Here is a 70,574-nt window from a genome sequence, read left to right as displayed (position 1 = left end):
AGAGGGTCCAGTGAGATGGAGGAACTGAGCGAAATAAACGTTAGTAGGGAAGTGGTGTTAGGTAAATTGAAGGGATTGAAGGCAGATAAATCCCCAGGGCCAGATGGTCTGCATCCCAGGGTGCTTAAGGAAGTAGCCCAAGAAATAGTGGATGCATTAGTGATAATTTTTCAAAACTCGTTAGATTCTGGACTAGTTCCTGAGGATTGGAGGGTGGCTAATGTAACTCCACTTTTTAAGAAAGGAGGGAGAGAGAAACCGGGGAATTATAGCCCGGTTAGCCTGACGTCGGTGGTGGGGAAACTGCTGGAGTCAGTTATCAAGGATGTGATAACAGCACATTTGGAAAGCGGTTAAATGATCGGACAAAGTCAGCATGGATTTGTGAAAGGAAAATCATGTCTGACGAATCTCATAGAATTTTTTGAGGATGTAACTAGTAGAGTGGATAGGGGAGAACAAGTGGATGTGGTATATTTGGATTTTCAGAAGGCTTTTGACAAGGTCGCACACAGGAGATTAGTGTGCAAACTTAAAGCATACGGTATTGGGGGTAAGGTATTGGTGTGGGTGGAGAGTTGGTTAGCAGACAGGAAGCAAAGAGTGGGAATAAACGGGACCTTTTCAGAATGGCAGGCGGTGACTAGTGGGGTACCGCAAGGCTCAGTGCTGGGACCCCAGTTGTTAACAATATATATTAATGACTTGGATGAGGGAATTAAATGCAGCATCTCCAAGTTTGCGGATGACACGAAACTGGGTGGCAGTGTTAGCTGTGAGGAGGATGCTAAGAGGATGCAGGGTGACTTGGATAGGTTGGGTGAGTGGGCAAATTCATGGCAGATGCAATTTAATGTGGATAAATGTGAAGTACTACTGCAGTTGTACAAGGCCTTGGTGAGACGACACCTGGAGTATTGTGTGCAGTTTTGGTCCCCTAATCTGAGGAAAGACATCCTTGCCATAGAGGGAGTACAAAGAAGGTTCACCAGATTGATTCCTGGGATGGCAGGACTTTCATATGAAGAAAGACTGGATGAACTGGGCTTGTACTCGTTGGAATTTAGAAGATTGACGGAGGATCTGATTGAAACGTATAAGATCCTAAAGGGATTGGACAGGCTAGATGCAGGAAGATTGTTCCCGATGTTGGGGAAGTCCAGAACGAGGGGTCACAGTTTGAGGATAGAGGGGAAGCCTTTTAGGACCGAGATTAGGAAAAACTTCTTCACACAGAGAGTGGCGAATCTGTGGAATTCTCTGCCACAGGAAACAGTCGAGGCCAATTCATTGGCTATATTTAAGAGGGAGTTAGATATGGCCCTTGTGGCTACGGGGGTCAGGGGGCATGGAGGGAAGGCTGGGGCGGTGTTCTGAGTTGGATGATCAGCCATGATCATAATAAATGGCGGTGCAGGCTCGAAGGGCCGAATGGCCTACTCCTGCACCTATTTTCTATGTTTCTATGAACCATCTACAACCACCGGTGGGCAAGCCAATTTTGGATCCACAAAGCAAGGTATTCTTTGATCCCGTGCCTCCTTACTTTCTGAATGGGCCTTACATGTGGAACGTTATTAAATGTCTCACTGAAATCCATATACACTACATCCACTGCTCTACCTTCATCAATGTGTTTTGTTACTTTCACAAAGAATTCAATTAGGCTTGTATGGCATGACCTCTCCTTGACAAAGCCATGCTAACTATCCCTCCAAATGCTCTCTCCAAACTATATCTCCAAATGCTTAGAAATCTTGCCCCTCAGGATCTTCTGCAACAATTTGCCCACGACTGAGATAAGACTCATTGGTTTATAATTTCCTGGGCTAAATCTTCTTCCTTTCCTAAACAGGGGAACAACATTTGCAAACCTCCAATCCACTGATACTTCTCCCCTCCTTTTTGATGATGCAAAGATCATGGTCAGAGGCTCAGCAATCTCCTTCTTCACTTCCCACCGTAGACTGGGGTATATCTCATCCGGACCCAGCGAATTATCTAACTTAATGCTTTCCCAAAGCTTCTGTAAATCCTCTTTCTTAATGTCTATATCTTTAAGTGTTTCAGTCCACTGTAAGTCATCCCCACAATTGCCAAGGTCCTTTTCCCTGGTGAATACTGAAGCAATGTGTTCATTAGTACCTCCGCTACCTCCTCCAATTCCATGCGCATGTTTACTAATGTTGCACCTGCTTGGCCCTATTCTCACATGCTTCATCCTCTTTCTCTTCATGTACTTGTAGAATGCCTTGTGGTTTTCCTGAATCCTGCTTGCCAAGCCCTTCTCATGGCCGCTTCTTGCTGTCCGAGTTTCAATAAGCTCCTTCCTAGCAACTGTGTAATTTTCTAAAGCTTTAACAGTACCTAGTTTCTTGAACCTTTCACAAGTTTTTCTCTTCTTCTTAACTAGATTTTCTGCATCCTTTGTACAACATATTTTTTACTCTACCTCAATGGAACATACCTGTGCAGAACGCCTAATATTTGCCACATTTGTGCCATGCATTTCCCTGAGAACATCTGCTCCCAATTTAAGTGTCCAAGGTTTTGCTAATAGCACCATATTTCCCCTACCCTAATGAAATGTTTTCCCAAATAGTATGCTCCTATCCTACTCCATATGGTAAAGGAGATAGAACTGTGATCACTTCTAAAATTCTCTCCCACAGAAAGATCTGACACCTGACCAGGTTCATTTCCCAATACCAGATCAAGTCCAGCCTCTCCTCTAGTTGGCTTATCTACATATTGCGTCAGGAAACCTTCCTGAGCACACCTGACAAACTGCACCACATCTAAACCCCTTGCTCGAAGGAGTTGCCAGTCAATATCAGAAAAGTTAAAATCACCCATCATAACATCCATATTATTATTCCTCCGTTCCATAATTTGCCTCCCTGTCTGCTCCTCGATGTCTCTGTTACAATTGGGTGGTTTATGAAAAACACCCTTTAGAGTTATTGCCCCCTTCTTGGTTTCTGACTTTCATCCACAATGACTCAGTATACAATCCCTCCATGACTTCCTCCTTTTTTGCAGCCGTGATACTATCCTTCATTAGCAATGCCACACTCCCTCCTCTTTTTGCCTCCCTCTCTGTTCTTTTTGAAACATCTAAAGCCTAGCACACTCAGTAGACATTCCTTCCCCTGAGACATCCAAGTCTCTGTAATGACCACAACATCATAGTTCCACATATTGATCCATGCTCTAAGTTCATCTGCCTTGCTTATGATAATCCTTGCATTAAGTTAGACATATCTCAGACTATCTCGCTGAGTACATCGTTGCTCTGTCATCTGTCTGTCCTTCCTCACAAACTCCCTACAGACTGTCTCTACTTGTGTGCCAACCACCCCATCCTCTACCTCTTCACTTCGGTCCCCACACCTCTGCAAATCTAGTTTAAATCCTCAGTAATAGCATTAGCAAACCTGCCTCGCAGGATATTGGTTCCCCTCCAGTTCAGGTGTAACCTGTCCCACTTGTACAGGTCACCCCTTCCCCAAAAATGGTTCCAATGATCCAAGAACTTGAAATTCTGCCCTGCATCATCTCCTCAGCCACTCATTCATCTGCACTATCTTCTTGTTCTAGCTTGTTGCAAAGGAATAATCACCATGGAAGCACTGCTCTTCAGCATCTTCATAACTCCCTAAACTAAATGCACAGAACATCTACCCGTCTCCTGTCTATGTCATTGGTACCTATATGTACTGTGACCTCTGGCTTCTCACCCCGCCCACAATCCCCCCCCCCACAAAGAATATTCTGCAACCGCTCGGAGACATTCTCGACCTTAACACCCAGGGGGCACCACACTATTCTGGTGTCTCTTTTGCTGCTGCAGAATCTCCGGTCTGTCCGCATGACTATTGCTCCGTTCAGCTTCACCCTGCCCTTCCGAATCTCAAAGCTGACCACTGTGCTATTGGTCTGGCTGCTGCTACCTTGCCCAGATAGGTCCTCCCCCTCAGCAGTATCCAAAGGGGTATACCTGTTGCTGAGAGGAATGGCCACAGGGAGACCCTGCACTGACTTCTTTCTCCCTTTACCTCTCTAGGTGTTCACCCATCTACTCCCTGAATTTTGTACTCTGGGTGTAACCACCTGCTTAAATGTCTTATCTATCAATTGCTCTGCCTCCCGGATGTTCCTTAGTTCATCTGACTCCAGCTCCAGCTCCTTAATGTGGTCTTTCAGGAGCTGGAGTTGGCTGCACTTCCTGCAAGTGTAGTCATCAGGGAGAAAATCAGGTGCCATGGATTCGCACATCCCACAGGAGGTACATTCCATTGCCATATCTACCATCCATCCTGCAGTGTACTATGGGCAACCAAGACCAAATCGGCAATAACAAAAGCAAAATCCTACCCTTCTTACCTGTTTCCTTGGCCTAAACCTCTTCTCATCGAAGATACATTCCAAATAAGAAGACATTTTCAAAAGGAAGAAGGATACTACTGTGGCTGACAAGTGAAGTTAGAGCCAAAGTAAAAGCAAAAGAGAGGGCATACAAGGAAGCCAGGGCTAGTGGGAAGATAGAGGATTGGGGAGCTTTTAAAAACTCACAGGAGGAAACTTACAGAAGGTCATTAGGAAGGAAAAGGTGAATTATGAGAGGAAGCTGCCGACTAATATCAAAGAAGATTCTGAAAGCTTTTTATCGTATATAAAGGGTAAAGGAGACTCGAGGGTAGTTATAGAACCATTACAAAATAACGCTGGAGATATTGTAACAAGAGATGCAGAGATGGCAGAGGAACTGAATGTGAAAGAAAAATGTAAAAAAGCTTACCTCTATCTGTCAAGTGTACATGACATCTGGAAACATTCAGTGAAAGTCGGAGGCAGAACGTTCTGTTCTCAGTAAGGGCCTCACGTTTGTCCCCCTTCGCCCACACCTCAGCGAGTTCCGTGTTCGCCATGATGAGGAACTTTCCTTCCGCCGTCTCCGTCTCCGAGCCTACTTCTTCGGCAAGGACTCTTCCACCCCCACCGATGACCCCTTCTCCCGTCTTCAACCCTCCTCTTCTTCATGGACACCCCGCTCTGTTCTTCTGCCTGCTCTGGATCTCTTTATCGCTAATTGCCGACGGGACATCAACCGTCTCGACTTCACCGCACCTTGTCCCCATTCCAACCTCACTCCTTCCGAACGCTCTGCTCTCCACTCCCTCCGCACTAATCTTAACCTTATTATTAAACCCGCCGATAAGGGGGGTGCTGTTGTAGTCTGGCGTACTGACATCTACCTTGCCGAGGCACAGCGACAACTCGCGGATACCTCCTCTTATTTACCCCTCGATCGTGACCCCACTAAGGAGCACCAGGCCATTGTCTCCCACACCATCACCGACTTTATCCGCTCAGGGGATCTCCCATCCACTGCTACCAACCTTATAGTTCCCACACCCCGCACTTTCCGTTTCTACCTCCTACCCAAGATCCACAAACCTGCCTGTCCTGGCCGACCTATTGTCTCAGCTTGCTCCTGCCCCACCGAACTCATTTCTGCATACCTCGACACTGTTTTATCACCCCTTGTTCAATCCCGTCCGACCTATGTTCGTGACACTTCTCACGCTCTTAAACTTTTCGATGATTTTAAGTTCCCTGGTCCCCACCGCTTTATTTTCACCACAGACGTCCAGTCCTTATATACTTCCATCCCCCATCAGGAAGGTCTTATATCTCTACGCTTCTTTTTGGATTCCAGACCTAATCAGTTCCCCTCTACCACCACTCTGCTCCGTCTAGCGGAATTAGTCCTTACACTTAATAATTTCTCCTTTGGCTCCTCCCACTTCCTCCAAACTAAAGGTGCAGCTATGGGCACCCGTATGGGTCCTAGCTATGCCTGCCTTTTTGTTGGGTTTGTGGAACAATCTATGTTCCGTGCCTAGTCTGGTATCTGTCCCCCACTTTTCCTTCGCTACATCGATGACTGCATTGGCGCTGCTTCCTGCACGTATGCAGAACTCGTTGACTTTATTAACTTTGCCTCCAACTTTCACCCTGCCCTCAAGTTTACCTGGTCCATTTCCGACACCTCCCTCCCCTTTCTAGATCTTTCTGTCTCTGTCTCTGGAGACAGCTTATCCACTGATGTCTACTATAAGCCTACTGACTCTCACAGCTATCTGGACTATTCATCTTCTCACCCCGTCTCTTGCAAAAACGCCATTCCCTTCTCGCAATTCCTCCGTCTCCGCCGCATCTGCTCTCAGGATGAGGCTTTTCATTCTAGGACGAGGGAGATGTCTTCCTTTTTTAAAGAAAGGGGGTTCCCTTCCTCCACTATTAACTCTGCTCTTAAACGGATCTCCCCCATTTCACGTACATCTGCTCTCACTCCATCCTCTCGCCACCCCACTAGGAATAGGGTTCCCCTGGTCTTCACCTACCACCCCACTAGCCTCCGGGTCCAACATATTATTCTCCGTAACTTCCGCCACCTCCAACGGGATCCCACCACTAAGCACATCTTTCCCTCCCCCTCTCTCTCTGCATTCCGCAGGGATCGCTCCCTACACAACTCCCTTGTCCATTCGTCCCCCCCCCCCCATCCCTCCCCACTGATCTCCCTCCTGGCACTTATCCGTGTAAGCGGAACAAGTGCTACACATACCCTTACACTTCCTCCCTTACCACCATTCAGGGCCCCAAACAGTCCTTCCAGGTGAGGCAACACTTCATCTGTGAGTCGACTAGGGTGATATACTGCGTCCGGTGCTCCCAATGTGGCCTTTTATATATTGGCGAGACCCGACGCAGACTGGGAGACCGCTTTGCTGAACGCCTACGCTCTGTCCGCCAGAGAAAGCAGGATCTCCCAGTGGCCACACATTTTAATTCCACATCCCATTCCCATTCTGACATGTCCATCCACGGCCTCCTCTACTGTAAAGATGAAGCCACACTCAGGTTGGAGGAACAACATCTTATATTCCGTCTGGTTAGCCTCCAACCTGATGGCATGAACATCGACTTCTCTAACTTCCGCTAAGGCCCCACCTCCCCCTCGTACCCCATCTGTTACTCATTTTTATGCACAGATTCTTTCTCTCACTCTCCTTTTTCTCCCTCTGTCCCTCTGAATATACCTCTTGCCCATCCTCTGGGTCCCCCCCCCCTTGTCTTTCTTCCCGGACCTCCTGTCCCATGATCCTCTCGTATCCCCTTTTGCCTATCACCTGTCCAGCTCTTGACTCTATCCCTCCCCCTCCTGTCTTCTCCTATCATTTTGGATCTCCCCCTCCCCCTCCAACTTTCAAATCCCTTACTCACTCTTCCTTCAGTTAGTCCTGACGAAAGGTCTCGGCCTGAAACGTCGACTGCACCTCTTCCTACAGATGCTGCCTGGCCTGCTGCGTTCACCAGCGACTTTGATGTGTGTTGCTTGAATTTCCAGCATCTGCAGAATTCCTGTTGTTTGCGTTTCAGTGAAAGGTGTTGTTTTGTATCAATGACCTACACAGTCTGTCTGAGGATTGTGCTGGGATCAGCCTGTACGTGTTGCCACACTCTGGCACCAAAATAGCATGTCCAAACCTCAACCGTACATCTCTGGGTAGCCTCCAACCAGAACATCGATTTCTCTAATGGTCCACTCTCCTTTCCCATCAGAATCTTTCTTCTTTATCCCTCGTCAGGAGGAAATTAGACTGCACTCCTATTTCATTTTGAATTTGATGCTGGAAGAACCAAAACAAAACTGAAAATAATTGAAATCTGCAGCAGGACAGGCAAGATTTGAATCAATTCCTGGACTTCAACGTGGAATGCAAACTCTGTTCCTCTCCCCAGAGATCCTGGCTGACCTGTTGTGATTCTCATGCATCTCCTGGGTATAAAATGGGTCTAAGACTGAAGATACAGTTATAGAATAGGCAGTTCAAGCAGAGTACCCCTGTGGCCATTCCCCTCAAAAATAAGAATACCGCTTTGGATACTTTTGGCGGGGAAAGACATCCCTGGTGAATGCCACGTCCACCGGGTTACAGGCACTGAGTATGGTTCCATGGTGCAGAAGAGAATGAGGGAGAAGAAGGGTGTGGTAGCGATAGGGGACTCAATAGTGATGGGAACAGACAGGAGATTCTGTGGACGTGAACGGGACACCCAGATGGTAGGTGCCTCCCAGAAGCCAGGGTCGGGGATGTCACATTTAGTGTCCACAACATTTTGGAGAGGGTGGGGGAACAGCCAGATGTCTTGGTACACATTGTATCAATGACCTAGGAAGGAAAAGCAATGTGGTCCTGAAAAGAGAATTTAGAGACCTAGGTACAAAGCTGAGAAGCAGGACTGCCCCGGTAGTAATTTCCGGACTGCTGCCTGTGCCATGCGCCAGTGAGGGTCGAAACAGGATGATTTGGCAGACAAATGCTTGGCTGAGAAGCTGGTGGAGGGGGCAGGGCTTCAGGTTCTTGGATCATTGGGATCTCATCTGGGGGAGGTATGACCTGTTCAAAAGTGACAGGTTGCACCTGAACCAGAGGGGGGAACCAATATTCTCGTGGGCAGGTTTGTTAGAGCTACTGGGGAGGGTTTAAACTAATTTCGCAGGGGTGGGGGGGGGGTGGAGACCGAAGTGAAGGGACTCAGGAAGGTTAAAAAGAAAAGATAGCGTGCAGTCAGACTGTCAGGAAGGGCAGGGAGGTGATGGGATTTAGTTGCAGCCAACAGGCTGAGTATCAAAACATTAGGGATGCAGAATCAGAAAGGACAGCAAATACGGTACTCAAGGTGTTGTATCTAAATGTGTGTAGTATAAGAAATTAAGTGGGTGATCTTGTTGCAATATTACAGATTGCCAGGTATGATGTTATGGCCATCACTGAATCGTAGCTGAAGGATGGTTGTGGTTGGGAGCTGAATGTCCAAGGTTACATGTTATATCAGAGGTGTAGGAAGGTATGCAGAGGGGATGGTGTGGTTCTACTGGTAACTAATGGCATCAAATCAGTAGAAAGATGTGACATAGGATCAGAAGATGTTGAATCCTTTTGGGTTGAGTTAAGAAACTACAAGGTTAAAAGGACATTAATGGCAGTTATATACAGGCCTCCCAACAGTGGCTGGGAGGTGGAACACAGGTTACAACAGGAAATACAAAAGGCAAGTCAAAAGAACGTGCAGGTTGATCGGGAAAATCAGGTTGGATCTCAAGAGAGTGAGTCGATGAAGGCCTAAGAAAAGGCTTTTTAGAGCAGTTTGTCATAGAGCCTACTAGGGGATCAGCTGTACTGGATTGGGTGTAATGTAATGAACCGGAGGCAATTAGGGACCTTAAGGTAAAAGAAACCTTTGAACCAGTGATCACAATATGATTGAGTTCAACTTGAAATTTGATAGGGAGACAGTAAAGTCTGATGTAGCAGTATCTGAGTGGAGTAAGGGAAATTACAGTAGTAATTGTAATGAAAGACGAGTTGACCAAAGGAAATTGGAAGGAACTGCTGGCAGGGATGTCAGCAGAGCAGCAATGGTGTGCATTTCTGGAAAAAAAATAGGAAGGTGCAGGGCATGTTTCTTCCAAAAATGAAGAAATACTTCAATGGTAATTTAGTACAACCATGGCTGACAAGGGAACTCAAACCTATTGTAAAAGCAAAAGAAAGAACATACAATAAAGCAAAAATTAGTGGGATTGGGAAATTTTTAAAAACCTACAAAGAGCAACTAAAAAAAACGTGGTAAAGGAAAAGATGAAATATGAAAGCAAGCTAGTAAATAATGTCAAAGTAGACAGTAAAAACTTTTTCCAAGTATGTTAAAAATAAAAGAAAAATAAGAGTGGATATAGAACCACTAGAGAGTGAGGCAGGAGGAATAATAATGGGGATCAAGGAGTTGGCTGGTGAACTAAATGAGTATTTTGTGTCAGTCTTCACTGGAAGCAGTTACCATTACAAGAGAGAAGGTGCTAAAAAGCTGAAAGACCTAAAGTTGTATAAATCACCCAGACCAAAGAAACTGCACCCTAGGGTTCTGAAAGAGGTAGGTTAGAAATTGTGGTGGCATTAGAAATGATCTTTCAAAAATCATTGGACTCTGGCATAGTGATAGAGGATGGGAAAATTGCAAATGTCACACCACTCTTGAAGAAAGGAGGAAGACAGCAGAAAGAAAATTGTAGACCAGTTAGTCTGACCTAACTGGTTCAGAAGTTGTTAGTCAATTTTTAAGGACGAGGTGATGGAGTACCTGGGGACATAGGACAAGATAGTACAAAGTCAGCATGGTTTCCTTCGGTGAAAATCCTGCCTGACAGACCTGTTGGAATTAGTCATAGAAAAGTACAGCACAGAAACAGGCCCTTCAGCCCATCATGTCCATGCCAATTCTTTGAGGCGATTACAAGTTGGATAGAGAAAGGGATGCAGTGGATGTTGGACTTTCAGAAGACGTTTGCCAGGGTGCCACAGAAGAGGCTGCTTATTAACTTAGAACCCATGTTATTACAGGAAAGTTACTAACATGGTTAGAGTATTGGCTGATTGGTAGGAGGCAGCAAGTGGGAATAAAAAGATCCTTTTCTGGTTGGCTGTCAGTGACTAGTGGTGCTCCGCAGGGCTCGGTGTTGGGACCACTTCTTTTTATGCTGTATATAAATAATTTGGATGATTAAATAGATGGCTTTGTTGCCCAGTTTGCAGATGCTATGAAGATTGGTGGAGGGGCAGGTAGTGTTGAGGAAACAGGTAAGATGTAGAAGGACTTGAACAGATTAGAAGAAGGGGCAAGAAAGTGGCAAATGAAATACAATGTTGGAAAATGCATGGTCATGCACTTTGGTAGTAGATATGTATGAGCAAACTATGGTGTAAATGGGGGAAAAATTCAAAAATCTAAGATGCAAAGGGAGTTGGGAGTCCTTGTGCAGAACACTCTGAAGGTTAACTTGCAGGTTGAGTTGGTGGTGAGGAAGGTAAATGCCATGTTAGCATTCGTTTCAAGAGGTCTAGAGTACAAGAGCAAGGATGTGATGCTGAGACTTTATAAGACACTAGTGAGGCCTCACCTTGAATACTGTGACCAGTTTTGGGCCCCTCATCTTAGAAAAGATGCGCTGGCATTGGAGGGGTACAGAAGAAGAGAGCAGGTTCACAAGTATGGGGGGGCGGGTTGAACTCATTGAAACATTTCGAATGTTGAAAGACCTAGACAGAGTAGATGTGAAAAGGATATTTCACATGATGGGAGAGTCTAGGACAAGAGGGCACAGCCTCAGGATAGAAGGGCACCCTGTTAAAACAGACATGCCGAGAAATTTCTTTAGCCAGATGGTGGAGAATTTGTGGAACTCGTTGCCACATGCAGCTGTGGAGGCCGGGTCGTTGGATTCATTTAACGCACAGATTGATGGGTTCTTGATTGGGCATGGCATCAAAGGGAGAAGGCTGGGAGAAAGAAAAGGATCAGTCATGATTGACTGGCGGAGCAGACTCGATGGGCCAGATGGCCCAATTCTACTCCTACGTCATGGTCTATCTGATTCAAAGCAGAGATCCTGACTCTATTTGTCTCATAACAGCTCCTCATGTTCTGCCTGGGCAGCCTGCAACATGGCGGCATAAACATTGAATTCTCAAACTTCTGGTGATTGCTCCCTCTCTGTCACTTTCCCTTTTTAATTGTCTCTATCCTCCTGATTCACCAGCCCCATCACCCTATCACTTCCCCCTCCTCCCTCACCCTCTGTCAGCCCATCACCCACAAACTCATCCCCACCTCTCTCCCTTTATTCCGGGCCCCACTTTCCCCTCCTGTCAGATTCCAGAATCTTCAGCCCTTTGTCACTGACACCTCTCAGCTCCCAGTATCTGACATATTTCCACACTCCACCCCTCCCTCATCTACCTGTAACCTCCTCACCTGGATCCACCCATCACCTGCCCATTTGCCTCCATAGATTTTATCTGACAAGCTGGGATAACCAGGCGCTTTGTGTTACCACCACTACATGTCCTGTGTGACCAAGATTCACCCTGACCTCCGTCTCCCAGTGAGCACCACTACCACTTGTCCCAGTTACCCTGTCAGTCCCGGTAGACTTTTGCACCCGGGGGAGCCGGGGAGCTCAGGACCCGCCGCCCGCGGCTGCTGCTGAATCCGCAGTATTTCTGTTCCGTTGACGGATGCGGTGAACGAGTTAAAATTGATAGATCAATATCCTGTTTATCACACACTCTGCACATTTATATTTACACTGACGTACTCCTTTTTCAATTTTTTATTGATTTCTTACAAAAAGAATACAGAGTACAGGAGGATATACATCATATATCAATTGCAATATATTTGAATCACACTTATAATCTCATTACTCCATATTCATGCAAATTAAACTGAATCATAATATTGAAAAGTAGTAATTTTATTATCCAAAAAAAAAACCCACAACTAAGAAAAGCAATCTGGTAAAGAAAGAAAAAAAGAAAAAAAATCCTTATCATATAGTAAAATATATTATTAGCCAACTTCTGCACTTGATAACAAATCAAAGATTTTGAAAACAATTCAAAGAAGGTACACACAACATGAGAAAGCCTTGCCTTGATTCAGAAATTGAACAACGAATCTTCTCTAAATTGAAGCGTGACATAACATCGCTTAGCCATTGGGCATGAGTAGGCGGAGCAACATCCTTCCACCTAAGCAACAATGCTCTCCAAGCTATAAGAGAAATAAAAGCCAAAATGTGCAGATCAGGTGTCTCCAAGGTAATATCTTTTCCTCCAACAATACCGAATATGGCAGTCAAAGGGGTTGGTTTAAAATTTACTTTAAAAAGTACAGAAAAAGTTTGAAATACATCCTTCCAGTATTTTTCAAGACTTGGGCATGTCCAGAACATATGAATTAATGAAGCTTCTCCATTGTTACATTTGTCACAAGAGGGAGATGTATACAAATAAAAACGAGATAGCTTATCCTCAGTTATATGAGCCCTATGGACCACTTTAAATTGTAGGAGGGAGTGACGGGCACACAACGGTGAGGTATTAAGCAATTTAAAAATTTCATTCCACGTTTCCTCAGAAATTGAAATCTGTAAATCCAGGAGGAGAAGATGGCGACACGACACAGCGTGCAGCGGCCACTCCAGTGATGAACATCTGTTATCTGTCAAGTAGGGTGCCGTGCACAATCCTGATTTGATGGAGACAGACGTGACAGCGCGGAAGAACATCTGGTTGAACTTCTGAAATGCCTGTTTCGCTGCCGCTGCTACTATGTGATCCTGAATCTCGGGAGGGGAAGGCCCTGAGATCTCAGATTTGCTTGTTGCTCGGCGGCCAGGGTGGGGTCAAAGCGCTCGGCAGAGATGGTGCTTGGTGCTCGGTGTCGGAGGGCTGGTCGGAGGCTCGACGTTTTCAGACGGACTCTGAGTCAGCTGTGGTCGGGTGCTTCCAGAGTGCTGCATCGGCGAGTTTGCGGCGTGGAGGTTCATGGCAGGGAGAGTTTCTCCCTTCTATCGTCTGCGTGAGATAATGGGCTATCGGGACTTTGAGACTTTTTTTTACCGTGCCCATGGTCTGCTCTTTATCAAATTACAGTATTGCTTTGCACTGTTGTAACACTATGTTATAATTATGTGGTTTTTGTCAGTTTTAGTCTTGGTCTGTCCTGTGTTTCTGTGATACTGGAGAAAGATTGTATCATTTCTTAATGCATGCATTTCTAAATGACAATAAATGAGGACTGAGTGTCCTCATAATGTAAATAAATCTAAATCTAAATAAATCTTGTTCCCAGAGATTTTTAATTTTGTCTAAAGGAACGTTTCTCATTCCCAACAACATACCGTAAATATTAGATATTGATGCATTATGAAAAGGTTTCAAATTAAAAATTACATCTAATAAATTCTTATCAGGACTTTCAGGAAATGTGTGTAATTGAGATCACAGAGTCGCTAATTTGTAAATATCAAAAAAGTGGGTTTTTGGTAAGCTATATTTAGCTGACAGCTGCTCAAACGAAAAGAGACATCCTCCAACAAATACATGCTGGAAGCATTTAATACCCGGTCTATCCCAATCTTTAAAAATTACATCACTCATAGAAGGTTTAAAAAAATAGAAAAATGGGATTTGAAATAGAAAATCTCAATAAACCAAAATATTTTCTAAATTGTACCCAAATCCTCTAAGTATGTTTAACTACAAAACTATCATTTAGTTTACTTAAAGGGGTGGATGTCAGGGAGGAATTGCGAGAGGTGAAGGGCCGGCAAACCCAGCACCTCGCCGCCGAATCCTCCAAGATCATCTTCCAATCAAGGCTCCAAATCGTGGAGCAGGACAAGACGTGTTCACGCTCCTTCTTCTTCCAGAAGGTGCACAGGGGGAGCTTTGTGATCCACAACCTTAAGGAAGAGTACAGCTCAGTCACGTCCTCACAGACAGGCATGTTGAGGACCTGCAGGTTCTTCTATGCTGGTCTGTATGACAAAAAGGCTACAGAATCCACAGCCTCCCGCAACTTCCTCTCGTCTATCACGCAGGTATTAGACGACGGCAGGCGGGAGAGTCTGGATCAGCCACTAACCTTGGACGAGCTGACAGGCTCCACCCGTTCCTTTGAGTCGAGTAAGACTCCCGGAAGTGACAGCTTACCGGCTGAGTTGTACTCGGCTCTGTGGAACTGGATGGGCCCAGACCTGCTGGAAGTGTACAACGCTATGCTTCTGGCCGGCAGAATGTCAGAGTCCATGAGGAAGGGCATCATCACCCTCATCTACAAGCAGAAGGGAGAAAGGGATAACTTTAGGAATTGGAGGCCCATCTCTCTCCTGAATGTGGATTACAAGATCCTGTCCAAGGCTATCACCAACAGGGTCAAGTCTGCTCTGGGACAGGTGATCCACCCGGACCAAACCTGTGCTGTACCGGGCAGGAAGATCTCAGACAGCCTCACGCTGCTGAGGGACACCATCGCCTACGTGCAGGACAGTGGGTTGAACGCCTGCCTGGTCAGCTTGGACCAGGAGAAAGCCTTCGACATGATATTGTACACGTACATGGCGGACGTGCTCTGCAAAATGGGATTTGGGGAGGGAATCCGGAATTGGATCAGACTGCTCTACACAGACATCCGTAGTGCAGTCCAGGTCAAGGGTGGGAAACAGACAGTTTCCCCATCAGGTCTGGAGTCAGGCAGGGCTGTCCCCTCTCCCCTGTCTTGTTTGTGTGCTGCATTGAACCCTTCGCCGAAGCCATCAGGAGGGATGAGGGCATAAGAGGGGTGATGATGCCAGGCAGTGGAGGGACCCAAGTGAAAACCTCTCTGTACATGGACGACGTCACCGTCTTCTGCTCTGATCCGAGGTCAGTTCGCAGGCTGATCAGCATCTGCGAACTGTTTGAGCTAGCGTCGGGGTCCACGGTCAGCCGCACGAAGAGCGAAGCCATACTCTTCGGCAATTGGCCCGACCGATCCAATGTTCCCTTCACCATTAGATCTGATCACGTGAAGGTGTTGGGGATCTGGGTTGGAGGGGCTGAGGCGTGCAACAGGAACTGGCAGGAGCGGACTGCCAAGGTGAAAAAGAAACTGGGTCTGTGGGGAGGGTGCTCCTTATCGATAACGGTCAAGAACCTGGTCATCAGGTGTGAGGTGCTCTCAGGGCTGCTGTACTTGGCGCAGGTCTGGCCCGTCCTCCGCTCCTACAGCTCGGAAATCACCCGGGCTGTCTTCAGATTCGTCTGGAGATGGAGTGGGTCAGACAGACCGTCATGCACAAGTTCCTGGACAATGAGGGCAAGATCGTCCCCAATGTCGCCCTCACCCTGATGGCCAGCTTCGTGTGTGGCTGCATCAGGTTGTGTGTAGAACCCAGGTACGTGGGCACCAAGTACCACGATGTGCCCAGATTCTACCTGTCGCCCTGGCTACGAAGGATGGGTCTGGCCCCACTCCCGCGCAATGCCCCAGTCAGCTGGTCGTTGCCGCCATATCTGCCCTCGTAGGAAAGTTCTTCCAGGAGAACGCCTTTGACCACAGGGCCACCAGGCAGTGGTCGGCACGCAATGTCCTGCGGGCACTGCAAGAGAAGGACGTGATGGACACAGTGGGGTGGTTCCCTGAGCAGACCGTCCAGTTCATCTGGCAATATGCCTCATCGCCAGACCTCACCAACAGGCACCAGGACCTCGCCTGGCTGGCGGTGAGAGGGGCCCTCCCAGTCAGATACCTCCTGTATGCCCGGAACGTCGCCTCCACACGCCGCTGCCCACGGGAGGACTGCAGTGAGGAGGAGTCTGTGACCCACGCCTTTGCACACTGTGAGTTCGCAGAGAGGGTGTGGAGAAGGATGGACCGGCTAGCGTCACGTTTCATCCCCAGCAGCTGCGTAACAGAGGACGCTCTGATCTACGGGCTGTTCCCGGGGGACGCACATGGAGACCAGCATCCGGTCCTGCTGGCAGATCATGAACTCGGTGAAAGACGCTCTTTCGTCGCCCCGGAACTTGATGATCTACCAGCACATGGAGATGTCCGTGGGAGAATGCTTTCGACTGGCACATTCTCGGCTGCAGGAGTACGCGCTGAGGGATGCACTGAAACTCGGTGCAGACACCGCAAGGGCCTGGTGGGGTGAGGACCACGGTTTAAGGTTCTTCTCCGGCGGGAGTGGGAGGGGTCGGGTGGCGGGGAGTATACCCCTCAACAATGGTGTGGGAAGGTGAACCAACGGAGGGCTACGTGGTTGGCCAAAAGTATGGATATGCAGAGACCATAAGGGAAACGTATGTACTGTATAGGTAAAGGATTGGGAGTCATTGAATGGTTTATTGTATATAATTTCATTGTTGAATAAAGTATATTTTGAAATTTAAAAGAAATATTGGAGGTCAAATTATTTCTTATACTGACTTGCTCCTGATGCCGGTCCCGGGACCCGACCCGTTTACAGACCCGGAGCGGAACCGGAGCAGATTCTCAGCCACTGGTTTTGATCCCAAGTCCAGAACAAAGGATAAAGTTTCTCCGTGAATTTACTCCCAGTGAAAGTGTGGAGATGGGACTTGGACTCCGCGTTGTAAAATGAAACTGTCCCGGACTCGTAACTGAGATAAACTCCTACCCTCCCGGGGATGGGATCGGCAGGGAGACGGGACAGAGGGGAGGGGAGAACCAACATCTCGTCGTCAAGCCGCCAGATGGTCCAGAATGCCGTCTCCGGACTCGGTGTGAACAATCCCTTCCTCTTCAAAGAGTCTGCGGCGACCCCTAGACTCCAGCGCCGATTCCCCGTCACCTCCACCTCCCAGTAATGTCTCCCCGATGTGAATCCCTCCGATCCCAGCACACAAGCAAAGAACATGAACCTCTTCCCGGTGTCAGGGAGATCCCTCTAGGTCTTGGTCCGTCTCACACTCTTCCGATCCTCAGACACCTCGAGCTCCGGATGCGCCGTTTCCACATCCAGGGTGACAGAGACTGGGGGGAGAAGCAGAGAATTAGAGAGTCCCCGGGGATCGGGGGTAGACTCGGGCAGCGCGACCACAGGACCGGCGGGAGAGGCCGCTGGGCCTCAGGCACAGTCGGGTGGCCGACCGGACCCTTTCCCGGGATTTTACACAAACACAGCGGATGGAGAACCAGCATCTTCCCGAGATTATTCCTCGACATGGAGATCGGATTTTTCCGGATCAACACACACAAAATTCTGGGCGATCTCAGCGGGTCAAGCAGCATGTGTTAAGGTTTACAGTCAATGTTTCAAGCCGAGACCTTTCCTCAAGATTGGAAAGAAAGACGGGAGATAGCAGTGGAAACGGGTATGAGGAAGGTGGAGAAACACCTGGATCCAGATGAGGATGGGGTGAGTAAACACTGCAGGCATTTAAGAGGAGGTAAGGAAGAATACATCAGTGCTGACTAACTCGCTTTAATGAACTAGTTCAATTTGCCTGTATTTGTCCATTATTCCTTTAATCCTTTCCCACCCACGTACCCATCCAGATGTCTTTTAAATCTCTGTAACTCTATTCACCTCTACGGTTTCCTTTGGCAGCCTCCTGAACTCCAGGAAAACATAGAACATAGAATAGTACAGCACATTACAGGCCCTTCAGCCCACAATGTTGTGCCAACCCTCAAACCCTGCCCCCACCTTAAATTGCTCCATGTCCCTGTCTGGTAGTCTCTTAAACTTCACTAGTGTATCTGCCTCCACCACTGACTCAGGCAGTGCATTCCATGCACCAACAACTCTCTGAGTAAAAAACCTTCCTCTAATATCCCCCTTGAACTTTCCCCCCTTACCTTAAAGCCATGTCCTCTTGTATTGAGCAGTGGTGCCCTGGGGAAGAGGCGCTGGCTATCCACTCTATCTATTCCTCTTATTATCTTGTACACATCTATCATGTCTCCTCTCATCCTCCTTCTCTCCAAAGAGTAAATCCCTAGCTCCCTTAATCGGTGATCATAATGCATACTCTCTTAACCAGGCAGCATCCTGGTAAATCTCCTCTGTACCCTTTCCAATGCTTCCACATCCTTCCTATGGTGAGGCGACCAGAACTGGACACAGTACTCCAAGTGTGGCCTAAGCAGAGTTTTGTAGAGCTGCATCATTAGATCGCGACTCTTAAAATCTGTCCCTCGACTTATGAAAGCTAACACCCCATAAGCTTTTGTAACGTTCCGTTATATTGGCTCGTGAATGTCTAGGGGAAATCCCGCCCAGCACCTGCTTCAACAGTCCCCTCAGGGTCAATCGTCGCCCGAATCAATCACAAACATCAATCATCAGCCAGCACACCCAGTAAATTTTAACACATACACTTTATAGATATTACTAATTCTAGGGTATTAATATACATTTGATACAGAAAGGAAAGTAATGGGGAAAAAAAAAGGCGCCAACACTTATCAAAGTCCAAGTTCTTCGCGCGCTACCGTTGGAGCTCAATTCGACGTCAGACGACCACCCGAATTCCGTCGACTCACGGCTCGGGACTACCCGGAGTGATCGACCGGAGCCTCTCCGCACGTCCGCCGTCCTCCTCGTCTCTCCTCCCGACTCCCCGTCAAAACTCACTCCACAGTCATATCATACAGCATGGCATCCGAAAACAAAACGATACATAACCACCCATTGGCTAATAGAACCTGGTTATCTCATTTAAAGTAAAACAAACTGTTAGCGCAAACTCTCTGCAGCGTTAAAACACAACAAAGCCGCATTCCACAGATTAACATAACAAAATCGCCATTTTAAATGTCACAAAAGAAAGACCCCGTACACTCTCCCCCCACCTCAAAAAGTCATGCCCTCATGACGTTAACAGAATTCACTAGTACTCCTTGTAAAACACAAAACCCAACCCAGGTGCATAACGCAGTGACATAACTTTGCAGGGCAGTAGAGATAACACCCTGCTCTCCCGGCGCTATATAAGTGAGTCTTTCCGGGGGATGCCTACTCCTCTGAGGCCTCTGGACTTCCTCTGCTGTCTCTCCCTGTTCAGACACCCCAGTTGACCCCTCGAGCCTATCTGACGGACCTTCCCCTTCACCGGGATCCCTCTGCCCCGGTGAGCCCTCTGGCTCGGGTTCTGCCTCCACTCTCTCCTCCCCCGATGCCGGCTGTAATACAGGCGGCTCTGCAACACCCTCCCTCGGTTCCCCTGACTCAGTGATGGAAGGGCCAAGAGTCTCTTCTCCTGGCACCGGGGAATCAGCGAACGGAAGCAGATACCACACGTCCGAATCATCATCTTCCGATGACGTATCCCTTCTCGAGATGGGGACCGGCCCCGTTTTCTTCGCAGCGGGCTCTTCCCGCGCCCCGCGCCCTCGCAGAGTCCTCGTACTAGGAGTAAACTCCCATTCGGGCTCTGGGTCCATCTTCACCTCTCGACCCAGAGGCAACAGGTGGTTCCGATGGAGTACCTTGACAGGCCCCTGCCCGCCCTCAGGTCTCACCCGGTAAACCGGGAGATTCGGCATCTGACTCTCCACCACATATGGGGTGGCTGCCCAACGGTCCGCCAACTTGTGCTTATCCTGTAGTCCTAAATTCCGGATAAGGACTCGGTCTCCCGCCAATAGCTGGACGAACTTTACCTTCTGATCATACCTCCTTTTATTCCGCTGGTTCTGCTTGGTGGCTGCCGCCTCAGCCAACTCGTATTCCCTTTTCAACTCTCTCCTCATATCGGACACGTACTTCAGACATGGCTTCGAAGGTATTTCCCCCGCTTCAGTCCCAAAACACAGATCAATGGGCAACCTCGCTTCCCGTCCGAACATCAGATAGTAGGGCGAGTACCCCGTAGCATCATTGCGAGTACAATTGTAACAATGAACCAAATGGGCGATGTGCTGACTCCACTTACTCTTCTGTCCAATCTCCAAGGTGCCGAGCATGTCCAGCAATGTTCGGTTAAACCTCTCGGGTTGAGGATCACCCTGCGGGTGATAGGGGGTGGTTCTGGACTTTTCAACCCCAAGCATATCCAGCAATTCATGGATAAGCCTGCTCTCGAAGTCCCGTCCCTGATCACTGTGGATCCGCCGGGGAAGGCCATAATGAACAAAGTACTTCTCCCATAACACCTTCGCCACTGTAGTCGCTTTCTGATCCTTAGTAGGAAAAGCCTGCGCATATCTAGTGTAGTGATCCGTGAGGACCAAAACATTCGCGGTATTGCTGGTGTCTGGCTCAATAGACAGGAAATCCATACACACCAGGTCCATGGGTCCTGCACTCTGCAAGTGGGATAACGGAGCCGCCTGCGCAGGCAAGGTCTTCCTCCTGACGCAACGGCTACAGGTCTTACAGTATTCTTCCACCTCCCCCCTCATCCGGGGCCAGTAAAACCGGTCCTTGACTAATCCATAGGTCTTCTCTACCCCTAAGTGCCCGGAATCATCATGTAGAGCCTGAAGCACAGCCTTTCGATACTTCTCAGGCATGACCAGCTGCCAGCGCCGGGGGTGGTCCGGAGGCGACGTGACTCGGTACAGGACGTGGTTCTTCAGCTTCAACCGGGGCCACTCCTTCAGTAGCAGAAGAACGGAGGCATGTTTCGCCTTCTCCCCCTGCCCCATATCACCCTGGCTAACCGCGTACCAGATAGTGCCAAGGCTTGGGTCATCACGCTGAGACGCCTTTACTTCCTGGGGACTCAACTCCGGCAGCTGCCTGTTCCTCAGAGCAGTCACATTACAGTAAACAGTGGGCAGCGCGTCACCGTCAGCCCCCAGTTGATCTACTGCCCGATCCGTTCGCATCTGTGCTCCTACTTCCCCGTCGCTCCCAACTTGACACATGGCCTTTACTCCCTGGGCAGGGACACTCTTCCACTCCTCGGCCGTGCCCGACGAGACAGGGCATCTGCATCGATGTTCCGACTCCCCGGGCGGTACTTCAGGCTGAACTCATAGGCAGACAGGGCTGCTAACCACCGGTGCCCAGTAGCGTCCAGCTTCGCCGAGGTCAGGATATAAGTGAGGGGGTTGTTATCAGTTCTCACCTCAAACTGGGCCCCGTAAAGGTAGTCAGTCAACTTGTCCACCACCGCCCATTTCAACGCCAAGAACTCCAGCTTGTGAGTGGGATAGTTTCTCTCAGATGGCGACAAGCTCCGACTGACAAACGCCGCTGGCCTCAATCCGTTTCCCTGTTCCTGGTACAGAACAGCCCCCAGACCGTCGTGACTGACATCAGTGTGTAGAACATACGGCTTCCGGGGATCAGCAAAAGCCAACACTGGGCCTGTGTCAGCACCCTTTTTAGAGATTGGAACGCCTCCTCACATTGAGCATCCCACCTCAATCCAAAAGGCTCCCCCGGGTTCAAGTATCCTCCTATCTCCGACCCTCGGTCTCCCTTCCTCCTCCTCCCCACAGGTGGATAGCCACACAGCAGCCGGTTCAATGGATGACTCATTTTCGCACATCCTTTCACGAATCGCCGGTAATATCCGCAAAACCCCAAAAACGAGCGTAAATCGTTCACCTTCTGAGGTCTCGGCCAGGTGGTGACTGCGGCTATCTTACCCGGATCGATGGCCACTCCATTTCGCGAGATTATGTGCCCGACATAGCTGACCGACGTCTTACAGAACTGGGAAAGTTTTAACCCTTCCTCTTTCAGCCGACTCAGCACCTTCAGCAGCCGCTCCTCATGTTCCTCCAACGTAGATCCAAACACTATCAGGTCGTCCAGGTACACCCATACCTCCAACAGGTTCATGTCCCCCACTGTCCGCTCCATGAGCCGCTGAAAGGTGGCTGGGGCCCCCGAGATACCTTGTGGCATTCGTTCGAACTGGAAAAACCCCAGGGGACAGATAAAAGCTGTCTTCTCCTTATCAGTCTCGCTCATCGGAATCTGGTAATACCCACTCCGCAAATCCAATACACTGAACCACTGTGCACCACTCAGACAGGCCAATGCATCTTCCACCCTCGGGACCGTATATTGGTCGGGAACAGTGCGGCGGTTCAGGGTCCTATAGTCCACGTACATGCGTACCTTCCCATTTTTCTTCCTTGCCACCACTATGGGGGACGCATATGGGCTTCGGGACTCCGCAATAATCCCTGCATCTTTCAACTGCCGCAAGTGCTGCCGCACATCCTCCACATCTGCTGGGGCCAACCGCCGCGACCTCTCCCTAAACGGGATGTCATTTGTTACCCGAATGTTGTGCCGAGTGCTCTTATCAAACATCAAACTCGCCCTGAGAAAAGACATCCCCTAACTTCAGCATCTTCTCCACCAGCCTGCTCTTATACGCCAGCGGTACAGGGGCGTTTTCAAAATTAAAGGCCTCCTCGGTCAGCCGCCCCCCCGTTTCCCAATAGTTCTCTTCCAGTGGGCTTCACGGGGGCGCTGGACATCACCGTCACCGGGAACAAGTGCGCGAGGGGCATCCCGCGCTTAAAGGTGATCTCCCTCTCCGTTATGTTCCGTATCATCACCCCCATCCGCCGTGCCTGTACAGCTGAGGGCCACTGCAATTCAGGTCTCACCAGCGCCCTAGCCGGGAACCAGGACTCCCTTTCCAGGTCGTCGGGGGCGTCTACTAGCAGGGCCTCTCCCGGCGGCAATCCGGGGAATCTGGGGGTTCCCATCACTAATGCCGCCTCCCCTGGCTGTATTAGGCCTCGCCTGAGTGCACCACACCGTCCCTCGTTTGCACTCCGGGTCCAGCCCCTGGGGGTCACTCACTCCTTCGTACACTGCTCGGAACACGGGGTGTACCGAGAGAGTCTCCAAAAAGTTCTCTCCCCCCCCCTTCTTCTTACAGGCTCCCAAGAGCCGTCGCACCAGAGGGGAGTTAGTCCCCACCAACAGGGCAGCACCACCGGTCTCCACCGGGTCCGGACAAACCAACACCAGCGTCTCAAAGGCTTCCGATACTCCCACATCTCCCTCTGAAAATTCCAATCTCACTGACAAGTATCCATCGTACGGGTAATCACCATCACTTATGCCCCAAATCTCCAATGCGTTAAACGGAGTTACTGCCAAATACTTCAGATATTTGTTGTAGAACGACCGGTACAGTAAGGTAACCTGCGACCCGGTGTCAAGGATGGCTTTCGCAAAGATTCCCTCTATCGGTAGGGACACGCTGGAACGGGGTCCCACCAGTCCATCAGGAATTTGGGCTTGTTCGTTCCGGAGTTCCATAGAGGTTTTCTGGGAACGTGTTCCTCCCGAGACTCCAGTCCGTTCCCTCACTGAGCCTCTCTTAAGTTTCCCGACACCTCTCCCTTCTTGGTGGCCTGGGGGCCCTCCCCCTTCGGCGCATCTCGTCTCTCACAATCCTTCCGCAAGTGGCCAGCTTCCCCACAGTGGTAGAACGCCCCCGACCACTCACATTCCCGGCGGAAATGCCCCTCTCTCCCACAGTTATAGCACCCACTACTCGCCGCCTCTCTCCTCCCGATACGGGCCCCCCAGGACCCCTTGGATTTATCTGGTCTCGCCCCGGCTACTACCTCCTGAACCGCTGAAGACCGTCCCTGAGGGTCCGAGTCCCCTGGTCGGCCCAAAGCACAATCCTCGGCCCGTACCTCTCAGATCAGCCGTCCGAATGATGGAGGGGAGCTCTGCTTAAATGACTGCCGTACACTCCAAGCCACCCTGTCATCCTCCCGGGAACCGCTACATATCTGGCTCATCCTTAACTCCGCCACATCGTCCTCCCTCACTATACCTCGTCGCAGCAACCCCGTAAGCTTTCCTTCCAGCCTGAAAGCATAGTCGGAGAGCTTTTCCCCTCTTCTCTGCCCCATCCGTTGAAACTCTGCTAAATGCCGCCAGGGAGCCCCTGACAGTCCAAACACCTCCTCCAAAGCGTCTAAACACTCCGATAGGGAAGCCAAGGGGCGTGCCGCTCTCAGATCGCGGACCACCCGGGCCGCCCCGCCCCTTAAGCTTTCCACCAATCGCTGTCTCTTTTCCTCATCCGAAACTGGCCACACCTCTAACAATTGGGATGTATCTTCAACCCAGGTATCATAGTCATCCTCCCCTTCCGGGGTGGGCTTGACTTCCGAGAAAATTCTCAGCTTCGGGCGGTGCACCTCAACCCTTCTTGCCAGGGAGGTAATGGCAGCCGTTAACTCGTCAGTTTCCTCAAGCCCATGGGGGCGAGGCCTGGCCAAACTTTCCCACTCCACACCTCTACCTCTTGCTACGGGCACCCGGCCGGGGGCCTCATCTAGCTCCTCCTCCTCCGGCACCTCCTCACTTGCGTCCCGGGGAGAGTGTGGAGACCCCACGGCCCCGCCTCCCCCGGGGCATGGACTGTCGCTTGTAATTCTAAAGTCATGACGTCGGCACTCGCCCGCACCAACATCCAGCTAGCCTCCAGTTCTTTCCCACCCCTTCTAGCTACAAGTTCTACCAGCCCGATACCTTTAATCAAACTCAACCCTCGCACCAGTACCTCTGCCGGAATGCGATAATCGACCCCGCTTACCACACACGCATGATTCACCGGTACCTCCTCCAATTCACACCAATTTACAATCTTATCTCGCTCCATCTTCACACCACTTACCGCAACAACAAGCACAACTTTCCCGAAAAAAAAAATCCAAATCCCGGACGAGCCCCCACTTGTAACATTCCGTTATATTGGCTCGTGTATGTCTAGGGGAAATCCCGCCCAGCACCTGCTTCAACAGTCCCCTCAGGGTCAATCGTTGCCCGAATCAATCACAAACATCAATCATCAGCCAGCACACCCAGTAAATTTTAACACATACACTTTATAGATATTACTATTTCTAGGGCATTAATATACATTTGATACAGAGAGGAAAATAATGGGGGAAAAAAAAGGCGCCAACACTTATCAAAGTCCAAGTTCTTCGCGCGCTACCGTTGGAGCTCAAATTCGACGTCAGACGACCACCCGAATTCCGTCGACCCATGGCTCGGGACCACCCGAAGTGATCGACCGGAGCCTCTCCGCACGTCCGCTGTCCTCCTCGTCTCTCCTCCCGACTCCCCGCCAAACCTCAGTCCACAGTCATATAATACAGCATGGCATCCGAAAACAAAACGATACATAACCACCCATTGGTTAATAGAACCTGGTTATCTCATTTAAAGTAAAGCAAACTGTTAGCGCAAACTCTCTGCAGCGTTAAAACACAACAAAGCCGCATTCCACAGATTAACATAACAAAATCGCCATTTTAAATGTAACAAAAGAAAGACCCCGTACACTTTCTTAACTACCCTAGCTACCTGTGAGGCAACCTTCAGGGATCTGTAGACATGTAACCCCAGATCCCTCTGCTTCTCCACACTAACAAGTATCCTGCCATTTACTTTGTGCTCTGCCTTGGAGTTTGTCCTTCCAAAGTGTACCACCTCACACTTCTCCAGATTGAACTCCATCTGCCACTTCTCAGCCCAATTCTGCATCCTATCAATGTCTCTCTGCAATCTTTGACAATCCTCTGCACTATCTACAACACCACCAACCTTTGTGTCGTCTGCAAACTTGCCAACCCACTCTTCTACCCCCACATCCAGGTCGTTAAGAAGAATCACGAAAAGTAGAGGTCCAGGAACAGATCCTTGTGGGGCACCAGTAGTCACAATCCTCCAATCTGAATGTACTCTCTCCACCACGACCCTTTGCCTTCTGCAGGCAAGCCAACTCTGAATCCACTTGGCCAAACTTCCCTGGATCCCATGCCTACTGAATTTCTGAATAAGCCTAACTTGTGGAACCTTGTTAAATGCCTTATTAAAATCCATATAGATCACATCCACTGCACTACCCTCATCTATATGCCTGGTCACCTCTTCAAAGAACACTATCAGGCTTGTTAGACACGATCTGCCCTTCACAAAGCCATGCTGACTGTCCCTGATCAGACCATGATTCTCTAAATGCCCAGATATCCTATCTCTGAGAATCTTTTCCAACAGGTTTCCCACCACAGACGTAAGGCTCACTGGTCTATAATTACCCAGACTATCCCTACTACCTTTTTTGAACAAGGGGACAACATTCACCTCCCTCCAGTCCTCCGGTACCATTCCCGTGGACAACGAGGACATAAAAACCCTAGCCGGAGGCTCAGCAATCTCTTCCCTCGCCTCGTGGAGCAGCCTGGGGAATATTCCGTCAGGCCCCGGGAACTTATCCATCCTAATGTATTTTAACAACTCCAATACCTCCTCTCCCTTAATATCAACATGCTCCAGAACATCAACTTCACTCATATTGTCCTCACCATCATCAAGTTCCCTCTCATTGGTGAATACCGAAGAGAAGTATTCATTGAAGACCTCGCTCATTTCCACAGCCTCCAGGCACATCTTCCCACCTTTATCTCTAATCGGTCCTACCTTCACTCCTGTCATCCTTTTTTTCTTCACATAATTGAAGAGTGCCTCGGGGTTTTCCTTTACTCTAGTCACCAAGGCCTTCTCATGCCCCCTTCTTGCTCTTCTCAGCTCCCTCTTAAGCTCCTATCTTGCTTCCCTATATTCCTCAATAGACCCATCTGATCCTTGCTTCCTAAATCTCATGTACGCTGCCTTCTTCCAGCTGACTAGATTTTCCACCTCACTTGTCACCCATGGTTCCTTCACCCTACCATTCTTTATCTTCCTCACCAGGACAAATTTATTCCTAACATCCTGTAAGAGATCTTTAAACATCGACCACATGTCCGTAGTACATTTCTCTGCAAAAACATCATCCCAATTCACACCCACAAGTTCTCGCCTTATATCCTCATAATTTGCCCTTCCCCAGTTAAAAATTTTCCTGTCCTCTCTGATTTTATCCTTTTCCATGATATTGCTAAAGGCCAGGGAGCAGTGATCACTGTCCCCCAGATGCTCATCCACTGAGAGATGTGTGACCTGACCCCGTTCGTTACCTAGTACTAGATCTAGTATGGCATTCCACTAGTCCGCCTGTCCATGTACTGTGACAGGAATCCGTCCTGGACACACTTAATAAACTCTACCCCATCTAAACCCTTGGAACTAATCAGGTGCCAATCAATATTAGGGAAGTTAAAGTCACCCATGATAACAACCCTGTTATTTTTGCACCTTTCCAAAATCTACCTCCCAATTTTCTCCTCTGTACCTCTGCTGCTACCCGGGGGGCTATAGAATACCCCCAATAGAGTAACTGCTTCCTTCCTGTTCCTGACTTCCACTCATACTGACTCTGCAGACTTCTTCCTGTTTATGATAATGGGAACCATGAGGGGAGAGATGAATGGCAGATGGAATTGGAACCAGATGGAAATGGGGTGGAAAGCCTGTGGTGAACTGTGTGTGTAGATGGAAACAGAAGGTGAAGGGGATGAATATGGGTGATAAGGGCCCCTTTGTCTCCTTTCCCACAAACCCACTCCCCACAGCCCCTCATTAGGACAGAGGATGAATTTGCAGAGACTCTGGCAGATATATTTGCTTCACATTTCACCACAGGTGAGCTGCTGGAGAGTGGTTCAGTCTGAGCCTTCAGCTTCTCCCATCATTCACCAAGGTCAATGCTGATCGGTGTGTTCGGGCTCAGTCTGACAATGCTTCAATGTGGTGGTTTGATAACAACAGTGAGACTCGCGAGTCCAGCAGGGGGCAGACTGAGTCAATCAGACTGCGGTCACGGACAGGTCAGACAGGGTGAGCGGCACGAAGGACTGGTGTATTTTTCTGACAATCCCTGTCACCACAGTCAGAGCAGATTTTATCCCCTTTAACGTCATTGATGGAATATTAATTCCAGAGCTACTGTGGCAGGATTCAAGAGCATGCATGGACATATTTTTCTGGTATGAATGGGATCAGGATCCTGTGGTTCATCTAACAGTCCTGTGAAGTGGTTATATTTTGCCCCAGTGTTGGTGTGTTCAGGGGTCTGACTTCTCCAGATGATCACGTGACAGTGATGCCTCCCTGCAGGTGGGGTTGGTGTCAGAATAAACTTCAGTTCCCCTTCAGCCTATTATTACAGCCAAATTTTGTGTCTAATTATTAATTAATTGTGTCTGGAACAAGAGAAAAAGGATCTGTATGTTTTACCTCCTTTAATGCTGTCAAACGCTTCTCCCAAAGTTAAGTCGAACAAATAGGGGTGATAGAATTTTTCAGCCAGCAGGGCACAATCTGTCACTGACAATGACTGGGCATCATCACTGATCCTGTAAATATTATACAGCTGGTTATAAACTGAGCATCAGCAAAGTTTGAACTATTTTACAAATCCATCCAAAGTTTCAGTAAAGACCATGTCCTACCTCTTCTTCCGACGAGCGTCCTCCTGAAATAAATAAACCACAGATCTCAATTGACTGAGACTGACCATTGGCATCGCAATAGCAGGGATCTGAGCCAAGTTATTAAAAGCTGCCGGGAGCTGAGGAGGATGATGGTGCCTAACAGCGACTGCTTTGATCGCATCTTCGGAAACAGCTCTATTTCTATCTTTAGTATCTCTACTTTTCCCTTTCAGGGTTCTTTTGAAGCCACTGACCTGGAGTTACACGCTGCCTTTGGTTCTTTGTGGGAATGAGACACACTCTCTGGGTCTCACGACTGGCCGCTGTTCGATATATCAAGGACGTGGCCTGGAAGACAAGCACGCCTTCAGAGATCCGAGATTATGTGGCTCTGGAGGTGGGCAGACTCGAGGTCGGTGTCTCTGCGGGGAATCGGTGTGTTGCGGGAGATAGAAGATCGAAAGCAACAAGCTGGCTGCCAGCTGTGTGACCTGAGACCTGAGTTCTTTTGGCACAGAGCTTGAAAAAAAAAACAACGCAACATACTTTTAACATTGTAAATCAGTCAGTTGTTTGTTATGTCTCCCCTCTCGCAGTGAAATGGGTCACTTCATTTTCCCTTTTTAGGGAGAGATGTTGATATGTTGAATTACTGGGTGAACGAGTAGTCTTTGGGGTACTGCAAGTCTGTGTCTTTATTAATGCTTTACTGCATGCTTCGGTGCTTGGTGGAGGGTGCTGATGCTTTTTTGCTGGGGGGAGAGGGGTGGTCGTTGCCTTGCTGCTGCTTATGCGTGGGAGGGGGAGCTTGGGGGGGCTTTGGGGTTCTAATATTTAACTGATTCATTTTTTGGGACAATCCTTCATTTTTGTGCATGTTTGTGAAGAAAAAGAATTTCAGGATGTATATTGTATACGTTTCTCTGATATTAAATGTACCTTTATGAAACTTTGAAAACTCCCACTAAACTCGCTCCTACTGACACACATGGAGAAAGAGGGACACAGAATTATGGGAGAAAGGACAAGGAATTTTAATGAAAATTATCCCATAACTGAGAGGATGGAACTTACAGGAGAGACTGGACAGGTTGTGCATTTTTATCTGGATACGATGTCAGGGATGGTCAGATGGAGGAATTTAACATTCCGAATGGATTTGAGGGGGTGGGAGTGGAGAAAATATTTCTGTTTTTACGAGACAAAAAGTAGAAGATAAAACATCATTTGGTTGTTAATAAATCCCACAAGAAATGTGGTGAAGAGGATATCAGAAACACACTCATAACCTGTGATGGTAACTGGTTGTTACTCTGAGTATCGGGGATAATATATGTGGGAATCACAGAAATGATCACCAGCTCAGTGCAATGATCAGAGTAACTCATTCCCGAGAAGGTTGCAAATAGAACATAGAACATAGAAATGTACAGCACAGTATGGGTCCTTCAGCCCACATTATTGTGCTGACCCTTAAACCCTGCCTCCCATAAAACTCCCCACCTTAATTTCCTCCATATACCTGTCTAGTAGTCTCTTAAACTTCACTAGTGTATCTGCCTCCACCACTGACTCAGACAGTGCATTCCACGCACCAACCACTCTCTGAGTAAAAAACCTTCCACTAATATCCCCCTTGAACTTCCCATCACTTACCTTAAAGCCATGTCCTCTTGTATTGAGCAGTGGTGTCCTGGGGAAGAGGTGTTGGCTGTCCACTCAATCTATTCCTCTTAATATTTTGTATATCTCTATCATGTCTCCTCTCATCCTCCTTCTCTCCAGAGAGTAAAGCCCTAGCTCCCTTAATCTCTGATCACAATGCATACTCTCTAAACCAGGCAGCATCCTGGTAAATCTCCTCTGTACCCTTTCCAATGCTTCCACATCCTTCCTATAATAAGGCGACCAGAACTGGACACAGTTCTCCAGGTGTGGCCTAACCAGAGATTTATAGAGCTGCATCATTACCCTGCGACTCTTAAACTCTATCCCTTGAATTATGAAAGCTAACATTCTATAAGCTTTCTTAACTAATCTATCTACCTGTGAGGCAACTTTCTGGGATCTGTGGACATGAACCCTCAGATCCCTCTGCTCCTCCGCACTTCCAAGTATCCTGCCATTTACTATGTACTCTGCCTTGGAGTTTGTCCGTCCAAAGTGCACTACCTCACACTTCTCCGGGTTGAACTCTATCTGCCACTTCGCAGCCCACTTCTGCATCCTATCAATGTCTCTCTGCAATCTTCGACAATCCTCTACACTACACACAACACCACCAACCTCTGCAAACTTGCTAACCCACCCTTCTACCCCAACATTCAGGTTGTTAATAAGAATCATGAAAAATAGAGGTCCAGGAACAGATCCTTGTGGGACACCACTAGTCACAATCCTCCAATGTGAATGTACCCCCTCCACCACCACCCTCTGCCTTCTGCAGGCAAGCTAATTCTGAATCCACCTGGCCAAACTTCCCTGGATCCCATGTCTTCTGACTTTCTGAATAAGCCTACCGTGTGGAACCTTGTCAAATGCCTTACCAAAATCCATATAGATCACATCCACTTGGACTACCCTCATCTATATGCCTGGTCACCTCCTCAAAGAACTCTCTCAGGCTTGTTAGACAAGATCTGCCCTTCATAAAGCCATGCTGACTGTCCCTGATCAGACCATGATTCTCTACATGCCCATAGATCCTATCTCGAAGAATCTTTTCCAACAGCTTTCCCACCACAGACGTAAGGCTTACTGGTCTATAATTACCCGGACCATCCCTACTATCTTTTTTGAACAAGGAGATAACATTCGCCTCCCTCCAATACTCCAGTACCATCCCCGTGGAAAACAAGGATATAAAGATCCCAGACAGAGGCTCAGCAATCTCTTCCCTCGCCTCGTGGAGCAGCCTGGGGAATATGCCGTCAGGCCCCGGGGACTTACCCATCCTAATGTATTTTTACAATTCCAATACCTCCTCTCCCTTAATATCAACATGCTCCAGAACATCAACCTCACTCATATTTTCCTCACCATCATCAAGTTCCCTCTCATTGGTGAATACCGAAGAGGAGTATTCATTGAGGTCCTCACTCTGATGGAGTGAAAGGATAGATAAATGGGGGTATAGACTAAGAACAGTGATTAACTAGTGATCAATCAGCTTGAGGGCGCCTTAGCTTACTGTTTTGGACAGTCAAAAAAGCAGCTTTACGCAGCAACCGGTGACGTACTAGTCATCGTTCTCTAACGATAGGCAAAGGCTCAAATAAGGAACTATCTGATCTTGCAGAAGCAGCTCAAGGTATAGCTAAATATGGGAGGGTGAGGAAACGGCTAGAATGTTCTTGAGAAAACGGGAGGGGTCCGAATGAGGAACTGACGGGCTAGCTTTGGTTTAAAATAATTATAACTAACTGACCAATGATTATCTTACATCTAATTGTATCTTAGCATGTGATTGAAATGATTCTAATATTGTCTAAGCTTGTAATGGTAAGATTTCCTGCGACCTGATCAATGTTATAAATTGTGGAGAATTGTGTAATTCGGGGGCAGTGTCTGGACTGGCTCTTTTGGGAGATCAGTCTGTAACTTCCTCCATAGCATGCTACGAGCAAGGAATAAAGGTTTGAAAATAGATACATGCGTTAGTGTATTTGTGGTACAATTGTCTTTGCATTGGTCGGTCCAGTACGACAGTTCACTTCCACAGCCTCCAGGCACATCTTCCCACCTTTATCTCTGATCGGTCCGACCTTCACTCCTGTCATCCTTTTGTTCTTCACATAATTGAAAAATGCCTTGGGGTTTTGCTTTACCCTACTCACCAAGGCCTTCTCATGCCCCCTTCTTCCTCTCCTTTGCCCCTTCTTAAGCTCCTTTCTTGCTACCCTATATTCCTCAATAGACCCATTTGATCCTTGCTTCCTAAACCTCATATATGCTGCCTTCTTCCACCTGACTAATTTCTCCACCTCACTTGTCACCCATGGTTCCTTCACCCTACCATTCTTTATCTTCCTTACCGGACAAATTTATCCCGAACATCCTGCAAGAGATCTCTAAACATCGACCACATGTCCATAGTACATTTCCCTGCAAAAACATCATCCCAATTCACAACCACAAGTTCCAGCCTTATAGCCTCATAATTTGCCCTTTCCCAATTAAACATTTTACTGTCTTGTATGATTCCATCTTTTTCCATGATAATGTTAAAGGCCAGGGAGTGGTGGTCACTGCCCCCAGATGCTCAACCACTGAGTGATCTGTGACCTGACCCAGTCCATTACCTAGTACTATATCTAGTATGGCATTCCCCCTGGTCGGCCTGTCCACATACTGTGACAGGAATCCATCCTGGACACACTTAACAAACTCTGCACCGCCTAAACTCTAGGAACTAGTCAGGTGCCAATCAATATTAGGGAAGTTAAAGTCACCTATGATAACAACCCTGTTATTTTTGCACCTTTCCAAAATCTGCCTCCCAATCTGCTCCTCAGTATCTCTGCTGCTACCAGGGGGCCCAAAGAATACTCCCAATAGAGTAACTGCTCCCTTCCTGTTCCTAACTTCTACCCATACTGACTCAAAAGAGGATCTTGCTACATTACCCACCATTTCTGTAGCTGTAATAGTATCCCTGACCAGTAATGCCACCCCACCTCCCCTATTTCCCCCCTCTCTATCTCTTTTAAAGCACCGAAATCCAGGAATATTGAGAATCCATTCCTGCCCTGGTGCCAGCCAAGTCTCTGTAATGGCCACTACATCATAATTCCATGTATGCATCCAAGCTCTCAGTTCATCACCTTTGTTCCAGATGCTTCTTGCATTGAAGTACATGCACTTCAGCCCTTCTACCTTACTGTCTTTACACCATTTATTCTGTTTCTCTTTCCTCAAAGCCTCTTTATATGTTAGATCTGGCTTTACTCCATGCACATACTTGCTGTTCTCGCATGACCTTTATCCTCAACCACCTCTAACACTTTATCCTCATCTGCTCTAACCCTCTGATTCCCCTCCCCTTGTAAATCTAGCTTAACTCCCCCCCCCCTCCACCTCCCCACAGCAACACTAGCAAATCTTCCCGCAAGGATGCTCGTCCCCCTCCAGTTCAGGTGCAACCCGTCCCATCGGAACAGGTCCCACGTTCTCTGGAACGAGGCCAATTGTCCAGAAACATTAAGCCCTCCCTCCTGTACCAGATGTAGAGATGTTGTGGGAGGCCAGTTTGGGACAACGACAATCCTGAACAGTCAAGATGCCTGCATGGTGAAAATCAGTTTACGATTACAGTATTTGAGATAAAATACATCATTTTGTGACTGTACACTTTAACTGAAATCTCTCACCATGAGGAATATGATATTGTCTTGTCGATCCGTCTGTTTCTGTAACTTTGAGATTTCCTCCTGGATGGAATTTAAATTCTCTTGAATCTCTTGAAGATTTTTTCCATCGGATTCAGTATCCCCTCCTCTTCTTCCCTGAGATTTCGGAGTACACGCTGCTCTTTCTCTGTGAGAACCTGGCGCAGTTCAGCAAAATGGATGTGATCTGGGACTGAAGGCTATGTGACTGTTCCTGACAAATGAAAGGTGAGGCCAGTTTACTATTTGAGGCGATTTTTTGTATTTCTTTCTGACATGGAAGGTAACCATTCAGCCCATTAATGTCTCTGCTAGTTCTCAGAACAATCCCCTCCAACACATTCCCCCACGTCTCCCTGAAACATGCATTCCATCCCTGACTGACAAACTCCGACCTCATTCACACACCACCAACAATCACAAGGTTAATTACAGTAGCCACTTTACCGTTCAACCATGCAATGTCGGCTAAAGGAAGGTACTGGTTACGGGGAGAACATGCAAACTCCACGCAGACAGCTCCAGGGGTCAGGATCGATCCCAGGTTACTGGAGCTGCAATACTCTGCTACTCTGCATTAAAGGCAACAAAACTACACAGCGAATTTGTAAATTCTGCTCAGGAGACTCACCCGAACTCCTGAAATCTTCTCTTTCTGTTGTTGTTCCATTTCCTCAACATCTGATTTCTTTTTAGTGAGAGAGTCTAAGAAAGATTTAACCCGATCCTGGGAATCAGAGAGTGAAGACATTAGATCAAAATATGCAACTAACTAAACAACTGATCAAAACCTGGTTAGTTTTACCTTGTAGATTTCAACGGCTTCGTTAACCGGCATGAAGTTGTGAGACTTCTGTTCCCGCGCAGACGCACAGATCAGGCAGATCAGTGTCTTGTCCGTCTCATAGAGCAGCTTCAGTTCTTCCCCATGTTTCTCGCAGTGAAGTTTACTTTCCTTCTCGTTCGGGTTCAGCTTTAGTTTTCGAGCTTTCTCAGACAGATTTGCTAAAGCCCGATTGACCCTGAGGGCGCGGTCTGAAAACTCCTCTCTACATTCCGGGCAGGAGTTTCTCTCCTCCCTTTCCCAACACCGTGTGATACAGGAGCGGCAGAAGTTGTGTACACAGTCTAGTATAACCGGATCGGCGAAGAAATCCAGGCAGATGGGACAAATTGCCTCCTCGGTCCAGCTCTCGACCTGTCCTTTCGAAGCCATGTTAACTTTCGGTACTTCCTGGTTCAGAATCCTTTCACTTTCGGGGAGCTGCTGAACGCCTGCGGTACCGCGATTGTCCACTATACAATGGTGACATGTGGGTTTCACAAAAAATAATCAGGAATATATATTTCTCTGTAGTATTTGATCTTTAATTATTTCTCTGTGGTCTCTCTCGATCTCACTGACAACCATTTCCCAGTGCTCTCTGTAATTCATTGTTTTCATCTCTGACCCTGTTTTTCTGCCGTGACTCTCATTATCTGACTCTCATTATCTAACTCTCCTGCCGTGGTCTGCAATCCAACCTCCGTCTGTTTACCTTTGATTTAGTGAGCTTCGCCTTGCTGACTGAACATATCCACAGTCTAATCACTGCACTGACTGTCATGTCGTCACCTCTCAGTGACCTTCTCCCCGGGTCTAATTAACTTTACGCAAACACGAGGAATTCAGCAGATGCTGGAAATTCACGCAACACACATCAAAGTTGCTGGTGAACTCAGCAGGCCCGGTGGAAACTCTAGAAAGGGGTACAGTCGACGTTTCAGGCCGAGACCCTTAGTCAGGACTAACTGAAGAAAGAGCTAGTAAGAGATTTAAAAGTGGGAGGGGGAGGGGGAGATCCAAAATGATAGGAAAGGACAGGAGGGGGAGGGATGGAGCCAAGAGCTGGACAGGTGATTGGCAAAAGGGGATATGAGAGGATCATGGGACCGGTGGCCCAGGGAGAAGGAAAAGTGGGGGGAACCCAGAGGATGGACAAGGGGTATAGACAGAGGGACAGAGGGAGAAAAAGGAGAGTGAGAGAAAGAATGTGTGTATATAAATAACGGATGGGGTACAAGGGGGAGGTGGGGCATTAGCGGAAGTTACAGAAGTCAATGTTCATGCCATCAGGTTGGAGGCTACCCAGATGGAATATAAGGTGTTTTTCCTCCAACCTGAGTGTGGCTTCAAATTTACAGGGAGTCAGACCCAAGACTCTAGCCTGCAGGCCTCAAGACCAAGACCCCGGCCTGCAGGCCTCAAGACCCCAAGTCTGTCTCCAAGCCTCAAGCCTCAAGACCCCAAGCCTGTTCTCCAAGCCTCTAGCCTCAAAACCCTAACCTGTCACCAAGCCTGAAGCCTCAAGACCCCAGCCTGTCTCCAAGCCTCAAGCCTGAAGACCCCAAGCCTGTCTCCAAGCCTCAATCCTCAAGACCCCAGACTCCAGTCCTGTAGTCATGTCATGTCCGTGCCTGGTTCTGGGGCCTGAGCCCGAGGCAAGACTCAGCTTCTGGGTCCTTGTCCAGTCTCTGGCTTGGGGTACAAGCCCTATCTACGTTCTTGTTCCTTGTCTGTTTCCTGTAACGTCTCTACCCTAGTCAAGTTTTGTTCCTTGTACTTCAGTGTCTGTGTCTTGCATTTGGGTCCGTTCCCAGCGCCCCCCATTGTGACAGAACAGCCCAGCCAGACTTGGACCCAGCGACAGAGACACTGATGTTTTACTCTTGACTTCCTGGTTCTCTCCTGTTCAATGCATCCCCCCCGCCCCCCGAACCCGCCCGTATCGTCCATGGTCTGGGAAAGCCTTTTGGGACGCCAGGAGGCTCCCATAGAGTGGGGTGGAGTACTATCATGGTCCTGTCCGTGACGTCCGAGTTCCGGATCACGGTCGGGTCCGTGGTTCCTTGTTCCGGGACTTCTGGTTTTCCTCAGTTTCTGCTGTGGGCACATGTTTCTCGTTGTGGGGCTGGGACATAAATACCTCTGCAAAGCAGGGATTCCCTGCTGGACTGTCGTATTCTCCTCCTTGTCTCTCTCCCCCCCCCCCCCCTACACCCGCGCCTGACTCTCTGCCTGCTTATCAAGCCTGTATAACCTGCCTGTTTCACTGAAGTTTTACTGCCGGAGCAAGACCAGAGCCTGGTTAGGTCAAGATAAGGAACTGTCTTTCGTTGTGTGGAATTATCTCTCTGTGCCCACGCCTTCGCTAGGTAGGTCCGGCCGTTTGCCGCTACCTAGTGTTAAGATCTGTCTGTTCATGTTCAGTGATCTGTGTATGGGTCCCGGCCCTACGTCCTGTTCCCAAGGAGGGGTCCCGGCTCTGTGTTCCGTGCTCCTGTCTCTTCTAATCCAAGGCTCCGTGCTCCAGAAGGCCCTCCTCCATTTCGTGCCTAGTCCAGTCCTATCTGAGTCCTGTCCATGTGCCTTTACCTGTCCTTGTGTTTCACCCTACCCAGGAGTTCTTCACCCAAGCCATGTCCAGTTCTGTAGCCTTGTCTTGTTCTCACCTAGTTCTGGAGTCCGAGCCCGAGTCAATTCCCAGTTTCTGGGTCCTTGGCCAGTCTCGGAGTCCATACCCAAGCATCTGCATTTCAAGACCCAAGACCCCAGCCTGCAGGCCTCAAGTCCAGGACCCCAGCCTGCAGGCCTCAGGATCAAGACCCCAGCCTGCCGGCCTCAAGACCAAGACCCCAGCCTGCAGGCCTCAAGACCCCAAGCCTGTCTCCAAGCCTCAAGCCTCAACACCATAGCCTCCAGTCCTACAGTCATGTCATGTCCATGCCTGGTTCTGGGGCCTGAGCCCGAGGCAAGGCCCAGGTTCTGGGTCCTTTTCCAGTCTCTGGCTCGGAGTCCAAGCCTTTGTCTGCATTCTTGTCCCTGCTCCTTGTCTGTTTCCTGTCACGTCCCTATCCTAGTCAAGTCCTGTTCCTTGTACTTCAGTGTCTGTGTCTTGCATTTGGGTCCGTTCCCAGCACCCCCACTGTGACACTGTGTGGTGTGATTGGCACTTGCCACCTGTGAGCCCCGAGCTGGATATTGTCCAGGTCTTACTACATTTGTGTTGTGGGCTGCTTCATTATCTGAGGGGTGGTAGATGGTGCTGAACATTGTGTCGTCATCAGTGACCATCCCGACCTCTGACCTTACGATGGACAGAAGGTCGTTGATGAAGCAGCTGAGGGTGTTTGGGCCGAGGACTCTGACCTGGGGAGTTCCTGCAGAGATGTCCTGTGGCTGAGATGATCGGCTCCAAACACCACAACCATCTTCTTTGATTCCCACTGATTACCCCATTATTCCTTCACTTGCTCTATTTATTTTATAATTCATAGTGATGTTATGTCTTTGCACTGAACTGCTGCTGCAAAGCAACACATTTCACATCAGATATAACAGAGATAATAAACCCGATTCTGATTCTGTTTCCGCAGATTAGTCAGGCCCAGTGACCTGTCTGATCTGATCTCTCCCAATCATGTGTGTAAACCCTCCCAACACCCCGATAATCTCTCAGTTCATCCAACAGATCTCACATCCCTCCATGTGCACAAAACTGTAAATAAAACTCCTTCCCTCCACGACAGTGAGATATCACAGACGGCAGGACCCTCAAGTCAGGCCAGGGCTCCTGCAGGCTGCAATATTTCACCGTCCCTCTGTAAACAAGAGACATTTGACCTGCCGGCCTCAGTGCTGATGTTTCTGTTTCCGGTGAGCTCAGTGACATTGCGTCATTCAGCACGGAAACTGCTGCTGAAAGATCACCAGCTCAGTGAGAGACGCTCTTTGGTCCGCCCGAAACCTGGTGGTCTCCCAGCACAGCGAGATGTCGGTCAGGGAATGCTGCCAACATTGAAAAGTTTCATCACCTCTGAGACAACCTGAGTGCGAATGGTTTAAACATGACCGACTGGATTGACCAAATGGCACTCAGAATGTAAAACATTATTCACACCGTGTTTAGTATTTTGTATATATTTTTATGACGAACAAAAGGCACGTTGGAAGTGCAAAATGCAGCTCAGATACAGGCTGAATCTCATCAACCATTATCCACACTCTTACACTAATCCTACACTGCAGATTCCACATTGGTCTCATCGGTCACCTCAGTTCTGGAGTGGAAATGGGACATCCTCAACTCCGGGCGACACTGGAGAAGGTGCATTTCCCTGTGTAATTGTAAGGGGTTTCTTCTTTTTATATTACTGTTTAGGCTAATCAAAATGGCTTCTTTGTTATGTTAGAATAAAATGGCTTCTTTGTTATGCAACACAAATCAAAGTTGCTGGTGAACGCAGCAGGCCAAGCAGCATCTGTAGGAAGAGGTACAGTCGACGTTTCAGGCCGAGACCCTTCGTCAGGACTAACTGAAGGAAGAGTGAGTAAGGGATTTGAAAGTTGGAGGGGTAACCACCAACCTGATGGCATGAACATCGACTTCTCTAACTTCCGCTAAGGCTCCACCTCCCCCTCGTACCCCATCTGTTACTCATTTCTATGCACACATTCTTTCTCTCACTCTCCTTTTTCTCCCTCTGTCCCTCTGAATATACCTCTTGCCCATCCTCTGGGTCTCCCCCCCCCCCCGTCTTTCTTCCTGGACCTCCTGTCCCATGATCCTCTCGTATCCCCTTTTGCCAATCACCTGTCCAGCTCTTGGCTCTATCCCTCCCCCTCCTGTCTTCTCCTATCATTTTGGATCTCCCCCTCCCCCTCCAACTTTCAAATCCCTTACTCACTCTTCCTTCAGTTAGTCCTGACGAAGGGTCTCGGCCTGAAACGTCGACTGCACCTCTTCCTACAGATGCTGCTTGGCCTGCTGCGTTCACCAGCAACTTTGATGTGTGTTGCTTGAATTTCCAGCATCTGCAGAATTCCTGTTCTTTGTTATGTTATCTGTTGAGAAAGTGCTTCTCTCTCTCTCGCAGGTTGTTTGGGTTATATTATTGATAAGCGACTGAACGAACCAATTGGGATAGATGTTATTCTTTCTTGTGTGTCTGTAAGCTATTGTTTTTCACGGGCTTTGGGGGAGAAGGCGCGATGGGGACAGGGAGAGGGGACGCGATGCTGTAAGCGGGGCGGCGGAATGGACCCCGAGCGGGAGTCCAAAGCCCAGGGTCTTCGGTGAGGGGAGGGGACGAAGACAGACTAGTGTGGAGCGTCTGGTCGACCACAGTGGTTGATCCCAGGCGGCGGGTCGAGGACGTCAGAGGTGATTGAGTGGTGGAAAGAGGACTCCGTTACTCGAGCTCGAACTTTGTGCAGGAGGTGGTTGAACTTTGATAAGTTTGGCGGCTTGTACTTTCCTTTTATATTGTATCTCTATTAATTACCTAGTTCCAGTAAGATCTATAAAGTGTAATCAGTTAATCGCATATGGTGTATTGTCTGTTTTTTGGCGGGGTGGGGTACATCACACAGCATCCACGCAAACTTGATTACCCAGTTTGGCGGGGCTGAACGCTGCTGCCCCTAGACGAAAGCGAGTTGAGTGAGCCTGAGGCTTACCCGGGGGGGGGGGGGGGAGGGGGTACATAAGGAAAGAGTTAATTATGATTCCTCCTTGGCACATGCCAAAATAAAATGGAAATTCAAAGACAAAATGGTGTCAGGTTGGGATGTGGTAATGGTCTGTTTTCCCTCTGTTTCAGCAATGTATTGTCCCTATTTTGAATGCACATCATGAAGATGAAATACCAATGAAGAATATTTTCCTCCTGACATCTGTAACGCTCAGGGCTATCGGCTCGTGTTTGTCTAGGGGAAACCCCGTCCGCCCGCCAAACCGTGTCTCACGTTTGCGTTGATGCTGTGTAATGCGCATTGGTACAAGCCCACACATAAAATATCAGACCGCACAGAATGTACGAGTTACAGATTACACTTTATAAGTCTTACTGGAACTATGTAATTAATAGAGATACAATATGAAAGGAAAGAAAAAGGCGCCAAACTTATCAGAGTTCAACCACTTCGTGCACAACTGTTGAAGCTCAATTAACGGAGTCTTCTTTCCACCATTCGATCCCCTCCGACCCCCTCGACCCCCTGCCTGGGACCAACCACAGTGGTCGACCAGAGCGCGTCCAGCACGTCCTTCCTCTTCGGTTCTCCTCCCGAAAAGCCCGCGCACTGACTCAGATTGCCACACATACGGATAGAATAACATAGCTTCCATTGGTTAGTTCCTTCGTTCTGTTTAATTATAACGCAAACATTTCAGCTAAACAGAGCATGACCTCAGCAGTTAACATACAGAGAAGCCATTTCATTATAACACTACAGAGAAGCCATTTTATATATGGAGTTAACAGCTAACATTACAGTTAATAACCTGAGAACCCTACACATCCCCGTTGTTACCTTCGTCCAAAATTCTGTGTCTGGGCTGCAGGTCGTTATAGATAAGAGGGTTTAGCTGGAACCACCAAGCTACGGAAAAATACTGGGGTGACCATTCTGTTATGCTTTGATGGAATCTTGTGTGTGTGTGTGGCCTCCGCCGGTCGTGGTCGACCATGGGTACTGCACCTCTGGTAGTCACTGGTTTGTCGAGCAGCGTCGACTGAGGCTGTTGAGGCCAATCCTGGAACGGCAGGGTCTGCCACAGTTGCTGCATGTGTGGAACGTTGTGGAGTTGTTGTCCGCTGTCCACTGGGTTCTCCGTTTAGCTCTCCGCTCCGCAAACGGACTCAGGGTCACTCTTCCGTCTTGCTCTAGGTGCTGCTGAAGAGTACCCCGCCACTTGTTGCGGCCATCTGCTGTATCGGCCCGGCACTCTGTGTTGATTTTTTAAGGCTTTCATGTCGCGCTTGCAGAGGTCCTTGAGGCGAAGTTGGGGTCTACCAACGTTCCTCTTGCCTGTTGCTAGTTCTCTGTAGAGGAGTCTACCATCCTTCATACGACGGACGTGGCCCAGCCAGCGCAGTCTGCATTGTCTTAAAAGCGTGAAAATTGTGGGAAGTCCAGCGCGGGAGAGGACCTCAGAGTTTGGGACTTTATCTCTCCAGGTGATGCCGAGAATGCGGCAAAGGCTACGCAGGTGAAAACTGTTGAGTTTCCTCTCCTGTTTGGAATAGATGTTCCAAGTCTCGCTACCATACAGGAGGGTGCTGATAACGCATGCATTGCACACAGCAGTCTTGGTCTTTGTAGCGAGTTTCGCATTCTCCCAGACCCGCGAGGAGAGTCCAGCAAGGATCGATGCTGCTTTGCCAATACGCCTATTGATTTCAGCATCGAGGGAGAGAGTGTCGCTAATGGTCGACCCCAAGTATGTTAACTCGTGGACCACTTCTAGATTGTAATTGTCGATAGTAATGACTGGTGTCTCCACTAAGTTCTGGGCAAGGACATTTGTCTTCTGTTGGCTGATGGTAAGCACGACGTCCTTGCATGCCTTCGAGAATTCGTCAGATTGGAGTCGCCGGAGATCTTGTCCGTCGTATCGTTCCAAATCCACATACGAATTATCACCGAAAGTGACTTGTAGCAAGGGATATGTTCTTCAAGTGATTACCACACACCATATCTAGGCAAGGTCTCCACAGGATCCACTCCTTTGGATCTTTGAATTATACAACGTGACAGTCCCACATTCGGTGTGCACCGTGTGCTGATATTTACCCAATCTTTTGGGCTGAAAAGAGTTTCGAACCATCGCAGTGACCAGCTAGAGTTTCAGCAGCTGGTCTCCTCTCTCTCTCTCTCTCTCTCTCTCTCTCTCTCTCTCTGTGGTTAAGCTCACAGTCAGTAGTGTCAGCCTGTGACTGACGTCATAGTCACGCCTCACTTAGGTACTCCCTTAAAGTGACAGTCCACAGCAAACGAAACCTATGGGTTTATTACAGTGAATGCATGTGTGAATACTCTGAGCTGAATCAGAAAATAACTCAGAATGAATCTTAATTATCATTTTCTTTATACTCTGTGCGGCCAGCAGGTGGCGGAATTGCTCCAGTTATTCGCTCTCACACTCTGCTTTCACCCAGTCGGGACGGAGTGTGTCAATAGATGCCAAGTGCACATCCGCCGCTCCCCACTGTCCAGCGGGGGTTGTGGGGAATTACTCTGGTACCCCCTCCATCTCCTTACCAGGGAGGGAGTATCACAGACTGAGGGGATCACAAGTGAAACCCTCTGGTTTCCTCGTCTGTGTAAGTCTCGGGAAGACACTGTCTGGTCCCGTCAAACTTGTGAGATTGAGACGGCTCTCCCACCCGAAACCCCGGTTTCTGTGGATGCTGTGTAACTTGCTACCCCGTTAGATATTAATGCCACGTAGTAACAGACAGTACACTGCATTCGAATAAAGGAAATATATTTACGAATCTTAACTTAGCTAAAGGGTTAATAAAGAATAACAAAAAGAGAAAGGCCATTTTAATTAAATGGTCAAATGTGCACAAGTTGGATCTCAACGGTTCACCATATTGACCGATCCTCAATGGGTCTCGGCACTTGGCTTCATCGAGTCACGGTCCCGCACCGGATCGAATCTTACGACCTGTTCTCCCCAGCGTCTTCTCTCTTCATCTACCGCCGAACAAAAGCCCCAAGCCCAACTTTAGTGTCCCTCACCAGAAAAACCTCCCCCTAGTTCCACCATCCTGACTGGATGACACACATTCCTCATCATCCCTCATCTTGAACAATAACCCAAACAGGCTGAGAGCAGAACAGACTGATCGTACAGAGCTGCTGAATGAAATACCTACAGCAGAACAGTAAAAATGTGACCCAGGGCGTTACACAGGGTACAGAAGTCTGGAAACACGGTGACTCGGCAGCTGTCGAGGGAAAAGTCAGCAACAGCTGACACAGGCATTATATACAGTCAGAGTCTCTTTATCCTCAGCGTGGGAAAGTCAAATACTACTGGGAGTAAATGCAAGGTGAGAGAAGGATGTTTAAAGGAGATTGATGCGGCAAGTTTTTTTTTACACGGAGAATGGTCGGTGCCTGAACGTGCTACCAGGGAAGGAGGTGGAAGCAGAGACAACAACAACATTTCAGTGGCATTTAGACAGACACATGAACAGACAGGGAATGGAGGGTTGAGGGCCGTGTACAGGCAGATGGGATAAGATTGAATTGGCACAATATTCAGCACAGACCTGTGGGCCGAATGGTCTGTTCCTGTGCTGTATTGTTCAATGTTCTATGTTCAGCAGTTGTGGACGCAGCAGTCAACAACAACAACTGGTATTTCGGTACAGTCGCTGTGTAAATGCAGTAAAGTGTCCCGGGCGCTTACACAGACGTGTTTCTCACTGGATACAAAAACACTGAATACAACAAACTCTGCAGACTGTTACATGCATTGGAGACAGTGGAGTGAATACAGTCAACACGGGGTACAGAGGATGCTCTACACAGAGTGCATTGGTTACCGCTTCCCTGTGTAATCCAACAGACTGAAGACAAAAAAAAAAATAATAGGCGCAAAGATCAGAGGCTGTTTGAGACGCACGGCATGAAGAGCATTTGTTTCGCAGTGGGAGCTCGCCCCCACTACCACCCTTCGGCTATGACTACCTTTGGAAATTGATGAGGCAAGTTTTTTTTTTCACACGGGGAATGGCTGGTGCCCGGAACCTGCTGTCAGGGGAGGTGGTGGAAACAGATACGACAACAACATTTCAGTGGCATTTAGACAGACACATGAACAGACAGGGAATAGACAATGTACAGGTAGATGGGATGAGATTGAATTGGCATAATATTCAGCACAGACCTGTGGGCCGAATGGCCTGTTCCTGTGCTGTATTGTTCAATGTTCTATGTTCAGCAGTTGTGGACGCAGCAGTCAACAACAACAACAACTGGTATTTAGGTACAGTTGCTGTGTAAATGCAGTAAAGTGTCCCAGGCGCTTACTGTTAGAGTAATTTTTGGGTTCAGGTCATTTACAGTACGCAAATGGTTTTGGTCACCAGTCTTCTGTTCCTTGATAATGTATTGTGGATTTAATTTGGAACAATACATTTCCTAAAAGCTGTGAATCCCAGTCCACAGACAAGGCTGCAATCTGTGGGATGGATATGAACCAGAAGGTGTGAAGTTTGCATGTAGTTTCATAGAAAACATTGTTTATACTTTGTGCATGTGGAATTGTCGTTTATGGTTAGCACGTAAAATATTAGAACATAGAACATAGAATAGTACAGCACAGTACAGGCCCTTCGGCCCATAATGTTGTGCCGACCCTCAAACTATTAAGTAAGTGTATTGTGAATTCAGTTTGGAACAATGGATTCCTAAAAGCTTTGGATCCCAGTCCAGATGGCGTCTGTGGAATGGATGTGAATCAAAATATGTGAAGTTTCTATGCAGCTTCAAAAGAAAGCATTGTCTGTACTTTGTAAATATAGAATGGTCCTTTCAGTTTAGCAAATAAATAGCGAGCCCCGCGTTGGGCCAGCAGACCTTTCCACTGAAAGAGCCTCCGTATGATCCCTGTTGTACCTTGTTTTGTCGAATAAAGAAGCTTATTTGTATGCGCCAGTAACTACCTCCGGTGATTTCTTTCACGCAACAACACTTACACAGACGTCTTTCTCACTGGATACAAAAACAATGAATACAACAAACTCTGCATCCTGTTAAATGCAATGCAGCTGATGCAGATGTCATTTCATTGTCTCCTCACTCTACCCTGGAACATCTGGACAGCAGAGATGAACACATCAGGATGCTCTTTATAAAAGTCAGCTCAGCATTCAATACCGTCATCCTCTTAAAACTCATCGCTAATCTTAAAGATCTTGGCCGCAATAACTCCTTGTACAATTGGATCCTCAATTTCTGCACTTGCACACCATTGTCATGTCAGATTGGCAACTTCTTCTGCACAACCTCTATCAGCACAGATGCACCACACGGCTGTGTTCTTTGGCCCCTGCTCAACTCGATTTATACTCCTGACTGTGTGGCTAAGCACAGCTCCAACGCCTTGGTTAAGTTTTCTGGTGACACCACTGTCTTAAGACAATCAAAGGAGGTGATGAATCAGTATATCGGAGGGAGATTGAAAATCCGGCTGAGTGGCACCAGAACAACAAACTCTTAATGTCAGCAAGACTAAGGAGCTGATTATTGACTACAGGAAGAGGGAAATAGATGCCAATGAGCCAGCCCACATTGGAAGATCGGAGGTGGAGAGGATCAGCCACTTTAAATTCCTCGGTGTTATCATTTCAGAGTTACTGACTGGGGCCCAGCACAATTCAGTACAATTACAAAGAAAGCAGACAGCATTTCTGCTTCCTCTGGGGTTTGCGAAAATTTAGCACAACATCTAAAACCTTGACAAACTTATATCGTTGAGTGGCGGAGAGGATATTGACTGGCTGCTTCACAGTCTGGTAAGGAATCACCAATACCCCAGCATTGAGCACATCGACACAGACCATTGTTGCGGGAAAGCAGCCCACCCTTGTAAGTAAGCAGAATGAAAGTAAGCATGCGGCTACAGCAGACAGTGAAGAAAGCTAATCGCTGAGGCCACACGTGGAGTATTGTGTGCAGCTTTAGTCTCCAAATTTGAGGAAGGACATTCTTGCTATTGAGGGAGTGCAGCGGAGGTTCACGAGGTTAATTCCCGGGTTGGCGGGACTGTCATACGTTGAAAGATTGGAGCGACTGGGCTTGTATACACTGGAATTTAGAAGCATGAGAGGGGATCTGATTGAAACGTATAAAATTATTAAGGGATTGGACACGATAGAAGCAGGAAACATGTTCCCGATGTTAGGGGAATCCAGACCCAAAGGCCACAGTTTAAGAATAGGGGGTAGGCCATTTAGAACGGAGTTGAGGAAAAATTTTTTCACCCAGAGAGTTGTGGATCTGTGGAATGCTCTGCCTCAGAAGGCTGTGGAGGCGAAGTCTCTGGATGCTTTCAAGAAAGAGTTAGATAGAGCTATGAAAGATTGTGAAGTCAAGGGATATGGGGAGAAGGCAGGAACGGGGTACTGATTGTGGATGATCAGCCATGATCACAGTGAATTGCGGTGCTGGTTTGAAGGGCCGAATGGCCTACTCCTGCACCTATTGTCTATTGTCACCCCACCGTCCAGCTCATGCTCTGTTCTCACTGCTGCTATCAGGACTCTAATCTGGATCAGGTAACTTGAAATTCACTTGCCCCATCACTGAACTGTTCCCACTACCTATGAACTCACTTTCAAGTATACGTCATCTCATGTTCTTGATATTTATTGCTTATTTATTTATATATTTATTTATCTATCACTACTTCTTGTTTTTCTTTCTCCTTGTATTTGCAGTTTGTTGTCTTTTGCACGTTGGTTGTCTGCCCTGTTTGTGCAGTTTTTCATTGATTCTGTTGTGATTGTTGGATTTATTGAGTATGCCCACAAGAAAACGAATCTCAGGTGACTTATCACAAACAAGAGAAAATCTGTACACACAGCAGCCAGGTGAAACATCATTCCTGCCTCTGCTCTGTCAATAACCTGTGAGACTGTGTCTGTCTCAGTCATTTTGAGACAGGCCCAGTTCAGTGTAATCTCTCTGAGGACACAGCATAGAGGATAGGACTTTAAAGTGAGAGGATCAAAGTTGAATCAGGATGTTACGTTTCAGGACATTACTGTTCTCCTCACTGAACTCCCCAGTGTCAAATGACCTTCTCCATAGATGAGAAGTATTTATTTCAGACCTCACCCATCTGCTGTATCTCCACACATAGATGCACACGCTGATCCTTCAAGGGACATATTCCCTCACTAGTTACTCATTTTTTCCAACAGATTCATAGAATCTGTTAAAGTTACCTCATCTGTTCTTTATGCCCTCCTGATTTCCCTCTTCAGTGTACTCCTATATTCCTCCTATTCCTCAAGGGAATCGCTTCATTCACCTGACAAACAGCTCCATCATGTTCCTGACTAGATCCTCAATATCCCTCATCAGCCAGGGTTTCCTCATTCCACCAGTGTTGCCATTCACTCTAACAGGAACATGCAGATAATGAACCTTCCAAACTCTGATAAGGGTCCTCACTCACGAGATGTCCTTTACTTGGGAACACCCTCCTGTTCTACACCTTCATTTACTCCCTGGCCTTTTCTATCCTTCCTCAGTTCAGTCTGTCCATTGATCTGATGAGAAATAGGGAGAGAAATGGTCCCCTTCCAGATCCGTGTCTGTGTGTGGAGCAAAGAGTGATGAGTGAGGACTGGTTCCCCTCGTCTCTGTTTACTGTGGAGAAGGGAATGGAAGTTGGTGAATGTCGGGAAGAGAATGAATGGTATTGTCCTGAAAATGACAAATGAGGAGGTGCTGGAAGTCTCAAACACATAAAGCTGGATAAACTCTTGGGGTCTGATCAAGTCCATCCTCAGACTTTGTGGGGAAACAGGAAAGAAATTGCTGGGGCTTTGCCGAGATAATTAGAACAATTGATAGTAATTTGTATTTGTTGTACTATAGTCATGGGATCGAGCAGCATCCGGGACTGGGGGTGTGGTGGGAGGAACCTTTCCCTTCCACAGGTTTTCCTGCAGAAGACGTGGGCATGTGTCCACTGGTGGGGGAGCCTTGATCAAAAGGGATATGTTTACAGGCACAGGATATGCAGGAATTAGAATCGAGTTTAGTATCGTGAACATGTTGTGTATTTTTCAGGCCAGGCAGCATCTCTAGGAAGAGGTACGGTTGACGTTTCAGGATGAGACTCTTCGTCAGCAACTTTGCTGTGTGTTCTGCTACGTTCACCAGAAACTTTGATGTGTGTTCTGCTGCGTTCACCAGCAACTTTGATGTGTGGCATCAGGTTGTGTGTAGAACCCAGGTATGTGGGCACCAAGTACCAGTATGTGCCCAGGTTCTACCTGTCACACTGGCTATGAAGGATGGATCTGGCCCCACTCCCGCGCAACGCCCCAGTCAGCTGGTCGTTGCCGGCATACCTGTCCTATGTAGAAAAGTTCTTCCAGGAGAACGGCTTTGACCACAGGGCCATCAGGCAGTGGTTGGCACGTAATGTCCTACAGGCACTGCAGGAGAAGGACGTGCTGGACACAGTGGGGTGGCTCCCTGAGCAGACCGTCCACCTCATCTGGCAAAATGCCTCATCGCCAGATCTCACCAACAGGCACCAAGACCTTCCATGGCTGGCGGTGAGAGGGGGCCCTCCCAGTCAGAGCCCTCCTGTACGCCCCGAACGTCGCCTCCACACCCCGCTGCCCACCAGATGACTGCAGTGAGGAGGAGTCCGTGACCCACCCCTTTGTGAGTTCGCAGAGAGGGTGTGGAGGAGGATGGACGGGCTAGTGTCACGTTTCATCCCCAGCAGCTGCGTAACAGAGGACTCTCTGATCTACGGGCTGTTCCCGAGGACGCACACGGAGACAAACATCCGGTGCTACTGGCAGATCATCAACTCGGTGAAAGACGCTCTTTGGTCGCCCCGAAACTTGATGATCTACCGGCACATGGAGATTTTTTTTTTTCAAAATATACTTTATTCAAAAATAAATATATACAATAAATCATTCCATAACTTTTCATCCTTTACATACGTTTCCATTATAGTCAGTACATATCCGTATTTATAGCCACCCACGTGGCACTCCAGTAGTTCAGCTTAGCATATCAATGTTGAGGGGTATACTCCCCGCCCACCGACCCCTTCCACTCCCACGGGTGGAGAAACCAATACTGTGGTCCTTCCCCACCGGGCCCTTGCGGTGGCTGCACCGAGTTTCAGCGCGTTCCTCAGCACGTACTCCTGCAGCCGAGAATGTGCCAGTCGGCAGCATTCTCCCACGGGCATCTCCATGTGCTGGTAGATCATCAAGTTTCGGGCCGACCAAAGAGCGTCTTTCACCGAGTTGATGATCTGCCAGCAGCACCGGATGTTGGCCTCCGGGTGCGTCCCCGGGAACAGCCCGTAGATCAGAGAGTCCTCTGTTACGCAGCTGCTGGGGATAAAACGTGACACTAGCCCGTCCATCCTCCTCCACACCCTCTTTGCGAACTGGCAGTGTGCAAAGAGGTGGGTCACAGACTCCTCCTCACTGCAGTCCTCCCGTGGGCAATGTGGTGCGGAGACGACGTTCCGGGCGTACAGGAGGGCTCTGACTGGGAGGGCCCCTCTCACCGCCAGCCAGGCGAGGTCTTGGTGCCTGTTGGTGAGATCCGGCGATGAGGCATTTTGCCAGATGAACTGGACGGTCTGCTCAGGGAACCACCCCACTGTGTCCATCACGTCCTTCGCCTGCAGTGCCTGCAGGACACTACCTGCCGACCACTGCCTGATGGCCCTGTGGTCAAAGGCGTTCTCCTGGAAGAACTTTGCTACGCAGGACAGGTATGCCGGCAATGACCAGCTGACTGGGCCGTTGCGCGGGAGTGGGGCCAGACCCATCCTTCGTAGCCAGGGCGACAAGTAGAACCTGGGCACATAGTGGTACTTGGTGCCCACATATCTGGGCTCTACACACAACCTGATGCAGCCACATACGAAGCTGGCCATCAGGGTGAGAGCGACATTGGGGACGTTCTTGCCCCCGTTGTCCAGGGACTTGTGCATGACGGTCCGTCTCACCCGCTCCATCTTGGATCCCCAGACGAATCTGAAGACAGCCAGGGTGATTTCCGAGCTGTAGGAGCAGGGGACGGGACAGACCAGCGCCAAGTACAGCAGCCCTGAGAGCACCTCACACCTGATGACCAGGTTCTTGCCCGTTATCGACAGGGAGCGCCCTCCCCACAGTCCCATTTTCTGTTTCACCTTGGCAGTCCGCTCCTGCCAGTTCTTGTTGCACGCCTCAGCCCCTCCGAACCAGATCCCCACCACCTTCACGTGGTCAGACCTGATCGTGAAGAGGACGCTGGATCGGTCGGGCCAGTTGCCGAAGAGCATGGCTTCGCTCTTCGTGCGGTTGACCCTGGCCCCCGACGCTAGCTCGAACTGTTCGCAGGTGCCAATCAGCCTGCGAACTAACCTCGGATCAGAGCAGAAGACGGTGACGTCGTCCATGTACAGGGAGGTTTTCACTTGGGTCCCTCCACTGCCTGGCATCGTCACCCCTCTTATGCCCTCATCTCTCCTGATGGCTTCCGCAAAGGGTTCTATGCAGCAGACAAACAAGACAGGGGAGAGGGGACAGCCCCGCCTGACTCCAGACCTGATGGGGAAGCTGTCTGTTTCCCACCCGTTGACCTGGACTGCACTACGGATGTCTGTGTAGAGCAGTCTGATCCAATTCCGGATTCCCTCCCCAAATCCCATTTTGGAGAGCACATCCACCATGTACGTGTGCGATATCCTGTCGAAGGCTTTCTCCTGGTCCAAGCTGACCAGGCAGGCGTCCACTCTCCTGTCCTGCACGTAGGCGATGGTGTCCCTCAGCAGCGCGAGGCTTTCTGAGATCTTCCTGCCCGGTACAGCACAGGTTTGGTCCGGGTGGATCACCTGTCCCAGAGCAGACTTGACCCTGTTGGCGATAGCCTTGGACAGGATCTTGTAATCCACATTCAGGAGAGAGATGGGTCTCCAATTTCTAATGTCCTCCCTTTCCCCCTTCTGCTTGTAGATGAGGCTGATGATGCCCTTCCTCATGGACTCAGACATACTGCCGGCCAGAAGCATAGCGTTGTACACTTCCAGCAGGTCAGGGCCCATCCAGTTCCACAGAGCCGAGTACAACTCAGCCGGTAAGCCGTCGCTTCCGGGAGTCTTACCCGACCCAAAGGAACGGATGGAGCCTGTCAGCTCGTCCAGGGTCAGTGGCTGATCCAGACTCTCCCGCTTGCCGTCGTCTAAGACCTGCGCGATAGATGACAGGAAGTTGCGGGAGGCTGTGGATTCAATGGCCTTTTCGTCGTACAGACCGGCATAGAAGGACTTGCAGATCCTCAGTATGTCGGTCTGCGAGGACGCGACTGAGCCGTCCTCTTCCTTAAGGTTGTGGATCACAGAGCTCCCTCTGTGCACCTTTTGGAAGAAGAAGCGTGAGCACGTCTCATCCTGCTCCACGGTTTGGACCCTTGATCGGAAGATGATCTTGGAGGATTCAGCGGCGAGGTGCTGGGCTTGCCGGCCCTTCACCTCTCGCAATTCCTCCCTGATATCCACCCCCTTCGATTGCAGAAGGAGAAGTTGCTGCAACTCTGTCTGGAGTTTACGCAGTTCCCTCTGCTCCTGCCTTGCCTTCTGGATACCCTTGCGGATGAAGAACCTCTTAATGTTCTCCTTGGTGGCTTCCCACCAGTGAACCGGGGAATCAAAGAAGGCTTTCAAGGTTCTCCAGCCTGTGTACTCCCTCTCTAGTTCCTCGATGTTCTCTGGGGTCAGCAGCTTTACCTTCAGCTTCCAAGTCGCCCTGCCTGCCTTCTGGTCCTCCCGTAAGTGACAGGTGGCTCTCAGAAGGCAGTGGTCAGAGAAGAACACCGTCGTGACGTCGGTGGACCTGACCGTGAGGGACTCAGACAGGAAGAGGAAGTCGATCCGGGAGCGGGCTGAGCCGTCCGATCGTGTCCAGGTGGCTTGCCGCTGTGCTCCACCTGTGGGGGTGCCAAAGGCGTCGCGCAGCTTGGCTGTCTTCACCGTTTCCCTCAGGAGTCTAGAGGTACTGTCCAGCCTGCCGTCGGCGCTGCCGGGTCCTCCAGCTGCATCAATGGTGCAGTTGAAGTCTCCGGCCAGAACCACCGGCTGGGACGTCACCAGCAGCTGTGGGAGCTGTTCGAAGACTGCCAGCCGCTCGCTCCGCACAGGGGAGGCGTACACGTTGACCAGCCGGAGCGGAGTGCCCCGGTATTTGACGTCTGCTACCAGGAGGCCCCTCTGCAACCACCTCTTTAACTTGGGTGATTGAGAAGTTGCCTCCCCGCAGCAGAATCCCCAGGCCGGAAGCACGACAATCGTTGCCCCCCGACCACACAGACAAACCTTTTTTCCACCACCGTGACCACCTCCGGTAGTTACGGAGATGTGGTAGTCCGCACTCCTGGAGGAAGGTCACGTCGGCCTTTACAGTGTCCAGGTACTGGAGCGTGCTGACGCATCGCCCAGTACTCTTCAAACTTCGCACATTCAAGCACGCCAATTTAAGGTCTGCCATCATTGTAAGTCTTTTATTTTGGTTGCTCTCCGTCCTCACCCTTGCCATCCTGAGCCTTCATTCCCACCGCCTTTGTGAAATTTTCCACCTCCTGTGGGCTCAGGTACTGCTGGTAGTACTCCTCCGTGTGTGGCCGTTCTGGTTCTGGACCCGGGGGGTTGTTGACTTCCTGGGCTGCTTCCCCTTCCGGCTGTTGGGTGCCAGCCGTGGCTCTGCTCCCGGATTCCCGGAGCTGTGTGTGTCGGCTGCTCCCCGCCTCCTGTACTTGGGGGGTGGCCAGCAGACTTTCTCCCTCCTCTCTCCTCCTCACCACCTGTTCTGCCAGCCGCTTCTTCCGCCGGGGCTGCTGGCCTCCCCCAACTCCTTCCTCCTCTGAAGAGGACAGGGTACCAGAGGCTGTGTGGATCCCTGCCCTTTTCTTGCGTTGCTCCGCCTTCTGTCGCTTGGCCGCCGCCTCTTGGGTCTTTTTGCGTTTCACGACCTTCCAGTCAGTTTCCACCTCAGCTCTCCCCTCCTCCATGGACTCCTGCTCGTCGTTTGCCTGGTCCTGGAGGGTCTGCAGTGGGGCGGCAGGTCTTGGGGTGCTTGCACCTTCCTCCCTGGTCTCATCGTCCGTCCTGTCGGGTGCCTCGTCTGCAGCGCTGGCGGGTATGTCCGAAACTGCCTGGGCCCTTTCAGGGCCAGTACCTCCCCTGGTCGCCTGTGCGTAGGTGCCCCCACGCCTCGGGCAGGCTCTGTACAGGTGGCCAGCCTGTCCGCAAAGGTTGCAGGACTTGGCCTGCGTGCAGTCTTTGGTCAGGTGGCCTTCGGTTTTACAGTTCTTTCACATCACCTCCCTGCACTGGGCTACGATGTGCCCTGCCTTGCCGCAGTTTCGGCACACCCTGGGTTGCCCCGCGTACACCATGTACCCTCGGTTCCCTCCGATGGCGAAGACGGAGTGGGGGGGGCGGGGTGGATGACGCCGCCGTTGGAATCCAACCTCAGCTTCACCTTGACCTGCCGTTTGCTGGTCCAGATTCCCAGTCCGCCCTTCACGTCCGCTGGTGTTCCTACGCTCTCCACATACCGAGCGAGGAATGTAAGGACATCTACCACTGGCACGTGCGGGTTGAACATGTGCACCGTGATTGTCCGTTCCTGTTGCGTAGCCGTTGCAAAGAGGGCCTGTGCTTTCAGCAGCGACAGCGGCGCCTCTGGCCCCTTCAGCTGAAGCTGCTGGTACAGCTTCTGCCACCCTGCAGCCTGCCGGAAAGTGACATCGAAGAAACCTGCGAAGTCCTGGACGCAGCAGATGTCATCGGGCGTAAATCCGCAGCATTCCATCAAGACCTTCCGGATGAAGGTCTCTCGGGTGAAGCCGGTACCCCCGTTCCGGTCTCGCACTGTCAGCCTGACAGTGTTCTTGATACCCGGACCTCGAGCCGATGCACTGCTCGCTGCTGCCATCTTCCTCACTGCTGTCGTCGCTGGTATGGGGTGTTAGATTAGAGGCCAATCAGCATTAGGATCCACCCCTGCGTCAGCGCGAACTCTTCTCCTCCACCTTCTGGTCTGATAAGAACAGATACTACACTTGATCTTAGCCAAAAGGCCGAGAACCGGCACATGGAGATGTCCGTGGGAGAATGCTGCCGACTGGCACATTCTCGGCTGCAGGAGTACGTGCTGAGCGACGCACTGAAACTCGGTGCAGCCTCCGCAAGGTCCCGGTGGGAAGGACCACGGTATAGGTTTCTCCACCCGCGGGAGTGGAAGGGGTCGGTTGGCGGGTAGTAAACCCCTCAACAATGGTGTGGAAAAGTGAACAACTGGAGTGCCACGTGGGTGGCCATAAGTACGGATATGTACTGACTATAATGGAAACGTATGTAAAGGATGGAAAGTTATTGAATGGTTTATTGTATATAATTTTATTTTTGAATAAAGTATATTTTGAAATAAAAAAAACTTTGATATGTGTTCTGCTGTGTTCACCAGCAACTTTGATGTGCGTTGCTTGAATTTCCAGCATCTGCAGAATTCCTGTTGTTTATGATGTGAATTTTGTTGCTTTACTGCCACTGTACAGTTCAATACAGAGAAATCACTGAGGTATATGAAATACAATAAAAGTAAATAAGTATTGCAAAAAGCAAGGAAAACAGTGAGGTAGTGTTCATGAGTTCATGGACTGTTCAGGAATCTCATGGGAGAGAAGAAGCAGTTGCTAAAACATTGAGTGTGTGTCTTCAGGCTCCTGTACCTATTCGTGATGGTAGTAATGAGAAGAGGGCATGTCCTGGATGGTGAGGGTCTTTCAAGATGGACGCCGCCTTCTTGTGGCATCACCTGCTGAAGATGTATTCTCTGGTGGGGAAACTCATGTCCTTGATGGAGTTGGCTGAGTTTACAGTCTCCTGCAGTGTTTTCTGATCCTATGCACTGGAGCCTCCATACCAGGTGGTGGTGCAACCAGTCAGATATCTGTCGAAATTTGTCAGGTCTCTGATGACAAACCAAATCACCTCCAACTCCTGATGATATATAATGGCTGGCATGCCTCCTGCATAATTTCATCAATATGTTGGTCCAAGAAAATTTTTCAGAGATGTTGATACCCAGGAACTGGAAACTGCTCACCCTTCCTATTGCTGATCTCTCAATGAGTACTGGTGTGTGTTTCCATGACTTTCCCTTCCTGAAGTCCACAATCAATTCCTTGGTCTTACTGACATCCGGTGTAAGATTGTTGGTGCGACCCCACTGAACCAGCTGATCCATCCCACTCCTGTACGCCTCCTCTTCACCATCTGAGGTTCTGACAATAACAGCTCTGTCATTCTTAAACTTGTGTTTGAGCTATGCCTAGCCACGGAGATCTCACTGCTGCTGGGCAAACAATTGAAGGGTATATTGTTCAAAGAGGAAACATGAGTGATATTGGTACTTTGTACATGGGCTGTATTAGTGATGACACCACAGACCAGACGGCATTCTGAATGTATAGACAGGGTGATATCATAAATATACAATCGTGCACTGTTTTATTTCTATCACAGCTTTTAATGTGTAAAGTTTAATCCTGAAATAAAAAGAGGAAATAATCCGTTTTATTGGGTTTGAGAGGGTTGAGAGCATTATGGTCCCAGTGTGAACATCACCAGCCTGTCCTGATCTATCTACATTGATGTCACTGACAATAAAGCTCACCAACATCTCTACTTCCTCAGGAGGCCAGTAAAATTGGGCATGGCCTCATCGATTCTTACCTATTTTTATTATTGCACCATAAAATGCATTCTGTCTGGATACACAATGGTTTCATTTGGCAACTGCTCTGCTTGTGACAGCAAGAAACTGCAGCGAGCTGTGGACACAGTTCAACACATCACAGAAAACAGCCTCCCCTCCACGGACTCTGTCATTTGTTCTTGCTGCTTCAGTAAAGCAGCTAGAATAAACAAAGACCCCTCTCACCCCAGATATTCCCTTGTCGTTGCGGAAGAAGAACTAACACTGAGACACGGAGGGAGATCTCTTCAGAACGCCTTTATTGTAGCATGATATCATGGAGAGCCCGTCCTCCTGAAAGCGGAGTTCGTGAGACTCTTTCTGACAATGGGTCACGCTCTCATTTATATCCCGAGTATATGAGAGAAAAACACATAATCAGAAGGAGGAACTTCAATGGCAGTTCTGCTGAGTAGCAAAGTTGCAAGATATGTCCCTGAGCAGTTACACATTTACTTCAGTGTTAATTTCTCAAAAGAGTATATCAGACAGGCTAAAAGAGTATATCAGACATGTGATGATTCCTAGAACAACAAATACATAGTTATTTTAATCAGCCTGGCTGAAAGGCACATTGTCAGCAGCACAGAGTACATTAGTCACAGTAGACTTTGATTTTAAATTTGGAGATCAATAACCCTTCCTTTCTCAATACAGTGTCAGCTCTGGATATTTTCTTCCACATCCCTCTTCTTCCATAAGACATTGGAGCAGAGTTAAGCCATTCAGCCCATCTAGTCTGCTCTACCATTTGATTATCGTTGATTCATTTCCCTCTCAATCCCATTCTCCTGCCCTCTCCCTGTTGCCGTTCAGCCTGACGTGACAAGAATCTATCAACCTCGGCTTTAAATACACACAGTGTCCCGGCCTCCACAGCTGCCTGTGGCAACGAATTCCACAGATTCACCACACTTTGGCGAAAGAACTTTCTCCTCATCTCCAACAAATTTCATGGCATTTGTCAGTGATAATAAACAAATTTCTGATTCTGATTCATGGGTTCATAGTTCATACATAAAAGTCATGGCAGAGAGGACGGTGAGTATGGTTTGCTCCTACACCTCCCCCACCAACTCCTACCGGAGTTAGTAATTAGGAGAGGGCAACCCTGGATGGTGAAGATCCCAGGGATGCTGCCACCTTGAGGCTCTGCCTTTTGGAGATGTATTGGATGGTGGGGCAGGTTGTGCCTGTGATGGAACTGACTGAGTCTGCAGTCTCTTGTGATCTTGTTCGTTGGAGCCTCCCTACCAGGTGGTGATGCAACCAGTCAGAATCGTCTCTGAAGCACAAATGTAGGAATTTACCAGAGTCTTTGGTGACATAACAAATCTCCTCAAACTCTAAACAAAGTAGAGTTGCTGGCATGCATCCTTTGTGATTGCATCGGTATGTTGGGCCCAGCGTGGATTTTCTGAGACATTGATGCCCAGGAACATGTCACATGTACCGAGGAGCAGTGAAAAACATTTACTTGCCATCCATATCGCAGACCATTTCTTTAAAAGAGAGCATTCAGGTGGTACGAGGGAAAAACAATTACAGAATGCAGAAAACAATGTTCCAGTTACAGAGAAAGTGCAGTGCAGGCAGACAATAATGTGCAAGGCCATGATTAGGGAGCTTATGAAGTTAACAGTCCATCTTGATGTACTTGGGCACCATTCAATAGTCTTATAACACTGGGATAGAAACTGCCTGAGCCTGGTGGTACGTGCTTTCAGGTGTTTGTCTCCACTGCCTGATGGGAGGGGGAGATGAGACTATGTCTGGGATGTCTTTGATTATGTTGGCTGCTTTTCCGAGGCAGTGAGAAATGTAGAAAGCGTCTATGAGGAGTTGGTTTCTGTGATGTATTGAGCTGTTTCCACAAATCTCTGCAGGTTCTTGTGATCTCAGGCAAAATACGCCAAGACGCGATGCATCTGGGCAGAATGCTTTCTCTTGTGCATCTTCAGAATTGATGAGAGTCAAAGGGAACATGCACAATTACTTTACCCTCCTGAGAAAGTGGAGGCTTTCATGGTCATGATGTCTAGGTGGTAGGACCGAGAGAGGCTACTTTGATGTTCATTCCCGGTAACTGGGAGCCCTCAGCCCTTTCGACAGTAACGTCATTGATCTTGACAGGAACTCAACAAACAGCTCAGCAAATACTCTTCACACTGTCTCATCAAAGATTCCCGGAGGAGGGACAACACGGATGAGAGACAGAGCAAACAGAAGAACATAAGAAATAACAGCAGGAGTTGGGCATCTGGCCCGTCAATTCTACTTCGCCATTCAATATGATCAGGTCTGATCTGGCCATGGACCACAACACCGTAAGAGATAGGATATCAGAATTGGGACATTCTCCTGTCGAATGACTTGGCCTCCACAGCTGTCTGCGGAAATGAATTCCACAGATTCACCACCTTCTGGTTAATAAATTCCTCCTCATCTCTGTTCTAAAGGAACATCCCTCTATTCTGAGGCTGCGCCCTCTGGGTTGTCGACTCACTCACGACTTAGCTCCACCTAACTTACACCATAATATATAGAAGCAGAAGTAGGCCATTCGGCCCATCGTGTCTGCTACACCATTCAATTATGGGCTGATCCAATTCTTCCAGTCATCCCCACTCCCCTGCCTCCATCCCATACCCTTTGATACCCTGGGCTAATCAAAATCCGACTCCTGTGGAACTTCACAGATAACCGGCAGGCAGACACAATAGGATCCCTTTATTCCCACTCTCTGTTTTCTGCCGGCCAGCCAATTCTCCACCCACTCTAATAACTTCCCTGTAAATCCACGGGCTCTTATTTTGCTAAGCTGCCTCTTGTCAAAGGCCTTCTGAAAATCCAAGCACACCTCGTCTACTGCATCTCCTTTCTCTACCCTGCTTGTAATTTCCTCAACGAATTGCAGTAGGTTTGTCAGGCAGGATTTTCCTTTCAGGAAACCACGCTGCCTTTGGCGTATCTTGTCATGTGCCTCCAGGTACTCCGTAATCTCATCCCTAACAATCGATTCCAATAACTTCCCAACCACTGATGTTAGGCTAACAGGTCTATAGTTTCCTTTCTGCTGCCTCCCACCCTTCTTAAATAGTGCAGTAACATTTGCAATTTTCCAGTCATCCGGTACAATGCCAGAATCTACCGATTCTTGAAAGATCATCATTATTGCCTCCGCAATCTTTCCAGCTACTTCCTTCAGAACCCGAGGGTGCATTCCATCAGGTTCAAGAGAATTTTCCACCCTCAGACCATTAAGCTTGCTGAGCACCTTCCCAATCGTAACTTTCACTGCACAAACTTCACTTCCCTGACACTATTGAATGTCCGGTATACTGCAGATGTCTTCCACTGTGAAGACTGATGCAAAATACGCATTCACTTTCTCTGCCATCTCTGCATCTCTCATTACAATATCTCCAGTGTCATTTTCTATTGCTCCTATATCTACCCTCGACTCCGTTTTACCCTTTATATACTTACAAAAGCTTTTTGTATCTTCTTTGATATTAGTCGCCAGCTTCCTTTCATAATTCATATTTTGCTTCCTAATGACCTTCTTAGTTTTCTTCTGCAAGTTTTTAAATACTCCCCAATCCTCCTCCTTATCTCTAGATCTGGCTTCCTTGTATGCCCTCTTTTTTGCTCTTACTTTGGCTCTGACTTCACTTGTCAGCCACGGTAGTGTCGTCCTTCCCTTTGAAAATTTCCTCTTATTGGAATATATCTGTCTTGCACTCCCCACATTTCTCGCAGAAACTCCAGCCGTTGCTGTTCTGCTGCCCTTGCTGCAAATGTCCCTTTCCAATCAACTCCCGCTCTCATGCCATTGTAATTTCCTTTGTTTCCCTGAAATACTGATACTTTGAATTTTATTTTTTCTCTCAAATTTCAATTTGAACTCGATCATATTGTGATCACTGTTCCCTAAGGGTTCCTTAACCTTAAGCTCACTTATCCCCTCTGGATCATTACACAATACCCTGTCCAGCATAGCCGATCCCCTAGTGGGCTCAACAAGCTGTTCTAAAAGGCCATCCCTTAGACATTCTACAAATTCTCTCTTGAGGTCCAGTACTGACCTGGTTTTCCAGAATCCACTTTAATGTTAAAATTTTCAATGATTATCATGACATTGCCTTTCTGACACACCTTTTCTATCTCCTGCCGTAATTTATAATCCACATCCCGGCTGCTGTTTGGAGGCCTGTATACAACTGCCATTAGTGTCCTTTTAGCCTTGCCATTTCTTAACTCAACCTATAGAGACTCTCATCATCACCACCACCATCAGGTGCCATGCCCAGTTTGAGCTTTGACTGCCATGGCCCACAGACTTTTGTTTCAGGTCTGGTGGATCAATTCATTGGTATTCATTTCCAGTTATCTGGCTGCTGTCTCCTTCATCATTTGTCTTTGTCTTCCTCTTGCTTTCTTCCCTTCAATCTTTCCCATCATTACCGTGCATTCTAACTCCTCTTTCCTAATCACATGTCCAATGAAGTTACGTTGCCTTTTCATGATCTCATACATTAGTTTTCTTTTTGTGTTTGCTCTGTTCATGACATCCTCGTTAGATATTCGTTTCGCCATGACATACTTTGCATCCTCCTCAAAAACCACATCTCTGCTGCTACAACTCGTTTCCTCATGTTCAAAATATTGTCCAACATTCTGAGCTATTTTACATAACTGGATAAACGTAACATTTCAGTACTCTGCGGCGGGTTGTCATGCCTAGTTTAGTATTGGTCAGTACACTCTTCATTCTCGAAAAGGTGTCTTTTGCCATCCCTATTCTTCTTTTCATGTACAAGTCGCACCTGCCATCTGATGTCACCCAGCTTCCTAATTAGCAAAAGTTCTGTACTTGTTTTATGTCTTCCCCATTTATTCTCAGCCTCCATATAGGATTATCCTTCTTTTTGGATATGACCATACATTCTGTCTTTTTGCAATTGATAGATAGACAGATTTTGCACTTTCTTCAACAATTATATCAATTAAGTTTTTTAGTTCTTCCTCCGTACCTGCAATTAATACAGTGTCATCTGCATATCTGAAATTATTGATGTTTTCACCGCCAACTTTGGTTCCCAAGATTTTGCTTATCTTTTGTAATATTGTTTCACTGTACACATTAAATAAATCAGGGCAGAAAACATACCCCTGTCTAATGCCTCTCTTGATTTTCGTAAACTGACTCACTTCTCCGTCTATTCTTACAGCGGCAGTTTGTTCCCAGTACAGATTTCTGATTAGGCGGAGGTCTTTCGAATCTAGATCTAGAGTTTCCTGTAATATTTCAAATAACTTGTTGTGCCTCGCTTTATCAAATGCTTTTGTGTAGTCGATAAAACAAACAAACAAATCTTTTCGCACTTGAATAGCTCGTTCTGATAGTATCCTTAACATCAATATTGCGTTTCTTGTACCTTTGTCTTTCACAAAACCACATTGTCCTTTGCCTATTTCAGCTTGTATCTTAGTTTTAGCTCTTTTCATCAACATTCTTAGAAGTATCTTGGTGATATGACTCATTAAACTTACGGTCCTATGTAATTTACATTCTATTGCTCCAGCTTTTTTAAGAAGAGTGATAAATACTGATTTTTTCACCTCTTCTGGTATTATTCCAGTCTCATAAATTTCACTGATTAAATCAACACGTTTTTCAATTCCATAATCTTCAAGAGCGATACTGTAATTTATTCTATTACTAATTCATCAGGACCTGCTGCCTTTCCTTTCTTCATCTTATTTATTGCATTACGAACTTCAGATTTTAAAATACTTGGACCTTCAATGTTTTTCTTAATTTCTGTTTTTTCGCCTCGATCGTCTTTATCCAACGGAGGCCAGCAGTGACACCTTACTTTCTGACCACGTTCAACCTTGGTCATCTGTGGTTCATGTTCTGAATTCAGGGTTCGCTAATCCAACTGATGAACACTTGGAAGTTCAGTGCATTGCAGTACCGCATTCAACCAGACGATGGTGATGGCGAACAGTTCATTGATCGATTTCATGGCGAGGATCCCCACCTGCTGCTGGAAACCAGTACTGCAGGAAGAGCAGAAATAAAATGCTGGAGCTCTCGACTGTATGCAAGAAAATATTTGTTTACGGAATGAGGGCATTAGCAGCAGGACTAGCGTCTGTAAGACCATAAGACATAGGAGCAGAATTAGGCCATATGGCCCATCGAGTCTTCTCCACCATTCAATAATGGCTGATCCTTACCCCCTCCTCAACCATATTCGTTGGCCTTCTCATCATAACTGTTGCCGTGTCCAATCAAGAACCAATAAACCTCTGCCTTAAATACCGTACACCGAGAGACATGGCATCCACAGCGGCATCTGGTAACAAATTCTACAAATTCACCACCCTATGGCTAAACAAATTTCTTTGCATCCCTGTTTTAAATAGACCCCCTCTATAGAATACAGAACGTAGAACAGTACAGCACAGTACAGGCCCTTCGGCCCACAATGTTGTGCCGACCCTCAAACCCTGCCTCCCATATAAGCCCCCATCTTAAATTCCTCCATATACCTGTCTAGTAGTCTCTTAAACTTCACTAGTGTATCTGCCTCCACCACTGACTCAGGCAGTGTATTCCACGCACCAACCACTCTCTGAATCAAAAACCTTCCTCTAATATCCCCCTTGAACTTCCCACCCCTTATCTTAAAGCCATGTCCTCTTGTATTGAGCAGAGCCCTGGGGAAGAGGCGCTGGCTATCCACTCTATCTATTCCTCTTATTATCCTGTACACCTCTATCATGTCTCCTCTCACCCTTCTTCTTTCCAAAGAGTAAAGCCCTAGCTCCCTTAATCCTGAGGCTGAACCCTTTTGTCCTACACTCCCCACCATGGGAAAGCTTCTTTCCACATCGACTCCGTATAGGCCTTTCAACATTTAAAAGGTTGCAATCAGATCACTCATCATCCTTCAAAATTGCAGCAAGTACATACCCAGAGCCATCAAATGTTCCTCGTATGATAACACTTTTTTTCCCCCAAAATCACCCTTGTGAATATCCTTCGGATTCTCTCCGATGTCAGCACATCTTTTCGTAGATAAGGAGCCCAAATTTGATCACGATATTCATTCTGAAGCCCCACCAGTGCTTGATAAAGTCTCGGTATCACATCCCTGCCCTTGTATTCAAGACATTTTGATTTGAATGCTGACATTGCATTTGCGTATCTCACCACTGACTCAACATGCAAGTTAACCTTTACAGTGCTCTGCGCAAGGACTCCCAAGTCCCTTTACATCTCAGATTTTTGGGTTTTTCCCCCCATTTTGAAAATAGTCTGCACATTTATTTCTACCACCAAAATGCATGACCATGCATTGTCCAACATGGTATTTCATTTGACACTTTCTTGCCCATTCTCCTAATCTGTCTAAGTCCCTCTGCAGCCTACCTGCTTCCTCAACACTACCCGCCTCTCTATCAATCGTCACATCATCTGCAGACTTGGCAACAAAGCTATCTATTCCATCATATAAATCATTTATACACAGCATAAAAAGAAGTGGTCTGAACACCGACCCCTGCAGAACACCACTAGTCACTGGCAGCCAACTAGAAAAGGATCCTTTTATTCCCACTCACTGTATATATGATACTCTAATCATGTTAGTAACTTTCCTGTAATACCATGGGTTCTAATTTGGTAAGTAGCCTCATGAGTGGCACCTTGTCAACGACCTTCTGAAAGTCCAAATATACGACATCCACTGGATCCCATTTATTTATCCCACTTGCAATCTCCTCAAAGAATTCCAACAGGTTCGTCGGGTAAGGTTTTCCATTAAGGAAACCATGCGGACTTTGTCCTATCATGTCCTGTCTCATCAAGTACTCCATAACCTCATCCTTAACAATTGAACCCAACATTGCCCCAAACACTGAGGTCAGGCTAACTAGTCTATAATTTCCTTTCTACTACGTTCCTCCTTTCGTAAAGTGTGGTGTGACATTTACAATTTTCCAGTCCTCTGGCACCATATCGGAGTCCAATGATTGTTGAAAGATCATTACTAATGCCGCCACAATCTCTACCGCTACCTATTTCAGAACCCTAGGGTGAATTTCATCTGGCCCGGGTGACTTATGTACCCACAGGTCTTTCTGTTTTTGAGCACCTTCTCCTTGGAATAGTAACTGACCCACTTCTCTTCCTTCACACACTACAACATCTGGGACGCTGTTAGTGTCTTCCGCAATGAAGACTGATGGAAAATACTCGTTTAGTTCATCAGCCATTTCCTTATCCTCTGTCATTATTACTCTGGTCTCATTTTCTAGCGGTCCTGTATCCACTTTCACCTCTCTTATTATTTTACCTGCTTGAAAATGCTTTTTCCATCCACTTTAGTATTGTTTGCCAGCTTGCTTTCATATTTCATCTTTTCCCTGCTAATGATTCTTTTAGTTGCTCTCTGTAGGTGTTTAAAAGCTTCCCAGTCCTCTCTCTTCCCGCTAATGTTTGCTTTGCTGTATGTCTTTTCTTTTGTTTTTACATTAGCTTTGACTTCTCTTGTCAGCCACAGTTGTACTAGTTTGCCATGTGAGTTTTTGGAATGCATCTGTCCTGCGCCTTCCTCATTTCCCCAGAAACTCACGCCATTGCTGCTCCACTGTCATCCCTGCCGCAGCTCCCTCCGATTTACTCTGGCTAACTCCTCGCTCACGTCACTGTAACTTCCTTTATTGCCCCACGACTGTCATTGAGAAGGTCGGACTGTGATAATCAGCTGCTACAACCTGTGTGGTATCATCCATTTAAATCAATATCTCAATAATAATCTGATATAGTATTTATTGAGGTAGACATTCTTCTAACGGAAAAATTTGATCATTTTCAATGCTACTCCCAGGTAAGTGAAGGCACCGAACAAGAGAATCTGCCCATTTTCCATGCTCCGGGTTTCGTAAATCGTTGGAATGCGGGAGGACCCAGAGTGCCGGAGGAAATCCAAGCGGTCACACGAGGAATGTACAAATTCCAGACAGAAAACGGCGGAAATCGACCTCCGATTAGTGATCACTAGCGCTGTAATAATCTGTGTCGTTTAACGGCTCAGCACCGCCACCTGCTGCGGAACACCGGTATTGCAGTATGAGCAGAAACTGTAAATACTGCGACAGGAGCTGCATCGGGCAAGAATTCTTTCCACGTGGAATGTGAGCATTGCCAGTAGGACCAGCACTTACTGTCCACTGACTGCCGCTGAGTGGGTGGAAATGCTGTGTTGCAGTCTGTGTGGGGAACGATCCCCGGGCACTGCTGGGCAGCGAGATTTGGGCTCCGCGACCAGATATAACTGAGGACAGATCACCAGCTTCGAGTTGCCCGGACGAAAAGAAAGCTGGAGCAGGGAGAATGGGGCAGATTCCGATGTTCGATGTACCTGGGAGCAGCGGCGATGACAATCCAGGAGTGATAGATAGAGCGATAAGATGGAGATAGAGATGGAGAGGGAGAGGGAGAGGGAGAATAGGGGTGGGTGGTGTGAACCCCGGTAGCTCAGTCTGGTAATGCTACAAAATCAGCAAACCCATGATCTGTCACCAGAAGACGTCACGTTCAGGGGAAGTTAAATTCCTGAAGATAAAGCTTTGTAAAGCACGCCTCTTTTTCTTATATTTTAAGAACCATTCGCTCCATCCGGCCGCTGCATGCCCTCACTCCACTGCCATCAGTCTCAACCCTCCACTCATTTCCCTCTACCCTATTCTCTCACTCTTAACCATCACCCACCCAGTTTCCCAACCACGCATATGATATACCAGAGTTAGGTATTTACGAGCGAGCCCCGTGGCTCTGGGATGTGACCGGAAACCGAATACCCGGAGGGGAATGCGTGTGGTCATAGGGAGAACGTGCGGACTCCATGCCGTCAGAAGTGGAGGTCGGGATCGAATCCAGGTCGCCAGGGCTGCGAGCAGCGGATGTAATCATTGTAAGCCAGATCCGCGATTGTGTTTGGGACAGTGCAGTGAATTCATCAATTAGGTACGATTTGCAACACCCGGAACAACCATCATTACTTGTCCTTTCGCCAAAATGTCCCTTTGTTCACAAACCTTCCAAATGTCTCCACGGTGTGTTCATTTGTCACCACCCTCAGTACCTGGTAACCCTGCAGGTCACAGCTCGTCTAGTACATCTCGGAGATGCTTAACTGTGCCCAGGGTCTGTGCCTGTCTCGCCCCTTCAATCTGTGAGTTCCCGACCCTCACCCACCTCTGGGTAAAAACATTTTCCCCTCTCCCCTCAAATCCTTCTGACAATTACTTCAGATCCCTGTCCCTCGTTTAGAACCCCTTTGCGATGGGACACGGGTTGTTCCTATTTACTCCGTTGAGACCGTCCATCATCTCATATACGTAAACACGAGGAATTCTGCAGATGCTGGAAATTCAAACAGCACACACCAAAGTTACAGGTGAACGCAGCAGGCCAGGCAGCATCTCTAGGAAGAAGTACCGTCGACGTTTCGGGCCGAGACCCTTCGTCAGGACTAAGTGAAGGAAGAGCTAGTAGTCCTAACGAAGGGTCTCGGCCCGAAACGTCGACTGTACCTCTTCCTAGAGATGCTGCCTGGCCTGCTGCGTTCACCAGCAACTTTGATGTGTGTTGCGATCATTTTATATACCTCGGTTGTTTCACAGTGCCTCATGTTCGGTTCCATTGCTATTAAACATGGGGTCAGATCCTTCGCGGTCCCGAGATTGCCGATCGCTCGTGGGCCAGTATTGAGCAATGTCTCCCAGTGTGCTCCTGGGAGCCGTCGCCTTTCGGGACCCGGACCCGGGCAGCGCAGGGCCGCCCACAATAGACGTGAGCACTTGTTCTGACAAAACGGCTTTGACAGCCGCTCAGACTCTACCCCAGTTCACCGGCTGTCACTGCTGCCACTCGCGTTAAATATTTGGGAAACATTCTCTTTCCTCTCTCTCTCTCTGTCTCTCTCTCTCTTTCTCTCCCTCCCTCTCCTCACTCACACACACACACACACACAAATTCTGTAGACCTTCTGGCTGCAGACTTTGGAAAGTACTTCATCCTCTGTGCAGTGCTCAGGCACATCCTGAAGGGGACGTGGAAGGCGCACCAAGAACGCAAATCTCCCTTTCCCTTCCTCTTCTCCCTTGTCCACCCCACCTTGGGCTGTGGTCACACCGGGCACAATTTAACTCACTCTCCTGCATCACTCGAGGTGGCAACAGTGGACCATCCGGTTCCAGAGGGAACAAGTTTAATCCCGGTGTTCCAGAGACTTTGGAACTGCAGACCAGCTGACCTGACGTCAGGGGTGGGGAAAATGATGCGAAGTGTTATTAACGAAGTGGTAACAGGGCACTTAGAAAATTATAGTGAGATATGGCATTGTCTTTAGGGATCTATGAAACGGAAATCTCATTTCACACATCTGTTGGAGTGTTTCATGAGGGTGTAACTGGCACAGAAGGTCTGGCGATCAGTGGACATGGAGTTTTTGGGCTCTCAGAAGGCCACAACAAGGATCCAGAGGACCTTACAGAATATATTAGAGCTCAGGCTTTTGGGGGTTGATGTATTGGTGATTGAAGTAGGGTTTAATTGCAGGGAAAAAAGAACAAGAAGAGAAGGGTTATGGTTGGTTATCAGGCTGTGACTCCTGTGGTCTCACAGTGTTAAAGCTCAAGCAGTTCACAATTGTGATCAATAATCTGTATGGCGGTCAAGTGTAATTAATCCAAATCTGCTCATGGCGGAAAACACCGTGGTGGAGTGTGTTTTGGGGAAGATGCAGAGAGATTTTGGGGGATATGGGCATCTAAAGACATGACAAATGGAAGACGTCGTGGGACACACGCGAGAACCTGCTGAAGTTAAAAATAAAACAGAAAGGTTAAGTAAATTTTTAAAGGGAGACAGATTGAAATTTATTGGCGTTCAGCGCCTGAAGCACTGACGTTTAACACACTAGGTGTTTGGACAATCAGGATGGGAAGTGGTACTGTACGTTGGCCTTTACTGCAAGAGAGCTGATTGCAAGTTTAGGCCATTTCCCACTTATCACTTCAGGATCCACCGAGACGCATCTGGGCTTTTGAATCCAGGTCTGGTCTCTCCAACGGAGAAAGGTTGTATTTGCTGGAGAGGAAATGTGGCAACTTCCAGACGACTTCCCGAGATGAAACCAAGAAAACTGCGGTTTCTGGAATCTAGAAAAAAAAAACAAGCGAACACTGGGAGAACTCAGCGGGTGAAGGAGCACCCGTGGAGCTGAAAGTTGGAAATTGACGTTTCAGTTTGAGACTCCGCATCAGGAGTGAGTTTTGTACTGGTAATCATTCTTGACAGTCTCAACTATGTAACATAATTGCTAAATGATAGTGTTAAATGTTGTTTCAAAGTATAACTCCCTTCTGCTAATGATGTTAATGAGCAATTGACTCTAATATTCCTGCTATTTTCTATTCCTGTTTAAATAGCCAATGAGAGTGAAAATCCTCAACAACGAATCAGTTTGCTGTTTCTCCGGCCCTTTCTCCTCACCATCCTGCGTTGGGCTCCTGTCATCGCCGCAGCGCTCAGGTCGGCGAAAGCGTCAAGCATCGGAATCTGTGAATTCCCTCTGCTCCAGGTTCCCTGTCCCCCAGGTAACTGCGCTGACTGATTAAAATATCGGTCGTTCCCTCATTGTCTAAAATCTCACTGCCCAACAGCAATTTACCACATGATCTTCAGCAGCTCAAGTCGCTCACTTCCGCCATCGTAAGGGCAGTCGGTGGGCAGTAAATGCTGGTCGGGCTGCCGATGCTCACATTGCGTAAAGAATGAAATCTTACCCGTATTCCAACCGATAGTTGTAGTGTTTTCCGTTCCCGCCCTTACTGCAGTACCGGCTTCCAACAGCAGGTGGGGATCATGGACCGTGAAGCTTTGCAGATGTTAAATATGATTAGGAAGAGTCAGCATGGCTTTGTCATGGGCAGGTCGTGCCTCACGACCCTGGTTGAATTTTTTTGAGGATGCGATAAAACACATTGATGAAGGAAGATCAGTAGTTGTAGTGTATATGGATTTTAGCAAGGCGTTTGATAAGGTAGCCCATACAAGCCTTATTGAGAAAGTAAGGAGGCATAGAATCCAAGGGGACATTGCTTTGTGGATCCAGAACTGGCTTGACAACAGAGGGCAAAAAGTAGTTGTAGACGGGTCATATTCTGCATGGAGGTCGGTGACCAGTGGTGTGCCTCAGGGATCTGTTCTGGGACCTTTACTCTTCATGATTTTTATAAATGACCTGGATGAGGAAGTGGAGGGATGGGTTAGTAAGTGTGCTGATGACACAAAGGTTGAGGGTATTGTGGATTGTGTGGAGGGCTGTCAGAGGTGACAGCGGGACATTGATAGGATGCAAAACTGGGCTGAGAAGTGGCAGATGGAGTTTAACCCAGATAAGCGTGAAGTGGTTCATTTGGTAGGTGAAATATTATGGCAGAATATAATATTAATGGTAAGACTCTTGGCAGTGTAGGGGATCAGAGGGATCTTGGGGTCCGAGTCCATAGGACGCTTAAAGCTGCTGTGCAGGTTGACTCTGTGGTTTAGAAGGCATCCGGTGCATTGGCCTTCATCAATCGTGGGGTTGAGTTTAGGAGCTGAGAGGTAATGTTGCAGCTATATAGGACCCTGGTCAGACCCCACTTGGAGTACTGTGCTAGGTTCTGGTCGCCTCACTACAGGAAGGATGTGGAAACCATAGAAAGGGTACAGAGGAGATTTACAAGGATGTTGCCTGGATTGGGGAACATGCCTTATGAAAACAGGTTGAGTGAACTTGGCCTTTTCTCATTGGAGCGACGGAGGATGAGAGGTGAACTGATAGAGGTGTATCAGATGATGAGAGGCATTGATCGTGTGGATAGTCAGAGGCTTTTTCCCAGGGCTGAAATGGTTGCCACAAGAGGACACAGGTTTAAGGTGCTGGGGTGTAGGTACAGAGGAGATGTCAGGGGTAATTTTTTTACGTAGAGACTGGTGAG

General features: G+C 48.2%; 1 protein-coding gene and 1 pseudogene across 1 annotated transcript; both read right to left on the bottom strand.

Annotated features, from left to right (window-relative positions):
- Window positions 1-18,810: 18,810 nt before the first annotated feature.
- LOC140198265 (uncharacterized) lies at window positions 18,811-35,351 on the bottom strand. Its single transcript, XM_072259321.1, has 6 exons — window positions 34,951-35,351; window positions 34,777-34,872; window positions 34,128-34,359; window positions 28,777-28,799; window positions 28,562-28,680; window positions 18,811-25,590 (listed from the first exon to the last, which is right to left on the bottom strand). Exon 6 carries the CDS (start codon window positions 21,301-21,303, stop codon window positions 19,294-19,296), a length of 2,010 nt encoding a protein of 669 aa, XP_072115422.1. The 5' UTR covers window positions 21,304-25,590; window positions 28,562-28,680; window positions 28,777-28,799; window positions 34,128-34,359; window positions 34,777-34,872; window positions 34,951-35,351; the 3' UTR covers window positions 18,811-19,293.
- A 19,354-nt stretch (window positions 35,352-54,705) lies between these two features.
- Window positions 54,706-54,837, bottom strand: LOC140198537 (U2 spliceosomal RNA; annotated as a pseudogene).
- Window positions 54,838-70,574: the final 15,737 nt, after the last annotated feature.

This window comes from Mobula birostris, chromosome 5 (genome assembly GCF_030028105.1).
Source record: "Mobula birostris isolate sMobBir1 chromosome 5, sMobBir1.hap1, whole genome shotgun sequence".
Lineage (NCBI taxonomy): Eukaryota > Metazoa > Chordata > Chondrichthyes > Myliobatiformes > Myliobatidae > Mobula > Mobula birostris.
This window is presented reverse-complemented; position numbering and strand designations above follow the sequence as displayed.

What these genes read in the sequence shown, in the direction of transcription:
- LOC140198265 (XM_072259321.1), bottom strand. Translation starts at nt 21,303, where the DNA reads ATGTGTCAAGTTGGGAGCGACGGGGAAGTAGGAGCACAGATGCGAACG.